This window comes from Caloenas nicobarica, chromosome 13, assembly GCF_036013445.1.
Source record: "Caloenas nicobarica isolate bCalNic1 chromosome 13, bCalNic1.hap1, whole genome shotgun sequence".
In the NCBI taxonomy this organism is placed as follows: domain Eukaryota; kingdom Metazoa; phylum Chordata; class Aves; order Columbiformes; family Columbidae; genus Caloenas; species Caloenas nicobarica.
This window is the reverse complement of record NC_088257.1, coordinates 527,977-598,161: the sequence shown is the minus strand read 5'-3', so window position 1 is coordinate 598,161 and position 70,185 is coordinate 527,977. Positions and strand designations below refer to the sequence as shown.

Below are 70,185 nucleotides of genomic sequence, written 5' to 3'. Positions count from 1 at the left end.
ACCTGCCCAGCACCAAGTGCTTCCCCAGGAGCCCTGGGGCTGCAAACAGGAAAATGGCACAAAAACCTCCCCCCCCACCCCAACAGCCTCTGGACAGGGGAGGGTGACCCCGAAACCAGCTCTGTCTGTGATCGACAGCCACCCCTTCTCGAACTCACTGCGAGAGCTGCAGCCGCACAAATACACACAGTTCTTTTGTAAATGAGATTCATTACTGTCTGATTGATTTTCTGTGCATAAATATTTGCAGAAGCTCTTTATCTTCTCTCTCAGAGCTGCATCCTCCTCCCCAAATGCTCAGCCAGCCTGCTTTTTTCATATTAACCATGAAGAAAATGCTGTAGGCTTAAAAAATAAAGCCCAACGCAGTGTATAATGTGAGCAGTGTCATCAGCACAGCACGCACACCTGGCAGCGGCTCCGTGCGGGCGCGCTGTGCTCTGCCAGCCGGGGAACGACGAGTTTCACGGGAGGTGCCACGTTACGGCTCCATTTGGCCCAAAGACATGAGCGGTTGGGTCATTTAACCGTTGGTTCGTGCCAGGGCTTGGGCTCACAGCAAACACAACAATTCAAAACTGCGACACAGCCACGCTGCTGGGAATTATGCTGGGACTCGGATTTCTGGAGGAGTGCCATTCTGGGGGCAAACCCTGAGGAACGTGTAGGCTGAGCGATGCGCGGCGCCCAGCCTGAGCGGTGCTGCGCTCCCCAGGCCAGCGGAGCCGGCACCTCCAGCCTCCCCAGCTCCTCCGGGGCTGCTGCCGGCGCCCGGCGAGCGGGGCTGCACGGGCTCCACCGCGCCCGCCAGCCCCAAAGCCCTTTTCTGTGGGCAAACGGCAGGAAAAGAGCTGGCGTTTGGTCAGATGATCCCAGCTGGCTCCCCACGTACTCAGAAAAGCTTTTTCCCCGCTGTGACACACAAGGGTAGCAGGGCGTTGATTGCCCAGTACAGAGTGACACGAGGATGACGAGACATTTACCCATGACCCAGCTCGGTGCCGTGCCCGTAGGGGATGCTCCTGGCGACAGCCCACCGGCCCCGGGGGAGCGCGGCCGTCACGGGCAGCGCGAGGAGCCCAGAGAAAACCCCGGGGTTACACAGAGGAACAAACCACCAGGAGTGTTTGTTCAGCTTTTGAAAAGAAATAACAACATGGAAAAAGCTTTTCTATAAAAGTACATTTTGTTCAACGTCCTCCTTTTGTAAGACTTCACCACAATAGCACTGAGTCATCTCATGGCATTATACTTCTATTTTATCTAATTTTCCTAATATTTCCCCCCATCTGTTCCATCCCTGCAGGACAAATTCCCACCTTGAGAGTGAAGGACAAAAAGAAATACAATAGGTATAGATTATTATAATTTAAACTTAATGCTCATCTTGTTATTGAAATGCAGCAGCCAGCAAAGGATGCAGCTGTGGGAAGCTGAGCTCGGGGAGGAACCGGCAGCAGGTCTGATGTGGCTGGTGGTGAGGGACCCAGGGCAGCCCTGGGCAGGGCAGGGGACACGCGGGAGCGGGACCGTCCCCGGTCGGGGCTGTCCCCGGAGCAGGCCCGTCCCCGGAGCAGGCCCGTCCCCGGAGCAGGCCTGTCCCCGGAGCAGGCCTGTCCCCGGAGCAGGCCCGTCCCCAGAGCAGGCCCGTCCCCGGAGCGGGGCCCTGCCATGGGACACGACCCCAGTCCGGCTCAGCCCGGCCCTGGCAGCTGCCTTGCTCCAAGGGGTGTTTGCGCAGCGGGGGCTGAACCGCTGCTGCGGTACCGTGACCGGCTGAGCTGCTGCTGAGGGGACGAGAGCCAAGTGTCTGCAGTCCTGGCGGGGACGTGTCCCCAAGCAGGCTGGTGATGGCACGTCGGGGGGGCTGCAGCTGGGGACAGGCAGGAAATGTTCAGAAAGGGCAAGAACAGTCTGTTCTCGAGGCCATCGTTCTTTTCGAGCATCAGAACAGGCTAAAAACTGCCTGGGCCACAACCTGGCACCAGAGCGAGTCTGACGCGAGGAGCCCGGCCCCGGCACGAGGGTCTGACAGGAGCAGAGGGCTGGAGGTGACAGGGGACTCGGTGCTGGGCCAGCTGGGGTGCTGTCCTCATCTCCAGACACATTAAATCAGACGTTTTTTCTGAAATCTGTTCCCCGGCCCAGCCTGACCCTGCAGCAGGACCGTGCCCAGCCCGCGGGGCCTGTTGTCCCCACCGCTCTGCTCAGCCCTGACAGCTGCCAAGCCCAGAGCTGGGGACACGGGAAATGCCTTTTGCAGGACTTTGAAAATGAGATCTGTGGCTTTCTTTTTTCTTTAATATATATATCACGGGCCTGGCAACCATCACTCCTCTGCACTCGCGCTGCTCTGGCTCCCCTCCAGTGCACCAGGGTGTTTTTCCTTCTGCTGACGAAGCCATCGCTCCCCATCAGCAACGCCACGGCCGTGCGGCACCGAGAGCTGCGGGGGGACGGATGGACAGGGGGACGCTGCCCTGGGGGACCAGTCCCGACAACTCACTTTGCTCGCCCTGAAGCGATATTTACTCCCGCGTCCCTGGGAATCCGTTTGTTTTTCATCTTGCCGCAGAGCACAACCAGCACCATCCTTCCCGCTGCCCGGGCTCCTGAAACCCACCGCTGGAGCCAGGATGTGCGGGCTGAGCGTCCCTGCTGCCGAAGCGGGGGAACAGATTTGTCCTTTCTGTTTTCTTTAATGTTTGAAGCAATTTATCCCTGTGGCTGTGCAGTCACCTTGGGCTGTCTGTTCAATCTCCCGCTGACCTGGGGGTGCAGAGGCTCCGCGGGGTTTGCTGAGCCCGTGGCATTAGTCAGCCCCACGTGTCACACACGCGCCTGAGCGGACCAGGATCACCCTCCGCCTCGGGAGGTTAAAAGCTTTTCCATTAGCAACTTTGTTGGATGCATTTTGTAAAAAGATAAAGCACTATGAGAAAATAAAGCCTTGTCATTTACCTCTGCAAATAATTCAGGGCTGGTAATGAAAACGAATCAATCAAGGCAGAGCAATTGGATTGCAAGGTCTCTCCAAGCAGCATCAACAGGAAAACTGTATAAAACTCGGCATTTTAATAGCCTCTCTGCATCGTCTGCAAAAGACCGAGACTGCCGAAGGGAGTCCAGGCTGCTCCTCTGGCTGAGACTCGCCCATGTTTAAAACAAACAGGAACCCAAGCAAAAGTACGTGCAAAAACCTCCGCAGCTTTACAGATGCTCTCAAGCATCGGCTTCCCAACAAGGAACTGCCACCCCAGGGAGGAGGAAGAGGAGGAAGAGGAGCAGGAGGAGAAGAGGAGCAGGAGGAGGAGGAGGAGGAGGATGAGGAGGGGATGCTCCACAGGCTCCTGGCCCCCCAGAGCCGCAGCCCAGCAGCGCCTGTTGGGTTCCAACACACTGCGCTCCCCCCGAACCCCAACCCGTGTTCCTAGAAAGCTTCGTGTCCATAAACACCACGCTGACCCCCAGCCCCTGTTCCACAAACACCCGTGTCCACAAACACCCGTTCAAGCCCGTCCTCCCGTGCACGGAGACCAAAGCCGTGGGGGCGACTCCTGAGCCCCACGGGAGCCCCGGGCCGGGCAGCGGGGTGACCCTGGGCGCACTCAGCAGCTCCGCCGGCAAACCCGCTTGCGCCTCTGAAGAACAAAACGTGATCCCTGCACAGAGCTGAGCTGGTTCCTGACACCTGGAACAATTTATATTCCACACGACTGGCGCCTGGCAGTTAAAAAAAAAAAAAAGCAGCAGTGGAAACATACTGTCTCTTCCCCCAAAGATAGTGCTAGTGACCCAAGATTACAGTGATGATCCTTCAAATGTCAGAAACATTTACAACACTTTCTGTTTACAAGGCAACAGCAAATGTGACAGTTTTTTCGGTGCTCTGAACTGCATCCTGCCTCCCGACGGCCACGGCCCTTTCACAAGCCTTTCCTAATTGATTGGGGGAGCAAGCAAAATTGTTTTTTCTTTGAAAGGACCCAATCGCAGGTATTCTTCGCTTCCTTTGAAAATATAATGGGACTGTTTTGAGAAGGAAAATACTGTCCAGCATGTATTCAGCACTTATAAAACTTGATTTCTGAAGAGTACAAAAGATCAGTGCCAGTCCGCCAAGCCCGCTTATCTGGGCACTTGGTTTCTTCAGCCAATGCAAACTAAAGCATAACGGCATCGGCTGGGTTCAGTTCTGCATTCAGTCGGCCTCCTGTCTGCGCCTGGCTCTCCTGCCGCCGTCGGCTGGTTTAGGCTCTTGGCCAAACCATGTTTCCAGCCGGTACCTAAGGTGAGTGGTTTATTCAGTGAAAAAAAAAAAAAGAGAGACAAAACCAACAAAACTTCAGCCAAATTCAGCAAAAGATTTTGACTGCATCAACAACCATAAGGCAAGATACTGAGAAATATCAAATGAGCATAGAATTGAAAATACCAAAGCCAGGTGTGTGACCGCAGGTGAGCCCACGCCCGTGTCCCTGAGCTGAAGGGACGAGCGAAGCGGCCGGGACACACGGGGGACACACGAGTGCCCCATGTGCGGGGACACGGGATGGGCCGCCCAAACCAGGCGGCTCTGGGCCGTGCTGGGGTCACTGGTCCATGCTGAGGTCACTGGGCTGTGCTGGGGTCACTGGTCCATGCTGGGGTCACTGGGCTGTGCTGGGGTCACTGGTCCATGCTGGGGTCACTGGTCCATGCTGTGGTCACTGGGCTGTGCTGGGGTCACTGGTCCGTGCTGGGGTCACTGGTCCATGCTGGGGTCACTGGTCCATGCTGGGGTCACTGGGCTGTGCTGGGGTCACTGGTCCATGCTGGGGTCACTGGTCCGTGCTGGGGTCACTGGGCTGTGCTGGGGTCACTGGTCCCCCGGCCCCGCTGTCCCCAGCACCCCCGGCTGCAGCGGCACACGGAGCCGGCACCGGGCGGGGGCTCCGTGTGGCACCGTCCCCGTCCCTCCCCGGGCCAGCGCTGCAGCCGCACCGGGAACCAGAAACACCGTTTTCCCAGAGGCCTCGTTATCACTCCAAATAAGGCAACTGGTTAATATTAAAGCAGATAAGTGCTCTAAATCTTGCCACTCTTACTGAAATGTTTGTCTCATTAGTGAGACAAACATGAAACAGAATTCACAAAACAAAAAACAAACACAGCAAAAAATAACACATGCCTGAAAGCTGGGAACAAAGAGTCTTAAAACGATGGGTTTAGATCACAGCAAAACTCTCATGAATTAATTAATTTGTGTACTCGGAGCTGTCAGCTCGTCAGGCACGGGAGCAGAGCTCCGGCCGCTGCGCTTGGTCACCCGAGTCCAACGGCACCGCGGCCCCACCGGCCCCGTCCTGCCTGCTCTGTGGGTCTTGGGATGTGGGGAGAACACAAACGCTTCCTTATCCTAATTCCAAAATCCAGGGTGACGCAAGAAAAGTCCTAAAATTGCACACAGCAGTCCAAATGGAAGTAATTTGATCATTTCCTCAGGCACACAAAGCAGCAACTCAATAAAAACGAATATGCTAATGAATGTATTTAGTCTTGGCCATTGCATTTCATAAATATTTACTGCTCAGCATTCAGCATCCAAATTCACAAGAATCAGTTAACAACCAAAACTGTGGTTGTTGCACACAACACTCCTTCAGCTTCCGAACCGGGGAGCTGAGACCATTAACTATTGACATCCGCAGGACCACAGCACTCAGGCGCAGCCTAAGGAAGAGTCCACCGAGAGCCTACATCACATTTCAGGACATAAAACACAACACACCCTGAAAGCTGCAAAGCCGATCATTTTGCTTTAAGGTAACCAAATAAGCAGATCAAATCTCCACAAAGAATGGGGTTATTTGTCATGTCTGGTATTACTCTAGCTCAGGAAGGGTATCAGAGCTGGCCTGTGCTTGTCTGAATTTTAAATGGAAAGTTTAAAATAGAACTATCCTGATGCAGCTTGTGGACAAAGGCAGCGACACGTACGAGACGTCCTTTGCCAGGAACTTCACTTGCACTTGATCAATTCCCCTCCAGGTTTCTTCTTCTTCTACTCAGAAGCAACACAAGAGAAACACTTTCTGAAAGAATCCAAGTATCTGCAGAACCGGTACTGAGGCACGTGTGTGCAGCTGAGGACAATCTGCTGCCAGGGGCACAGTCACCAGACACGTCCAACACAGCGACCAGAACTGGCTGACCAGACCCGGGCTCTGCCTGACACACAGGCTGGTTCTGCTTTCTTGCTCTATGCTCCCTAAAGGTTATAGTGCCAGCTCCCAGGAGATGCCGTTCCAAGCTTACACATGTTCCTCCGTGATTTGCACAATCAACATTCCCTTAAGTAGTACAATTCCTTCATCTTTTGTAAAAGATTTGCAGTCTGTGGTCTTATTTTCTTCCAGCTGTGCATATTCAATGTTTCCTCAATAAAACAGTCCCAGTGAAGTCCAGACAAGAGCCGTGGAATTCCGATGGCAATGAAGACATGTGGCTCCAAGGAAACTCTACGCAAACACCTTTTCTCCTGCAAAAGCAGAGAAAATCGGGTTTAGAAGAACATTTATTGGGAGGTAATCAATAGCTATTTGCTCTTGTTCTGAAACAAATTTAAGAGTTGAGCAAATCCTCCCTGCACAGATAACCCCTGAAGATACTCATTTGGAGTAAAATCCTTAGACAGAACCAACGTCTCATTTTACTGGGGCTATTACAGTCATGATATATTAACAGAGAGGAGAGGATGAAATACGGGATGTCTTAATCAGCGTACTATTCAGAAATTCTGGAGCAGTATTAAGCCTAACACTGCATCAAGTCATTATTTTTCTTGAAAATTCCACAAAGGTTGTATGCTATTTATAATGGGCAGAAAACCACATTTCCGCGGTTTTGCTAAGAAAGGTTGAACCAGATGATCCTTGTGGTCCCTTCGAACCGGTATTTGATGATTTTGTGATTTGTAGAACAACACGGAGCACAACGTGCGACAGGTATCACAAACCCTGAACAGTTTTTCTTACCATAGACGGATGTCGCACTGACAGCTGCTCGTCAAGAGCACGATCACCAACACTGCTCCTGAAGAAGTGTCTCCATTGTTTTAATACCCTGGGGAAAAAAAAAAAAGCAGAAATAAATGGCAGTTTTACACACAACTTATTTCATAATTAAAAGGGGTACCCACAAGACACTGGTGAGGCCTTAAACAAACAAAATGGCATTTTCTGGTCCCACAGGAGCTCAGTGCAGCTGATCCCGCAGCCCGGGCACAGGGAGCGCTTGGGAGATCTGCCACGTGCAGCTGCACAAAGCGAAACCCACTCACTTTAGCAAAGAAAAACCTAGAACATCCCTTTCTCCCCTGCCTTTGGGCTCTATCTGTGTATTGAACCTGTAAGAATCTGCCCACTCTGCCTCTGGTCCGATCGTGTGGGCTGAGCTGAGCTGGAGCTTGTGTGGGGCTCACCCTGGTACGTTCTGTTTGTCAAGATAAAAGCGAAAGGATTTCTCAGCTTGAGTCACCACGAGAGGAGGTAAAAAAAGACAATTAACTTTAACAAATAGGTCAAGAGATTTTCTTTTCACATCTCTGCAAAAAAGTGGACAAGATATTTTCTGTCTGTGCAAAAGAGTTCATCTTCCATGCGTATTCTTTGTGAAAGGCAATAAGCTGACTACCTGAGTCTATCAGTCTAAATTAGACGTGCCACTGTTTACAGAATGAAGCACTAATTGACATAAGTGGAGACTCAGAGGTTTGCCTTGGGAATTTAAAAATGTTACTTATTGAATCAATTATGTTCGCAGTGTGACAACTGCTTTTTCTTTCATTTCTCCTCATAGCACTGCAGACTTTGAGGTGAAATGGTGTTGAGGAAGAAAAGGGGAATGAGACGGGAATCCATTAAATGAATAAAAACACGAAAGGGCAGGTACAAGTCATTACCCTTTATCTTTTCAGCAAGGAACGACCGAATCAAAGCCTAATCAATATATTCCTTTCAACTAAAGTTCAAACACTTAAATCTCAGCCCCAGGAGATCAGGCTTAAAGGAGCTAAATTTACACTGCTTAGAGTGCAATGATGCACTTGAAATGCAGAACAAACAGCGCCTGCCCATTAAACTGCACCGTGACAGCTCCTGCTTAAAAGCTTCTCTGAGGACAAGGCACAAACAGGGTTATTTGTCACAGGTGGAGAGACCCGTCCTGCCAGGGCCCGCGCCCCCAGCACCCCGGACGGAGCCCGGCGGGTCCCCAGAGCAGAACCGCTGCGGGTGGCACCTCTGGCCGGGGCCGCTTTGTCACCGCAGCCACAGAGGGGACAGGGACCTGGCAGCGGGGTGACCCAACACGAAATGACGGTCTGGGGAGTCTCCAGCACCACATCTGTACCCGAAACATCTGCCGGGAGCCAGACTGGCCGCCCCACTGACGGGGACAGGGAGAACACACCAGGACTGTTCTGCACTCACATCTCTACCAACACCGACAGGTTTAATGCGAAGTGACACGCAGACAGCAGAACTGGCCTGTTGGAATGGGACGGTGCAACACGTACTGCAGCGCACAGCTCATTCCCACCCAGCCCAACAGCAGGGCAGCACTTGAACAGACCAGCAGAGATGTTCTGCTGTCTCTGAAATGAGCACCTAATACCTTTCATTATTATTGTAACCATGACAAAACATTTTTCAGTTAAATATTTGTTATTTGAGCTCGGCTCCATCATTTAACAAACACTACATCATGGACTTTCATTTCCATCTCCTTATATATTCAAGTCAAGCAAAAAGAATCTAAAAAAGAAACCAAGAAGTGAAAATGACAGGAATATTGCAATGTTTAAGAGGCAACGGATAAAACACCTACTAACATAACAAAAGTTTCTTGCTACAAATGCTTCTTTACTGTGTGGCCTTAAAATCGCCTTTCATGCAATGTGTAGTTAAAACTGTAAATATCATCTTTGCGTTGCCATTTATTGCATTTGGGCAAAACGTGCCTCAGAACTACTCCACAGCAAGCCAGAAACGGAACCCTACCTAAGAGCTCAGGAGAAATGAAATTTTGTAGATCCAGCTGCTGCCGTAGGAGATGGGAGTTTGGGAGAAGGGGAACCAGGCAAGACTGCACATGCAGTACATAGGGTTCGTGAGCCCAGCTGTGAAAATGCCGTATTTTCTGGCATATACGTACACTTTCATCCATCTGAAACAAGTTCTGCTGGATGGCTGGATGGCTGGATCACTGGATCACCGGATCGCTGGATGGGTGGATCGCTGGATCACCGGATTGCTGGATCACCAGATCGCTGGATGGGTGGATCACTGGATCACCGGATCGCTGGATGGGTGGATCGCTGGATCACCGAATCGCTGGATCACCGGATCGCTGGGTGGGTGGATCGCTGGATCACCGGATCGCTGGATCACCAGATCGCTGGATAGCTGGATGGCTGGATCGCTGGATGCATGGATCGCTGGATCACTGAATAGCCGGATGGCTTTTATCCTCTGCCATAATTCCTAGGCAAAGACAGAGCTATTGCAGCACACAGAACCGCCACGAGGAGATTGACTGTGGCTATTGGAAATACATCAAGCTGCCAAAAAAATCTAACGCTACTGGAGACAAACGTGTGACGTGATATAAATTCATGTTGACTACTTTTGACTATTTCAGTGTAAAAGTGCTATAGAACTGCAAATTATTATTACGGTATTAGCCGGTACAATGAGGCATTAGGAAGAAGAACTGTTTGAATGCCTGGGGGAAATCAGGAATAAGAATGAATTTCAGAAACTGATACAGTCATATATGCCATGGTTTAAAATGTATTTGAAATAAAACTGTTACTATAATAAAACTAAATCCATTTTTGTTCTGCTTATTCTCTGTAGACAAAGAAAAGGTCACGTATTTTTTCAACAATTAAAAGATGTAGAGAATCCAGACTTAGAACATCAACTTAATTTTGAGCCCAGATGATCTGGTGATTTGAAAAAAAATTAGTATATAATTCAAAGAAGAAACTCAAGCAATAAACAAACTTACCTTCTTCACACCTTGTTTTAGAAATGATTGAGCAAAAGCTTCCAACAGACAGTTGAGCAAGCCTGCCCCCGTAACTGCTATTCTGCCTTTTTGTGTGAGGGCTGTCCTAAGGAACAGGAACAAAACAGCCTTTTACTGTTCTGTCTACTTAGAAAACATTAAGTGTAAACTCTACATTAGAAAGTTAGTGTTTGAGAGCCAAGTAAGGGATTCATCTGCTACACTCCCGTGTTTTGTATGGCAACGTGAGAGGCAGACGCAGCGAGACACAGGACGGCGGTGCCAGGCGAGGTTTGCAGCAGCGATCCCACGGGGCCAGCAAAGCTCCCCCACCACGGGTGCACGTCAGCAGGAAAACCCACCACTGAACTCCTATTTATTTATTCATTTTGCAGTTTCACCATTGTAGGAGACAAAAAAGGGAGGCTCAAGGAAAATATTGATCTCTGATTGATTTCTGTAGCACACAGCTGGCAACTGCTGCATCATTGCAACAGTCACAGGGAGAAGTCTATTAATGAGATCCAACTACTAAATTATTGACTAGTTAAGTACGGCAAATTTGGTCTAATTGTTTTCATGATGGGAGCTTAATTAAAGTGTCTTTAGTATAAAAAGTCTAGTGATATTCTTGTTCAGACAGTGTCAGAGGGAGTTTCCAAAGCCTGCATTGCTTCCAAAACTAAACTAAAAGTTACATCCAGTGCAAGGCTCTTCAGCAGAGGAGCTTCTGCATGGGAGATCTTTTTAATTCCCATCCCCAGCTGCCAAGTGCTCCCCGTGCATCACCAGCATCTCTCCAGAGCTGGGTCAATCTCCCCTGTGCCCCCCAGGCTCTGCGCACACCCCAGCCCTGCTGCAGGGACCAGCTGCCGCTGGGGGTTCAGACATCACGGGGAGATGTTGTCTGTAACGGCAATTACGGCAGGAAAAACAAATAAAATGTGTCACGAAGGAGTTCAGCCAAGAGGGTGACACAGGTGCTTTCTGGCCTCTGAATATACAGATATGCCTCATCATGCCTTTTTCAATGGTTTATCATTTATTTACGGTAATGTTTGTTTGCTACTAGATCTTTCCAGGCATTCATGTGCTCTGCTTGGAAGCACCCACAATAATTCACTTTGCAAGAATGTGCAGCAGTTGGCATCACGGCATTCACATTTATTTAGGACAAAATAACCACCTGATGTTAAGAGGAAGAACTACGTTGTGGTTTAATGGGTTGGTTGGGACCAAGCAAGCACCACTTCAATGGCCGCAGTTCCATCAGGACATCAGGACGGTCCCAGTCTCCCTTTCCTGAGTTGCAGTTCTCTAGCTGAAAATAATAAAGGATGTCACTGCCAATCCCAAACTGGGTGAACTGACCCACACCCTGTGGATGAGGTTCTGCTAAACAGCTAAGCCACGGGTCCCTGCAGGGCTGGATTTGTGCTCAGTGTCACACAGCACTTGGTGTACAGAGCAGCTGGGCTGGAGTCAGCACAGGCGGGTGTAACTTCACCTGACAGGAGCGGGAATATCCTGGATTCCCATGGCATCCCCTGGGCCCACGCTGCAGCTCTCCAGGGCTGTCACCACCCGCCAGGAAGAGCCCCCCGTGCCCAGGCTCAGCTGCGGGCGCCAGGGCCGTCCCGCACCCGGGAACACCCACAGCCGCCCCGCAGAGCCCCCCTGGGCTGGGACACGGAGCCGTCCCCGCGGGGAAGGCGCAGGCAGCCGCCCTGCTCCAGCGGCTCAGCCAGGCGCACGCCAGCAGGGCAGCACTCTGCTTTCATTGACCAGCGTCCTTAACAATGCCATGTTAAAGCTGATTAAACAAACAGTGCTGATGGAAGTGTGGAATTTTCTCATTCTCTTCACACTTCTAGTGCCCTGAAGAGAGGTTGCAGTGACATCTGCCCAGCAGCGCCCAGTAGGGAAGAAAGACAAATTTCTGTCTGTACTCAGCTTACTGTCGCTTTGGTCATGTTGTTCCCTCTTTAGGGGCATAATGTACAATTTTCCTACTAATCATGATCACTTGAGTTTCCTCATTGTGTGTTTTCTTATTTCTCTGCAGTGCAACAGCATGCTGCTGATGTTCTGCCCTTTGCATAATTCCTTCATATATTCACATGTAAATGTCACCATACGTATCCTACGTGCAGCTGTAATTTCACGCCTGTTTTGCCAGCCGGCATCTGTTGGATCCCATCACCTCCACAGGGCTCCTGCAGAGGTGCCAGCGGCGAGCACCAGCACACGGGCCATCCCTGCACCTGCCTGGCCAGGGCGGCAGGACCACGGTCCGCAGGCTCCTGCAGCTGCACCAGCACCCGCCGTGTCCCCATAGGCAGCAGCACCCGCAGGGAGGTGACAGCCGGTGTCAGTGACCCTGCTGAGGCTGCAATCGCACTGTGCCAGCCCAGCTATGCCTCCACACTGCCGCCTGCGGCATCGCGCCCCACGGCTGACACCGCGCTCAGACACCTGCCCTGCACACGCCGCAGGAGCAGCAGAGCGCTGGGGACAGCGTCCTGCCTGCACTGGGACTGAAAACACTTGAAAACAGGGTACGAGTGACCAGTTGCAGTAGTTAGAGTTTCTCCAGCAACAGTACCAGCACCGACAGCCACAGTGCAGCTCTGCACAAACACACGTGTGCTGTCCCAGGCAGTCCCACAGCAGCTCACGTCTCTGTGGCACAGCGCCCCAAACAACGGAGAAAGAAAACTGTTTGGGAACAAGTGCGCTCCACGCCAATGGCTGGCAAGCAGGAGGGAGCTGATAATATTTAAACTGCTGTCCAAGCATCTGTTGGTAGACACGAGAGCAAAGCGAACTCTCTGGCTACGCCTGCTGTGTGGGAACAGCGGGGCAGCCTTCTGTGGCTGCAGAGCAGCACACAGAAAATTAATTTCCAGCAATTATTTGTGCTCCAGCCAGAGAACCAACCCTCACTTCTGTACAAGCCAGCGGAAAGCTACAGGACATCTTCAAATGCATTCAGGACATACCAAAGAAATTATTATTCAGACCCCTCTCATTGCAAGCACTCAAAAGGCAACAGCAAAGCCTTTTTCAGGACTAGGCGCCTGCAGTCGCAGGGCACGGCTACACCGCGGCCAGCACTCACTAGTTTGGGTTCTCCAAGCTCTCTCTGAAGACAGACTCCTCGGTCAGAGACACGTACTGTGTCCACGTATGACAATGAGTTTTCATCGCCGTGTTTCTCTTCTGCATATTAAGCCAAGATTCCTCTTCCAAGTAGGTATTGGGCACTTTTGAGACACTGACCTGGGAAATAGAAGAATTACAGCTATTAAAACAACAAACAAACAAAAACAAAAGAAAAGGGTGGAATCACTCCTCAGTATTTTAAAAATATTACTGGCCTCAGAGGATAGGACTACAGATTCGCGAGGAGGGGACACCAGCTGTGGTCACTCCCCTTCCTCGGCAGTTCCCAAGGCCACACTAACACTCCAGATGTGGGGAAGCTGCTCGGTCCCCGAGCCCATAGCTGTGCTGTGCCAGACGCGGCTGCAGCTCTGACAGCCAGAGGCGCTCAGGAGGAGGAACCTGCACCCACCACTGCAACCAGCACACGGGACAGACCCTGCACTGGCATCCACTGCAACCAGCACACGGGACAGACCCTGCACTGGCATCCACTGCAACCAGCACACGGGACAGACCCTGCACTGGCATCCACTGCAACCAGCACACGGGACAGACCCTGCACTGGCATCCACTGCAACCAGCACACGGGACAGACCTTGCACTGGCATCCACTGCAACCAGCACACGGGACAGACCTTGCACTGGCATTCACTGTGGTGATGCCGGGCAGCAAAGCACCACGGGCAGTGCTGGAGCGCACAGGACCCACTCGACAGTCCTGCTCTGGTGGCACTACGACCATGGCTGGGGCCACTGAGCTACCAGGCCAACATACAGACCTGAGCTTTAGTTTATTTCTATCTCCCCAACTTACATTCTCAGGCTCATTCTCTGGGCAAATGCACTGTGTACGAGGTTTACAGAACAGTCCTGTCTCATCACACATTTATTTTTGTACTCAGTTGGACCCAGTGACAAGGACAAAACTATCTATTAGGAAACAAATTACAGTTATTTAGTATCTCAAAAAAATGGCTGGCTTTTAGAATCACTTTGCCTTTTAATATTTAATGGCCCAGATCAAGAACAGAACACCACCAGCTGAGAAGCCAACTGGCAGGCAGCCCAGGTTAAGGACTTCTCCGGGACACAAGAGCACCTTCTCCAACGGCTGCGGTTGGTGGGATCTGTGCAAGGAAAACTTCACGGGGCTCGGTTTGCAGAACTCTAACAAACACATCACATCAATAATATGGAGCATTTCAATGCAGTGTAGAGCAGAAAAGCATTCTGCAGAAAGAGTGGTTTACTGCATTTGAAGAAACCAGCAATGGCAGCACTAATGCTCGGCTTTCCTGAACCTCCAGACACCCTCACTGACCTTGCTTAGAAAGACAGCAGAAGCCTGGAATTAAGAGCCACCATCAAACCACAGCTCCAAGACAGAAGGCATCTCCAAATGTATGACAAAGAGCATCGACAAGCATTTGGGAATGAAACTTTGAAGCCCACAAGTTCTTAACTGATCCCAAATGAGTATTTGATCACAGTTCCCATATTAGTAAGGACGGTGGTTGTTTCCACACAAAGTCCTATGGGATTTGTTTCCCACATGGTGACACAACTGGTTAATACATCCTCTGCACAGGCACGTTACCTTGAATGCCTAATTGCAAACATTTGCAGCAAGTTCAGCAACTGGAAAATCAAAATCTGCATGTGTCAGCGGACCTGATCTGACAACTACACTCTGACCTGAGCAGATTTATTTTCCCGACAACGACACTTGGAAATGATAATATCTGATTTTCAGTATTTCAGGAATTCTGACTGATAAAGCAATAGACTGAAGATTCGTGATCACTAAAATACACGCTTTTGGGGGGAGGGTTCATATTTTCTTGGTCTTGCTTACACAAAATCTACTGAAATACAACTATTACACAATTAATTTTAAAGGTTATGAAAAATGTTACTTAGTTCTGTAAGAAAAGTCAGGCAGCTTACCTGTTTCCCACTGTTTCTACACCATGATGTCTTTCTCCAAGGGACTGGGATACTGGAATAAAAATGCATAGGGTAAAGATTACAAGTTCTCACACGGGTAACAGAAAATTGCTACGTGTCACTTGTCAATCAGAAGCGGTTTCATAGCTGCTGTCAACAGGTACGAGCCGCCTGATTTTAACAATCTGCAGTGTCCATTCCAGTTAGCGGAAAGGAAGGATTTAGTAAGGGCAGCTCGGTAAGGTTAGAAAATAAACAGAAAACACACTAATGGTACGAGAGGGAGACGCTGGCTCTTGCTGCAGCACAGACATCTCCTGCACGACAGAAACAAAGGCACGAGCTCCTCACCCACAGCAGGTTTTCCAAATGAGGACTATGCAGAGGTCTTGTACCAACAAGTCATGTCAAGGCTGGAAGAAAAGATTCTTGCTCCAAAACCTCCACTGCCCAGGAGTTGTGCCAAAACAGTACAGGTTGCCTGTAGGGAAACATCCTATAGGAGAAATGTGTGCACGAGAACGGGACTTCTAAGGATACAAAGGCTATTCTGGAACTTATACATCTCCTCTGGCTAGAAATGAGACAGAGATAGCTACAAGGGCCTTACTCACCTTTGCAAAAATCAATCAACATTCACGTGAATAATGAACTTTTAAATTTAAAGTGCAAGATACTTATTGAACTCAAATGATACTGTAACCTCTAAGTTGATACAATGCTAGACTGAATAAATACTGGCCACCAGATAAAGATTAATGTTAAACAAAATACAAAGCTTTAGGAAAGGTAGGGAAATTGCATTTTAAGGCTAACTCGGTTTAGGTAATGCAATTATGATGTGCAATAATAGGTGGTCCAAAGTCCTGATATAAAAAATCTTGGGTTCTAAGCTAAAAAGGCTGGCAACTCCAGAACAGGCTGTTCTACAAAACCAGCTCTAACAGTTTTCTTGCTGCAGAATAAAAGCTGATTTTAAAAGGGCAAGATTTTAAAATGCTGTTCTTTACAGAAATTGGAGGCTTCTCCACAACGTGCTGCTTTGAAATGGCAGTAGTGGTATAATTACATTATCGATGTAACTTACACTCCGTAAGGCCCAATCGTGTGAAACAAAGAGCCATTTACATAAATCTTTCACTAAATAGCAGGCTCTATTACCCCAGTATTTAAACAGAAATAGGCTCAATTTCCTACACAGCACAGTAAAAGAAATAACATTAGGAGTGTACAAGCAGCCGTTCTGGCTGGGAGAGTCCAAGAGGCACAAACGGTGTTTGCCGGCACAGCCCCCCCAGGGCCGGCAGCAGCAGAGCTCTGGGCCTGGCTGGGGCTGAGCAGCTCCCCCGGCCCCCAGCACCCCAAACCAGCACCCACCCCTCTGCAGGGCCCCACCAGCCCCGGGCTCCAGGGTTCTCCTTGCTGGCAGCACATGCCGATGGCCCCGGTCGGCTCTGCCGCCGAGCAGGGGCATGGGGCAGGCGCTGCCGTCCCCTCCACGGGTCACACCGGACTTGGGCTCCAGGGCTCTCATCCCAGCGCCTTGTGTTGGGCCACAGAACGCAGCAAGGGCTTCCAAAATCTGGAACTGCCTGAACAGAGGTGGCTACTGCAGCACTGCTAACCCGCAGCTGTGCCCAAACGTCGCAAATCCCACCGCGCATTGCTCCTGAGAACGCGACGGCTGCCCGCGCTGCACAGGGCGCCCCGCGCCGCGAGAGAGGGCTCGGGGTGCCGACACGGGGGGCTGCAGACCCATGCATCCCTGGAGCTCCCCGGCACAGCACCGTCCCCACAGCCCGCACCGGCACAGCCGCAGCGGCGAGCGGGGCTGGCCGGGAGCTCGGGCTGCGAGGGACAGCGGGGCACAGCTGCGGGCACCGCCGGCCGGGGCCCAGGACCAGGAGCACGAACCTCAGAGCTGCCCCGGCACAGGCGACGGCCCAAGCACCCAAGGCACCCGGCGAGGAGGGAATGCCATCTTGTGGTCCAGCCGGCAAAGCTGCGGCACCGGCCTCGGCGCTGGCACAGCCGGGACGGGGACAGCCGGGATGGGGACAGCCAGGACGGGGACAGGCACAGCGGGGACGGGCACAGCCAGGATTTGGCGCAGCCCCGACAGGCACAGTGGGGTGCTCTGCCCGTCCCCGCTGAGGCAGAGCAGAGCACAAATCTCATCCCTCACCCTGCTCAGGTCCAGCCTCCCGCCTTGCTTTGGTTAAACCCTTCCCAGACCCCAGCCACACGTTTCCCACCTCTCAGACTGCATCCGGGGAAAATGCTAAACTGGCCTGAAAATGAAACAGTTATCTAGATGAAGCATTTATACTTTTTTAAAAAAAGTTAAATAGTTTCAATGAGCTCCCAGAGTAAATTTCTTTCCAGACTGATTTTCTTATTTTAAAGACATTTCTCCTCCACCATGCCAAGAGGACCCCAAACAAATCAGCAACAGCAGAAGCCACAAAGCTGACTTTGCCTTTCAGCTCTCCAGAGCTTTGAAATGACTTTTTTCTGGCCTGGCTGCCAGTCACGAGTGTTTCGCGAAGGCAGCAGAGCCCGTTCTACGGGAGCGGAGCTGCGAGCGCGGCACCAGCAAACAGCAGCTCCAAGCGCTGAGACCCCCGGCACCGAGACCCCCAGCACCGAGACCCCCAGCACCGAGACCCCCAGCACCGAGACCCCCGGCACCGAGACCCCCGGCACCGAGACGCCCGGCACCGAGACGCCCGGCACCGAGACCCCCAGCACCGAGACCCCCGGCACCGAGACCCCCAGCACCGAGACTCCCGGCACCGAGACGCCCGGCACCGAGACGCCCGGCACCGAGACGCCCGGCACCTCGCTCCCACAGAACTGAGCTGCTCCCTTCTCCGCTAGCCAACACCTGACAATTAAAATTAGACAGAGAATTCCTGCACTCCACTCAGCCTTCCTGCAAATGTATTGATTGTTTCCTGCAAATAACAACAGGCAGAATTGATTGCATTAGTCATTATTCTGAACCCAGGGAATTAAGAGCCTGCATACCTTTCCTATCAGGAATGTGTAAGACCATTTATCAAAAGCAGCAGTTTCTAACCACAGTAATGTTTCTTAGAAGTTATTTGAGGGAAATAGCAGGCCTCTGAAAGCGGCCCTGCGTTTAGCAGCAGAGTGAAATCACTGCAGGTTACACAGAATGATTTGTGTATAAACGAAATATTTCAAAGCAACGAAGGGCTGGTTTTACATGCAAGATCAAATGGAACCCACATAAATCAAAAAGACAGCTTCAAAGACTTGCAAAAAATAATAACACTTAAATTCATAAATATCCTGATTCTTTCTTTTGTAACTGCAAGGAAATGAAGAAGTGACACTGCAAAATCAGCTAAACCTTTCCAGATTCCTCCACTTTGTTATTGGTTTGGAAAGGTGGCTGTTATGAATAAACATAAATTTTAAAAACAGAAAAAGTCTAGCAAACCCACTGCACAGATTACTTGCTGTGATAAAGATCGATAAATACAAAAGCCTTTCACACACAGCTACACTTATTTCAAATACAAATCAATTTGTCATACTTGAATTAAACATTTGATTTACAGTTCATGGGCTCAGCTTAAAACAACACCTGCACGAACCCAAGGCCGGCCCAGCAGAGATGCAGCCCGAGTGTACCCCCTGGGACCAGCCCCGCACCCCCGGGCTCTCCCGCAGCCCCCAGCCCCGGCCCGACCCAAAGGGGTACCAGGGTAAGGACAGTGGCCCCTCCAGCACAGAATCACAGAAGTCAGGGATTGGAAGGACCTCGAAAGCTCATCCAGTGAAATCCCCCTGCCGGAGCAGGAACACCCAGATGAGGTTACACAGAAGGTGTCCAGGCGGGTTGGAATGTCTGCAGAGGAGACTCCACAACCTCCCTGGGCAGCCTGGGCCAGGCTCTGGCACCCTCACCATCAAGAAGTTTCTTCTCATATTTAAGTGGAACCTCCTGTGTTCCACTTTGCACCCATTGCCCCTTGTTCTGTCACTGGTTGTCACCCAGAAGAGCCTGGCTGCATCCTCCTGACACTCCCCCTTTCCATATTGATCACCATGAATGAGGTCAACCCTCGGTCTCCTCCAAGCTCCAGAGCCCCAGCTCCTCAGCCTTTCCTCACACGGGAGATGCTCCACTCCCTCCAGCATCTCCGTGGCTGCGCTGGACTCTCTCCAGCAGTTCCCTGTCCTGCTGGAGCTGAGGGGCCCAGAACTGGACACAATATTCCAGATACGGCCTCACCAGGGCAGACCAGAGGGGCAGGAGAACCTCTCTGACCTACTGACCACCCCCTTCTGGTCCCCCCCAGGTACTATTGGCCTTCCTGGCCACCATCCGTCCCCCGCTCCCAACACAGCCCCGTGCTCTGCCTGTGTCTCTCGCCCTGACCACAGACGGCCCGTTTTCCCTAGAAACACGTGGCAAAGGCAGAATATTTTCTAGTGCATTTCTGAACCAACATACAAGGATATATACCCCATCAGCTGATGCAGCAGGCTGTCCATGTGATCACCACCCATTTCTGACTGATTCTATGCAATGAAAGCAGAAGACACATCTCTGCGGTAAGAGCAGGTTCTAGAGAAGCTGGTGTGACTGTGCTGCAGAGTGTGGCAACATTAAGCCTGAGAGATGCACAAGAGGAAGAGGGGTCCAGGAATAAAACAAAGCCCACATTGACGCCTTCTGCTGTCTGAGTGACTTCTGTGCTCCATTCTCAGAGACCAGAAATTGCAGCCGATGTGCAAAATGCCCCAGTTGAGCTGATATGTAGGATTCCTGTGAGCCAGGAGGTGTCACAGGAGCCCTGAAGTCAACTTTAACTGTGGCATTTATGAATAACTATGGCAATTATTTTTTCAATCACATCAAATTCCCGGTTAAAAGCATGTGATGGACCTTGCTGCCACACAGAAATCAGGACTATTTTAACCTTTCTGCTCTGCACTTCTGGCTGTCATAATTAGCCTCACAATTCACTTCCAACCGTCCTTCTCGAGTCATACCGAGAACACAACTTCCACTTGCATTTCCACTCTGCTTCAAATCTTTCACAACGAAAAGCCCTAACGCTGCTTCTCCTCTCACCTCTCATTGCCAAACACTCCAGAAAACCAGCAGACGGTGGCCCTGCCTTCCCTTTCCCAAGCCGTTCAGCTTTCAGACGGTATTTCGGAGCACATCCCCTGTTATCCATGGTGTGGCACTCCAGTCCGCACGGACAGCAGCTCTGGCTGCCCACGCCTGCCAGGGACACCAGGGACACCTCAGCATTTCGGCAGCAGGGAGAGAGAAAAATGTTTGCTTTTTTGCCCTTTTTTTTTTTTTTTTAAAGAAAACCTTAAATGCTTCTTTGCACAGTCCTATTCTAGGGAAAAAAAAAAAAAAAAAAAAAGAAAAAGGACAGCTGTAGTCAGCTAACAGAAACAGAAGAGAAATAGACTCCAGACTAAGCATCTTTGCCTGCATTTACTGTTCAAAGTTCTGGTACTTCAGCTCATGACGAAATGTTGGGTTTTGCCTTCGTAAAAGGATTTCGCATACATGACGGTTTGGTTTTCAGCGCAGGGTGTGACACCACTGCAGGGATCCAAATCCCCGTCGTACTGAGCCAATCACCAGAAAAAAAATAGGCAATTAAAACAAACACACTCCACCACATCTTTTAGAGATTTGTGTGTCTCATCAGTCATTTCCTCATGAGATGGGCACTGGAGACGAGACACTGACCCCATCGAGACCACGTGCAGAAGCCTGGCGACTTCAGCAAGCCCAATGTCATCTTCACAGGCTTTGAGCAAACAGGAAAAACTTGTTATTTCTTGGTAGAAGTGCAACACAGCATCTTTCACTCCTACTCTAACCCATAAAACCAATCCCGTTTTTAAGGATCTGACGGTTTCTAATGAAAGGTTCCTCAGCACGAGGCACGCTGTGCCTCCAGCACGCGGGCCGGCACGGCGGCGCACGGCGGCACACGGGGACGCGCCGGCGGGGCCGCTCTGCAGGGACACCCCGGGCGCCCCCTGCACCGCCTCTCTCAAAGCCAGGCCTCTGCAAACAGGAGACACAACACTGGCAGCTGGCTGAGGCAAAAAAATCCTTCCTGGTGTTGAGTTGGTTGTATCAAGGATGAATTTTAGCCCAGAGTTAACATTTGTTTAAACATCTTGTCCTGCTGAGAACATTCACAAACCGGCGGGTCTGTGCCAAGGAAATGCCCTGTGCTGTACAGCTGTTCACGTCTATCGTTAGTGTTTTATCACACACGGCCAAAACAAATACAATGGAACCTGCTTTATTCCTCACCTTGGTGTTCACAAAACCCAGTCACAGCTAGAGGGCAAAAGCCCAGCAACAGCTTGTAGTAAAGATTAGAATGCATCCCTATTTCTGTGCTACTGTTCAAAGGAAAACACCAACAAAAAGGACAGTTTTCATGCACAGCTTGGTGCTTGGGTCCGAAAGACAACAGTGCTCAGAAGGAAAATTTAGCAGGATGCTGTTTTGCTAGGAGCATATGCAACACAGAAGTGCTTCTTACCTGCCATTAACACAGCCTTCCGCCACCGCACACTGTTTTCATTTTGAGGCCTCCTTACAAGTCTAATGATTTTTGCACTATTAGGCCAAAAGCTGCAGCGCACCGAGCAGTGACACTGGGGTCAGCGTTCTGCAAGGACAGAAAACCAGAATTCACTTCCTCTGAGCAGCTCCCGGCCGCGCGGCCGCAGCCCTGGAAGCGCCGGCGCAGCCGGCCCGGCCGCGCGCGTTCCTGTGCCGAACCCTGCGGGGCCATCGCCCCAGCCCGCACACAGCGCCCCTGGGCAGAGCAGCACCCGGTGCCTTTGGTTACTGCGTCAAAACCCCGCTCACGTGCTTCGGTGTTGGTCTCTGCTCCCCAGGAACAAGCGCCAGGACCAGAGGAAACGGCCTCAAGTTGCGCCAGGGGAGGTTGAGGTTGGATGTGGGGAACAATTTCTTCCCCCAAGGGCTGTGGGGCGTTGGAACAGGCTGCCCAGGGCAGTGCTGGAGTCACCATCCCTGGAGGGGCCGGACAGACAGAGATGAGGTTCTCAGGACATGGGGCAGTGCCAGGGCTGGGCGAACAGGTGGACTTCATGATCCTGAGGGTCTTTTCCAACCAGCGTGGCCACACCGCGCTCTGCGGGCAGCAGTTCGGCTGTTCCTGCCCAGGAACGCCCTCCTGCTTCCCACCGCGGCCCCGGCACTGTCTGCCCCGGGAGCCCGAACCGCTCCAGAGCCTCGTATGCAACCCACACAGAACCAGCGCCTTGGGCACAGAAATCAAGCACAAAACAAAGGGTCCCGGCGCAGAGGAAAGCCAAGGTTCCCGCGGCGGGAAGGGCCCCGCGCCCGGCCTGCGCCCCGGTTTTCCCTCCCACAGACAAGACCCCGGGGCTTCCGCGCAGTGACCGCGCAACCGGGGCTGGAGAAAGGCTGGAGAGAGCGGGGCAGAGCCGGCGGCTGCGGCCGGACCCGGAGTGGAGCACAGCGGCTCCGCGGCGGGCACAGCCCGGGCCGCCCCGCCGCCAGGCGCTGCTGGCCCGGCACGGGGAGGCGGCCGGGCCGCTCCCCCTGCGGCGGTGGCCGGCCCGCGCTCCGAGGGGCAGCGCTACCGCGGCGGGCCCGCCCCGGCCAGCCCGGCACCATCTCGGGTGCCCGCCCCGAGCTGCGCGGAGGGCCGGGCCGGCGAGTGCCAGCCCCGGCCAGCGCTGCGGGGCCCGGCTGCGGGCGGCCCGTGCTATGCCCCACGGGCAGGGGAGGAGCGGGGGAGCGCCGGCTCAGCCCCGGCCCGGCCCAGCCCCGGCCCGGCCCAGCCCCGGCCCGGCCCAGCCCCGGCCCGGCCCAGCCCCGGCCCGGCCCAGCCCCGGCCCGGCCCAGCCCCGGCCCGGCCCCGTGGGCACCGGTGCCGCGCAGCCCGGCCGGGCCCGCCGGGGCAGGTGTGCGCCGGTTCGAGCCGGTGAGCGGGCCGGACAGAGCGGGGAAGGGCAGCGATGGCTGCGCCGGGCGGAGCCGCGGGCCGGCGGGCAGCAGGCCGCGCACACGGTGAGGCTGGCGCGTCGCCTCCGCAACAGCCTCTCCGCGGTGGTTTGGAAAGCTCAAACCTCTTTTCCATGTGAAACAAGAGAGCATTTATTGGGTAAATCAAGTCAGCGTACTACCAAAAATAAACGGAGTGCATTACAGCAGAGGGGAGCAAATCCTCAGAGCCCGGCCCGCGGGCCGACGCCGCGATCCCCGATCCCGGGGCCCGGCACCCCCGGGCTCTCGGCCGCCAGCGTCGCCCGGTGACGGGAACAGCTGAACAACAATAAATACTGATTTCATAAATGGGTATTTGCATCTAGTTTTATTGTAAACATTATCAGGCAACAATTTTGCCTGGTTGCTTGTGTCTTACTTTAAGCCAGCAAACTTTTAAACAAGCCCAACAAACTATGAGATCAAACAGGTCAAATTTGAGGGAAGAGATTCACTCGACAGCAGTTTCTGGTTTGTAAGGTCTCCCCTGCCCTCAGTGAATACCCAAAGGACTACATTTTTTGTACTGCAGATCCTGATAGGATAAATGAAGCCAATCAAGTTATCTGCTGTAGATTATGCATTTTTTAAAAAAAATAAACCCTCAGTACTCACCGAACAATTTCAGTAGGAGTCATATGGGAGCCTAAGAGCTACAGCAGCATTATTCTAATTGTTTAAGTATCACAGAGAAATCTTATAACCCACCATAGGAAAACAGAAACTTGGCCATAAATTACCCCATCCAGCCTTGCAACCTCAGCATGAAGTAGATGTGAGCAGTCTCTTAGCTCACCAGACTCTCAGAGGTAATTTGGGAGTTACGGCTGCATTAACAGCACTCGTGAATATAAAATGTAATCAGTTAATGCTTTGGGGAAAAAAATACCATTTCCCCTCTTTGCCTCAACCATTTGAAGCCCCTGTGTTCTGTGCCACCGGGGCAGTCTGCATAGTATCCCACATCGTTGCTTGGCCTCAGCTAATTAGAGTTTACCTTCTGCAGATTACATCATGGGATTAATATTAAGCAACCAAAGTCCAGCTCACTACCAGCCTGGTACTGTAAAGTGCTGAGCATCATGCAGGGGAATTTTAGGTCAGCACTTCCTCACAAGGCTAAAAGCTTAATAACTTCTATTTACGATAATAAATTATTGTACACTTTTAATAGCTCCAGGTTTGGGAAGCCCCTAAATGAATCATGGTGTCTGCTAAAGCAGATGTAAGAATCAGCAAAATCTTCAGGAAACGCTTGTGACGCTGAGGGGCCATTTCAGAGTTAACTACAGAAGACAGGGTAGTTTTAAAACATTCAGGAGGTTGATGCAGGGGAGGCACTGCTCTGCTGTGGTACAAACAGACCCGGCACCAAACTGCACCCACTGCTGCTGCTTGTCCTGGCGTTACCGGGCGCTGGCGGTCGAGACCCGACTCTGCTGGGCACCGGGTGCCTGGCGGGTTGGTGCCAGCAGGTCTGGCTGAGCTCCAGATGCCACAGACATTTGTGCAGGTGCTTCCCTCCCAAATGCAGAGTTTCCCCTGGTGTCAGTGGGTCCGTTCACGCCTGAGACAGCGTCTCTGCAGAACCCAGGTCTGGGCTGAGTGTAAACTTAGACGGGCGCATGCAGTAGACAAGGAGGACAGTTGGTAGCAGAGGTGAAGTATTCACATTTATGGTGAGATGTGTATAATGTGTCTTTCCCATCTTTTAAAAACTTGTCGTTATAGCAAGGCTGCTTGAAGGTTAAACAACTCAGGTTTGCACCCCAGTTTGCAATGGTGCCGGTGAGCTGCTCGGGGATGACGGTGCCGGTCAGGCGCAGACCTGGCAGGGCTGCAGCCCGCTCTCGTTGCACGCCGGACACCGCAGAGCCCGGTAGGACTCCTTGAATCTGTTTGCCAGCATTGAAAACTTGCTGCCATGGCACAGCGAGCAAGGAGCAGAGCCTGAGCCTTTGCACTGGGAACAGCCGTGTTCAGCAGCTCCTTCCTGAGAGAGAGAGCACAGAAAAAAAATCTGTTACTGGATGTCAGACACCAAAGTCGGTAACAGACTCAAAAGAGGGAAAATTCTGTCTCTTGGTCTTTTAAGCAATTGTTGCTCCCGACGTGCAGCTCTGCCAATACCAGTCAGTTCTCTCCAGCCAGGTCTCCAGCAGGCGAGGGGATGAGGAAGGCAATCGCTTACCCGGGGGTTCCTTTGGACACACATTCCCCCAAAGGCCACGAGTGATTTTTGGTCACTCAGACAGGTGTCTGCCGGGAGACGGGATGAATCGTGGCTTTGATGTTAAAGCCCTCTTTCTGAAAATCAAGTTTATTTCAAAACTGACAAAGGCCAAAATGCCTCCATAGCTCCTCAGGGCTGTTTCCCGGGCTCTGTGTGCAGGTGGCTGCAGAAGGACCAAGGTCACCTGCGCTCAGCACAGGAGGCTGCTCTTGGATCTGCAAAGCTGTAGCGCTTCAAATTTGCCCTGCACAACAACATGTTTTGTGGGATCAGATTATGGTCAGACTAATTGGGATTCCGACCAACAAAGACTAATCCGTGAGAAAACAAGTGGAAGGCACAATCTTATTTTAGCCAATATTAAAATTTTAGCCTCTGGCAGTCTCAACCACAGAGCAGCTGTGTTTAGCCTTGCCAGGCTGGAGAAACTCTGTCTTGCTCCTGTTTCACTGGGAGACGGTGACAAAGGATGGAGCTAAGCCCCGCTCCACGAACATCAGTGATCTCCAGGGGAAGGATCAAGTGGGAGACACCAGCATCTGGAAACAGAACAGCCGTCCCCAGAGCACAAACTGCAGTGCAGCGCCGATCGCTTATCCCCCGAGGGGGAAGAGGAACAAAGTGATGCTTTTAATCCAAATTTAGTCAAGTGTTACATACAGACACAGATGGGGCTTGGAGGCAGGTACTCAGTGGTCTGACCAGGGCTGTAAGATCCAAAAGACTTGGGGAAAAAGCAGCACTTCACATTTTCTCTTACCTGCACGTACTGGTTGCAGACGGCCTTTTTTTCCACATCTTTTTTATGTCCACCACCAAATCTTTCTTTCTGTTCCCGGTATATGGAGGCCCAGTCATTTATTCCCTCTGCCTGGATGATTCTTCTCATGAGCTCTTTCTGGTCCATTGGTGCACGGATGATTTTCAGGTTATTAGTGTAGATGATGATCTTGCCAAAATCTAGAATTGGGGAAGCCTGTAGAAGGATCTTATGAGCATCCCACCAGTACAAATACACTCTGCAGATGCTGACGGTCCAGCAGACCTTTCCCTGCGCCCGGTCACCTGCTGGGCTGGGGGCAGCAGGAGCCACCTCCCCGGGCAGAACCGCGGCAGAACGGCCCCAAAGTGCTGGGGGAATCAGGGCAGGACTCAGGTCAGACCTCGGGACCGGCACTGCCACGGCGTGCTCTGGTGGGGAAAGCTTTCTGGGATGTCACTTCTCATTCCAACCCATATGCGAGGAAAAAAAGCACAATTCTGAGAGCAGTGGCATTGGCAAATACAGAAAAGCAGCCTCTGTGCTGGGGTTTGACCTACATTTCTTCGAAGGATGAGTGGTTGGGAGGTGAGGGGGTGGAAAGGGGTTTTCATGGTTTTGGCCAGAAGCAGAAATTCCCCATTATGGTGACCTGTTCTGCAGCCTTTGATGAGGGTTTTTTCGGATTTAAAAGAAAGCTTTTCTTTGTAATTTATTAACACTGGCAAAAGGGTCAGATGACTAAAAATTCTCATCTAATACTAAATTGTGTTCCTAACAGTGAGGAGCCACTCCAGATAACCCTCTGTAGGACACATTTATTTGTATTCTTTTCTAATGATTTTAAAGCTAAGCTTAGTACAGTCAAACCTTTCTCTGAAAGCAGCGTTTTGCTGACCTGGTCCCTTTTTCCCTGTGCGCTGGGTGTCATATGGCAGCGACCACAGCCTATTGTCTTACACACTCTTCGTATTTCGCTCTGCTTAAGTATCTGCATTAGAAGCGATGCAAAAGGAGATGTTCTCCTTGGAAAACACCCTGCCAGGGTGACATGGGGGGACGTGGGGCTACGGCTCTCCTGCCATGGGGCACCAGCGTGCGAGGGGCAGGTGAGCACAGATCCTCACCGCTTGCAGAACAGAAGCCTTTAACAGCCTCGTCTGTGTTCCGCAGACACGGTGTCTCCAAATACCAAATGCATGTTGACACTAAACAGAGCCGGTACTGGGTGGTGTGATTACCAGGTATTTACGGTTAGGGAAACTAGGACTAGAGATGAGCGTTACCCACGGATACAGAACAAATTAATGGTATGGATAAGATCACATTAATGCTCTGTCTGCAGGCAGGAGAGATATTCATTGTGGTTTGAGATTTTCAGTTAAACTAGGTGCCCAGTGGATCAACTAAATATAGTTCAAATATCAGCCATCTGGGTTTCCTACAGGCAACTTTGATTAGCTCAAATAATTAATAGATTTTTAATGTATTCAAACCAAGGCCATAACAAGCATTTTATACTTTGTAAAGCCCTTTAGTCTCCTTAGCTGCCTAAGTGCCAGAGTGACCTTCCCTATTTATCCAAAGACCATGACAGGTGGTGACACAATCTCTTTGTACTGGAGCGGCTGGAGTACCTGACAGGAGCTTGCGTATCAGCGTGACATGGCCGTGTTATCAATAGTGCTGATATGCCATCATTGTAGTATGAATTGGTTAGTTGATACATCTAGATTTGATAAAACCAAATAGCAGTAAGAGATACATAAATCTAGCTCAACAGGGTAAGAAAATGAACGTAATCCCTGCCTACTAGTCAATTCAGCATATATTTCTGGCTTTTTATTAGGACTAAAGAGACACTTCTATGTCAATGGCATTAATTATATGTTAGCAAACTATCCAGTGAAACTCAGCTGGGATTTTCAAAGTAGCTGAAGGGTAATTGTGACTTGCCATGGATGCGTGGCTGGAGGCTCAGCACCAGCCAGCTCAACTCATGCAACTTTAATGTTTAAAACAGAACTCATTAAGATAATCTCTACCTTACATTTGACTGCTTTAGATGCATTAGGATTACTATGTATAGATATTGATATATATGGAAATGTTATTCTTATTGTACGAAACAGACAGATGCAGGTCAGCGAGAGAGGATGCAGCACAGCTGGAGCGACACTGGTGCCTCGCTGACCGCGCTGCTGCCAAACGCGGCTCCTGCCATCAGAGAGACTAGACACAGAAATCGCCCATTTAAAGTCCTGTCCTTACAGAAATGAGTTTTATATGAATGAGATTCCAGTCTGAGGCTCCCGCTGCCGTGAACTATGGAAATGGTTTATTCTGAGGTTGGTTCCCAGCCCGTCTGGCAGCCGGAGCTGGACAGCACTTACCCGGCAGCAGCTGTGGCTGGGCTGGCAGTCGCTGAGCAGCAGCGAGTTACTGGTGAGGCCGAATTTCGTGTCCTCTTTGAATATGCTGATCCGCTGGGCAGTCAGCTTGGCCGTCGGGTAAAACCTGTTGTCTGGTGTTTCCCCAGCCCCGCAGAAACGGTCCCCTGGCTCGAAGCTGTGGCGGAGAAAACGCCGAGAGTGCTCCTTGGCCGGGGGCTCCAGCTCCTGCCCGTCTTCGTAGACCTGTTTTAACACTCGGCCGCTGTACGAGGATGATATTTTGAACCTGACTTTGCGGGGCCTTCCCTCGTGCCGATGACTGAGTTTCTTCTGGTGCTCATCCATTATTAGGATGTCACGCTGCAGGTCCTGGAGATCAACTCCAAGAGCTTCGGGTCCAAAAGAAAACTCTCCCCAGCTTCCCCCAGCCACACAATGTATAATTCAAGGTATCTAGTAGTTCCTCTCATCTTACAGCAAAACTGACACCGCTGTATTAAATATTGATAGATATTCACAAAGAGAAAATATCGATGGTAGTGAAATATAAGGCAGGTTAGTGAATAGCGGACAGGCCGGCTTAGCACAAGAGGAAAGGAGTTAACGTGGGGAGGACAGGATTAAATAGGAAACCCTGCCCATGTTCTGAAACCATGGAAATGTTTCTGCTGTGCGCTGCAATAAGAACAACCCCAAATATACCATCCCAGCAGCTTTTCACAGTTTTCTGACAAGGTGAGAAGGTAAAAAGACAAGTTCACAGAAAAAGCAATCCAGCTTCACAAATAGCAAATGTGAATAATTCCTCTTCCATTCTCGCTCCAAAACCCTGAGAGTACAAAGCTCCATTTCATTCTAATCCAAATGTGTTCCTCTACAGGTTGGAGGAGATCTAATTAAGATTTTCTCTCTCCTTAGCTTTCAATCCCTATTTGTAATTCTTGCTGGCTTTCAGGGCCTTTTGACCGCTCTGGTTTTGCTTTTCATTTTTAAAAGACAGCCGCCTACCAAGAACCACCAGCGGCCAAATCCTCTGCTCATCCCATCCCTTGTGCACGCTCAAGGGGCACAGAAAGTGCAGCTGTTCTCACTTGGCCATTTGCCTTTCCCGCTGGCAAAGCAGATGTTTGCGGAGGTGCAGAGCAGGAGGGGATGTGCCCCACGTCAGCCTGAAGAGCAGGGACACGGGCGCTGGGCAGCAGCTCTGCCGGGCTCTGGGGATGGACGGCCTCGCTCAGCATCCAACCCAGGGACCCGAGGGACCCGAGTTCCTCAGCGCTCACACAAACCTCCATCAGGGTCACAGCGAGCAGTGCCAGCTACCTCCCCATGCCAGTCTGTCATTGGAGACCCCCACCGGTGACCCCACTGCCACTTCACGTTGTCACCCCATCGCGGTCCCACCCCTGCTCTGCACCCGGGGCTTCTGTTCTCTCAAGGGGGAGAATGAAGAGCACGAAATGCATCAACAGGGTAACTGCTGTCTGAGCTTTAAACATCTCCTGATACGCACTTGTATCAAGTACATGCAACAGGACCTAAAATCTCTCTTCTTTCAAGTTCCAAGATTTCAGTAAACTTCCACTATTAAATGCAGTTTCATTGAGTGGAGCTTAAACCGCGCCTTGTGCCTACATCCGCCAAGGCTGTCTTCATTCAAACCCAGCACTTTTAAAGCTTAATATTCTCAAGAGATTAATTTATCACTGTGATTAGAAGTTTGTCCGTGAGCTGCTAGGACAACAATTTAGAAGGCTGTGTACTAATACTACACAACACAGCCCTCCCAGCCAAGCGGTCTCCATGTGCAGACAGTGGTTTCTGGTTTCTGTTGTGACAGACGTTGCTCTTGCAGGTTTCTGGGCTGCTGGAAGCCTCGTCCTGAGTACATGTAAAAGATGTATATTCCACCAAGAGAACATGCATGGACAGGCCTGGGTAAACCTACAGCCACGGATACACCCTTTTCATTTCCAAAACACTATTATAATGTTCATGTCAGTTTCCCATCCTATCTCAAACAGGAGGATCTCACATGGTATGAAAATTTTGATTTGCATGAATCAAACTTGACTCTTACTGCATTTACTTGAGAAGCTTGATCCACTCCTTTCTCTTTTACATCCTGTGTGAATCAGGCCTTAGTATTACTGCTTTTTCAAAGGTACATCAGCAGTCTTTATTTGACAAAAAAACATACTCTGTAAGATACCTTAATTGGAGTTCATTTGCTTTTGATTAAGGGAACAATCAAACAGGAAACAAAGTTCAAAGCAGCAATGAGAGAACAGCGCGAGCACCGCTGCTGCCATCTGCGCTTGCAGGACGAGCAAAGCGACTTCCACCTGCACAGTTACCTACAGGTGCCGTCAAACACAACAGCCACCTGGGCTGATTTCCACATGAGAACAGCCCCGTCGCGGCAGTGCCACCGGCGGGGTCTGCTGCTGGTGCGAGCAGCTCGTGGCTGCAGGAGGTGCCATCCCGCGCCGTGCGGAGCCCTGCAGCCACTCGCCCTGCACACCCAGGCCAGCACACAGGCTGCTCCGCGGGTTTGCTGCGGAGAGGTGCCACACTCAGGTACGCACTCCTTTGTGCGCCCCTGGACTGGTAAATCTTGCAAAGAAAAGATTTCCGAACAGCCTTTCTGCATTTCTCAGCTGTTCTGAACAACTCGGGCCGCCCTTTCCACGTTAAATGCCCCACCAGCACTTGCAGGTGCTGTTTGCTCTCCGGCGAGGAGCGCCACACCGAGCAGGGGGGCGGACGATGGGCCGTGCGGAGCGGGGCAGCCCGGGAGCACGGCCCCGCGCACGCCGCTCGTGTGCCAGCGGGGGTTGTTCCCCACAGCTAGCACGAGTCTCACTAAAAATACAACAATGATCATTTTGCATACAACAGCGAGATCACTGAGTTTCCTGATCTGGACCATCACTGCCCCACGCTGCACTTCAGGCTCTTTTCCCCTGTTTGCAGTGACATCTGTCCTTCAAGCACGGGGCCTCTCTTCACCCTCTCCCCCATGTCAGGAAACGCAAAGTGATTGTTAGAAGAGGCTGGAAGCCTTGAGAACAAAGAGAGACAGTCCTTGCCCTGAGGAATGTAATGTGTTGGTTTAGATCTATTGCAACCAAGTAGGGTATGTGCGAAGTAGGACAGAAAGAAAAGCTGTAGCGAACTGGACCATAACACTTTGAAGGCAAGTTTCCACCTGCACGTTTTGCTGAAAAGTGTTTTGTTGTGTTTTGCTTCCTTAGAGCAGCACTAAACCCTCCTTCTCCCAAAAACACAGGGCAGGCGAGGAACCGGGATGGGGAAGAGCATCGCTGTTTCTGCTGCACGACACCCAAACGCATCAGTCCTGCCCCACTGCCCACGTTACCCTGCGCACACACGGTGTCCTAAGGTGACGTCTGTGGGTGAGCGCGGCAGAGGGGACAGAAAAGGTACTGTGGCAACAAACAACAGAGATGCATATAGCAGCTAAAGAAAGCCTGATTTCATACTGATATAGCTCATGGTTGGCTTCTCTGATGTCTGTTAACGTGCAAACATCCTGTCTTGTTTGGAGCACATTTAGTATCTCTCGTGGGGAGTCACAAGCATCTAATTAGATTCGAAATAACGTGTGAAGTCACGTTGCATCATGTCCCTTCATGAAGGGGCTAACAAGGTTTCCTTCTTTTGCGCTCAGCCTCCAGCTTTCACAGAAGTCACAGGATATTTAAATTCTGGATGCTTTTACTCTCTGCTGAGCTGGAGTCACAAGTGATGAGGGTGCACAGAGACACAGCTACACGCACACCTTCACACACACTGCGAGTCCAGAAGGCTCCGCTTTTCGAGGAACCCAAGCTCAGGTGTCCCGAGCCGGCTGCCGCTGCGCGCCCAGGCAGCGCCGCGCACCCCGGGGCTGCGGCCAGCGAGGGAGGACACAGCACCGGAGCCCGCGAGCACCCACCGCACCTGCAGGCGCTCACCTGCGCAGCCGAGAGTCGTGAGTAAGCACAGAAATCTTGAAGTCACAAAGAAACAAAAACCAGGAAAAAGCACTTCAAAGAGGGAAATTCCCAAGAGTTGAGTGTTACCTATGGAGACAAACCTCCCTCAGCTCCTCCCGAGAGCAACCGCACAGCCCAAAACCGGGTTCAGGGGAGAACACGCGTGCTGGGTGGAGAGACCAGAACAGAGCAGGAGCTGCAGCGTGGAAGTGGCACTGCCCAGGGACAGAGGGGACACCGCCTGGAGGTGACACTGCCCAGAGGTGGCACTGCCTGGGGACAGAGGGGACACCGCCTGGAGGTGACACTGCCCAGAGGTGGCACTGCCCGGGGACAGAGGGGACACCGCCCAGTGAGCACCCCCGGGACCACACGGCGGTTCCAGCTGCTGCAGGAGCTGTGGAAGGGCCAGGGCAGGTCCTGCACGAACACGGGTCCCGTCAGGGCTGAGCGCACAGGGAGCGCCACTCTGTGCCCCGGCTGTGACGGCTCCCAGGTGGCTGCCAGCACAGAAACTGGCCTGGCAGGGGGTGACTCTGCCTCAAGCACTCTGACCCCACAACACTCTTGTTTGCTGGGCTCCCGCTCTCCAGACACCTCGCGAGGAGCACTGCTCTGCCAGCAGGAGCTGCAAACTCCAGCTGCCACCCCTCTACTCACTATGTGGTTAAACAAAGCAGCAGCAAACAGCTGAACCACTCACTCCTTCATTCTATAAAGCAGAGATACATTTGCAGCAGCCCATTAAAGACTTACTCTCTCTACACAGGCATCCTGCACCATGACCATCCCCTCCAGGACTGGGGCTTTCTGAGCAGCTGCATTTATAACCCGGGGCTTTGCCAGCAGAGCTGCAGGCCCCGTTCCGCACCTGGGAGCACTAAAAGGTGCAGTGCTGTTATTTGCATCTGTGTTTAATTAGGTAACTGAAGCCTGACATTTTCTGTGGTCAGACCTGCGTGAAGAACAGCTGAGCAGTGATCAAAGCACCTTCCAAAGGCCTGTTAGATGGTGCTCCGTCTGTTGCTGTTTGGAAACCCTTATTTTGTGTCTTAAAAAATGAGAATTGCATCCCTGCAGAGTCAGCCCTTATTGGGCAAATCCCAGTGAGGCAGGATTTAGTGCTTGGTGTTCTGTGTTTTTTCACTGCCCTGTACCTGAATGTACCAGAAAACAGAGAGGGATGAAGCCGCAGGAGCACGGAGCAGCGACCTCAGCCCGGTGCTGCGGGAGGGTCCGCGGTGCCACCGGCAGCTCTGTGTCCCAGCCGCGGTCACCGGAGCAGGGTGTGCCCGCCACCCCCGGGGAAACGCCAGCACCGGCGTGCAGCAGCCCAAGGGCTCATGTCTCCTGCTGAAGCCCCGTCACCCACACGGATGTGCAGGGTGTCTGTCCCCGGGGGAGGTGGCAGTGTCACCCCATCACCTGCCAGCTGCACCCACGGGGGACCCGCTGCCCGAGATCGGGCATCGCAGGTGCCAACTCAGAGGTGCCCAAGCCTGGTCTGGGTTTCTCACAAGCCTGGCGTCAGGTTTAATCCCCTCCGTTCCCCCTTGGACTGCCACCACAGCCCTCGGTGGGCAGACCAGGCAGTGGCAGGAGGAGGGGGATGAGGAGGAGGAAGAGGAGGAAGGGTCCTGGTGACTGCCCTGTGCACAGCAAGGATGGTGCCCATCCGTCGGCTCGCTGCTGCTCAGCTGAGCTCCACCGCCAGCTACTTCTAATGACACATCAACAAACACATAACAATCTGTCTTCTGAAAAATCGGTGAATAAATTTCATTTAAAAATACTTCTCTATTTCTGGATAGGCACCACTCTGCTCCAGCTACTTCAGGATCAGCTGAAGCCTTCGTGTTACCCAACAGCAAGATTGTACAAGGCTGTTATGGGCAAAATGCAGCATTTGACTCTCCCTAAGATTAATAAACAGCTCTCCAAACCACTCTTCTTACATAAGTGTAGATGGCTTCTCAGTGCTTGGCTTTTATCCGCCAGCTGATGTATACCTCTCAAAAGGGAAAACAGCCAAAGGAGACTCAATATCCAGCTGCCGGTGGGTCTGTCCACACTGTGTGTCCCTCCGGAGGGGGACGAGCAGAAGGGGGTGGCCGCTGTCCACCTGCCTGACCGGAACGTAGCAGAGGGGACCAGGAGCTGGTCTGAGATGGAAAATTTTATGGAGGTTCCTGCTCTGCTGGCTGCAGGTGCCCATGCTGTGCACATCCCTGCAGATTCACTCTGGCCTAATTATCTCTTCCAGCAAACATGCTGTATTCACTAAATGTGCAGGCTTCTCTGAATTGGCATCAGATGTGTACAGACCCAGCGCTGCAGCTGTGCACAGCTGGCGTGCTGCGCGGGGGAGCCCGATCCGGGGGGACACACCGCTCCCCATCCCGGCCCTCGGGGACCAGCGGCACAGGCAGGTCCTGCCCCTCGCCCCTCACCAGCGGCAACATGGGGCGTTGTGTCTGTGGGTGGGTAGGACAAGCTGCGAGCTTCAGATCTATAATTGTAGCAGCTTGTGAATGGCACCCACTTTCCCTGCCCCCCAAGAGCTAAAAACAGCCCGAGAGGTCCCTTTTCCCCGCAGGAGCAGGCATGTGGCATCCACTGGCGAGATGCAGAGCAGCAGAGGATGTTTATAACCCTGGGAAGCCCTGCCATGCCCGTGCACACTCCATGTGGTGCTGCAGCTGCCGTGTGCGCACAGCCGGTGTCCCTGCAGTGCTGCAGCTGCCGTGTGCCCACACCCGGTGTCCCTGCAGGGCTGCAGCTGCCGTGTGCCCGCAGCCAGTGTCCCTGCAGTGCTGCAGCTGCCGTGTGCCCACAGCCAGTGTCCCTGCAGTGCTGCAGCTGCCGTGTGCCCACAGCCGGTGTCTCTGCAGGGCTGCAGCAGCCGTGTGCCCACAGCCAGTGTCCCTGCAGTGCTGCAGCAGCCGTGTGCGCACAGCCGGTGTCCCTGCAGGGCTGCAGCTGCCGTGTGCCCACAGCCGGTGTCCCTGCAGGGCTGCAGCTGCCGTGTGCCCGCAGCCAGTGTCCCTGCAGTGCTGCAGCTGCCGTGTGCCCACAGCCGGTGTCCCTGCAGGGCTGCAGCAGCCGTGTGCCCACACCCGGTGTCCCTGCAGTGCTGCAGCAGCCGTGTGCCCACAGCCGGTGTCCCTGCAGGGCTGATGGGGGCTCAGGGTCTCTGATGCTGTGGGGTCAGCCCAGGCATGGGGCTGTGTGGTGGGATGAAGGGCAGGGTGAGGAGGACGGCTCCAGGGCCCGCAGGGAGAGGGGTGGTGCAGAGAAGCTCATCTCACTTGCTGACGCTGGTCACCACTGTTATTCAGAGCAGGGAACTCAGAGGGCCCTGGGAAGAAGAGACCCTGATGCTGCCAAAGGGACGCCTCGGGAGATGTCACCAGACCCATGTTGGGTGTGGGTCCTGCCAGAGGCCATCGCGTGCCACCAGTGCCAGGGCAGGGACCTGCAGGACACGGCGTCCTGGGGTGCGATGCTGCGGAGCAGCTCCCTGGAAGGAGCGGGGACAGACGCTCCAGTTGCTCCATGGTGTCAGCCAGAGGACTGACGGTTGCATGCTCTGTCCCAGTCTTCCGTCTGGTGGGCCACAGAAAACCTCCCAGACAGAGCAGATGCTTAAAAATTACTTTGAGTGCATGGACCAACTCTTTGCTTTGCAACAGCAGGGTTTTCACAGAACTATTCCCATCTTTCATTGCCCTTCAACATAGAAACTGTACGATATGAGTGAGGACAGGCACATGAGAGCAGAATGACTATTTCTGCTCTAAATGTTGTTTCCCAATTTCCAGCCTCATGATAAAACACTGATTAAGAGACTCTCGCAATATGTGTTTCAGGGGTTTCATCCCTTGGCGCCCCTGCACCGTGCGGGTCCCGCAGCCGTGCACAGGCAGGAGCCTCCGGCAGCGCCGCAGCCGCGTCCCGCGGAGCAGCACCCGCTGCAGCCAGCCTGCGCTTAATTACAGCAGCGGCATCAAACAGCCACTTCTGACATGAAAGGGAAGGCCTAGCAGCGCTCTAGCTCTGCTTTTATGTTTTAACCCCAGTTAGGAAACACACTGCAAGGGAGAGGCGGTGGCAGATAATGAAGTTCAATGGGATGGTCTGAGCAGGGAGTGGAGAACCAGGAAAGCCTCACGCCCTGATCCCAAGGGGACACTGATATGCTGCGTGTCCTCCTCTCCCCGTTTTCTCCATGTGAAGTGGGGGTGATGCTTAGCCCGAGGGACACTGCACAGACAAATTAGCATTTGGAAAGTGTTTTGAAGATTTAAAGTGTTATATAAATGCTAAGTGTTAGCATCCCTGGCTTTTATGTTGCAGCAGAACCCAGAGACTGCAATCAAGATCAGAGCCTGGCTTTGCTGTACCAGGCAATTCAGAAACTCCTGGTGGGAAAAAGCCCCGTCCTGCCTCGGTGACCCGCACCTGCGTGTCCCGGAGAGGGGCGGCCACCGCTGCGGGCTCCAGGAGAGCTCTGGCGCTGCCGGCATTGCCAGGGGACGCGCAGCGCGGCGTGCTGCCCACAGCCCACGGCTGCCGACGGACGGGGAGACCCGGCCCCTGGGGAGCAGGGAGCAACTCGTGAGCTCAGGGCTCTGCAGAGCGCCCAGGTCCCCCCGGAACCCCGAGAGCGCTCGGCTCCGCCAGGCCCTGGCCTGGGCCCTCCCCGGGGCCACCGGGCAGCAGCTGCCGCTTCCCTGGGGACCCGGCCGGCAGACGCCCGCAAACCGCAAACCGCACGGGCTGCTCCTGGCACCGCCGCGTCCCGCCCGGGGCTTCGATAGCACAACCACAGCACGCCGGCCCTCGAGTTCGGGAAAAACTGAACAAGTGCTCACAAACCAGATTCGATGGGAGATCAACGTTAACTGGCGTGCACAAAACCAGCCCGTCAACTTCATTTCCACCACTTGCCGACTGCAAGATGTTTCATAATTTTGTTTCCTTTCTAACCAAATGAAAATACAACATGAGTGTTAATCACAGAGCACAAATAGGGAAGAATATGTAAAAAAGAAAAACAACCTTCAAAACCTTTGTTTTCAATGTAGTTTGTCATGCATTGCATTTGAAAATGCCAGTAGATGAGATGATGTTATTTGCAACATCATTTGTTTGAAAGTGCGCACTCCGTCAGCCAAGCACAAATCAACATATGACAGACTACAAAGAAATACCAAAGTAAAAGGAAACTTGAGATGAAACAGAGTGAGGTCACTGGTTTCTTGCATTACCCTGAAGGTGTTTGTCAACATTTTAATTTAGCCAAATGGTCGCCATTAAAAAAAACCCAAACAAACAAACAAAAAACCAAAACACAAACAAACGAAACACCACAAAACTTTGTTTCGACAAAATCATGATCTGGGGGAAGAACTTTTGTAAAATAACAGATTAACCGTTTCCATGCTGTACTTCTGTACGAGTCCTCCTGAGAAAAGGGAAGAGACGCATGTGTAGTCTGATGGCATTATCTGTGAGAGGACCAGCAGAAATCATCCCTTCAGATTCACAGGCTTCTCCAATATTTGTACTACTTGTGGGCTGTGAACACACAACTGAGAAACGGGAGCGGTTTTAAGGAAAAATATCTGGATCTTCATTACATGTCCTGCTCTTGTTAGGCAACACACGGGTATGTGCGAGCAAGGCAGACCCGGAGACAGGAATTCAGCTGACGAAGCGATGCAGTGACAGCCCCCACGCAATGTCCCCTGCCAGGGCCGGGGCCTCCCCGGCGCGAGCGGGCGCCTGCGCCAAAGCAGCCGCCGCAGTTGCCGGGTCTGGGTCGTGGGGCTGTGGGAGCAGAGGGGACGTGCTCGGCGCCCGGCTGTGACCGTCCCACCGGCACGGGCCCGCTGTCCCCCAGCCCCCGAGCTGATGGAGCCCACGGTGACGGCGCTGGGAGCCGCACGGGGACTCAGCCCTGGCCCTGCTACCAAACACAGGCTTGTTGGTTTCTCCCTCTTGTCCCACGGAGCAGTTGCTGTTGAGCCGAGCACCCGCAGGGCCGAGCGGCCGGAGCACCGCTCCCCGCTCTGGAGCAGGAGCCGAGGCCGGGCCCGGCACACGCTGTGGCCCCGCGGCCCCCGCCGAGGCTGCTCCCGCTGCCACAAGCCCAGGCCTGAACCCGGCGCGGGCCGCGCTGCGGTGCCGGCAGCGCCGGCGAGCGGAGCAGGTTCAGTGACTCCGGGCTGGGGGAGGAATAATCGTCTTGGTTGCTTCAGCTTCAGCTGAGGCAGCCAAACCGGGCGAGGATGGCACCGCAGAGCGCCTCGCGGCTCTGCCAGGTCCCTCCCGAGACTGGTTGCGTTTGAAGGGTTTTTTACAGAACTGCTGTCAAAATGGGTAGAGAGCGAGCTTAATTGGGACCGATCAGAAAAACGAGGCGGTGTGTAGGTGTGCGAGGGGTGTGTGCAGTGAGCGGCTGCTTCCAGCCAGAGCTGAGCGTAAACAGGTCCAGTCTGACGGTTATCGGGGACTCCGATCTCCCGAGCTGGTACATTTTTCGCTGTCGTGTCCGTTGTGACCCACAGGCCGAGGAGCGCCGCAGACACCTCTGTGCGCCGCGTGCGGGGCTGAGCGCCCGTCCTGCCCCGCGATCCGCCGGCCCGGCGGCACCAGCGCCGGCCCCGGCACCGCCTGACTCACAACTGACTCACTGCACACTTGGATGCGAGCGCAAAGTATACATTTGCAAATTGGCTGGTGAGACACTGCTTTGCAATGTAGGTGGGATGTATTACATACTCCAGCAGCCGAGTTCTGCTCTTTTCCCTCCTCCCTCTCCTCCGAGCAGGATCGCTGCCTGCGCCCGCGGTTGCAGGACGGCGTCTCAGCCCGCGCCGGTGGATGTGGCATCTGGATGGCTCCAGCCCCACTCATGACGGAGCTCTGCCCTGAAGATGGATGATTTAGCTCTCCTTGACCTGTTGGAGTGTCCTGTGTGCTTTGAAAAGCTCGACGGCACAGCAAAGGTGCTGCCCTGCCAGCACACGTTCTGCAAGCCCTGTCTGCAGAGGATCCTCAAGTCACAGAAGGAGCTGAGGTGCCCCGAGTGCAGGACCCTGGTCCTCTGCAGCATCGAGCACCTGCCCTCCAACCTGCTGCTCATCCGCCTCCTGGATGGCGTCAGGGGCGGGCAGACGGTGCCCAGGTTCGGCTCGATGCAGAGGCCGGGGGTCCTGGCCTCCCCCGCCTCCCTGCGCAGGGTCCCCCGGGCGCTGCAGCTGCACCAGCACCGGCTGGCGACCGCCCCCAGGACGCACGCGGACGGGGTAAGGAGCTCCGCGGTCTTTGCTCTGTCCCTCGGCACACAAAGCTTTCTTCTCGTGTGCCAAGAGCTAGGAAACTTTCCTGTTAGCAGTACTGCAGAAATGTTTGAAGCAAGAGAGATTGTTTTGTTTGCAAATGCGGCTGCTACTTCCTTGTGATATTTGAATGGTTTGAGTTCAGCACAATTGCATTGACTTTCAGGCTGAGACAGAACCAGCTTGTCCTTCTCCTTGCAACAACTTCACAGCGGATGTTTTTCCCAGGAGTTTTCAGGTGTCTCCTGACTTTTGGGGGGGTGCAGTTCAGGTGCTTCAACTTTCAGGCAGTATACTGATTTCTGACTAGTAGCAATTAAATCAGTAATTGCAAAGCTGTAACTGTTAGAGCTGCAGAAATGTATTTCCTGTTGCTGTGCCTCAGTTTCCCCAGCCATAGGAAAGGAAGGAAAGTGCCTAGTAATGCTCGTGTCCCTGGCAAAATACTTTGAGGTCCACTAATGAAAAATATTAAACTCAACTTACTAACTTTAGGGATGATTTACTAGGCTAATTTTAAAATTCTAAGTTGTTTCTGTCATTTTCTTTAACAGTACGAAAGCTTTTATTAAGTAATAAGGACAAGATATTAGACCTGTTAAAGTAACTTGGCTTATACTGAATTTGGGGTAGAGACTGACATGTGGCTTCACCGTCCCTGCACTATATTCTTGGATTTCCATTTTTCTCACCTGAACTATCCTTCTCTACAATGTCTCTACAAACCTCTTCGTAACACTCCAGGCTTGGCTCGAACAGCTGTCAGTCTCCGCGCACTTTTCGGAGCCGCAGAGCTCTGGACTCGGGGCAGGCACGGGTGGGTTTTCTCTCCTGCCCGCCGTGGAGGTTCCTGCATGCGGGGGCTGCAGGGACCCTGCGCCGGGGGGTACAAGTGGTTCGTGTGTCCCAGGGAATCTCTGGGGCGTCGATACGTCATCTTGGACGGATCACACACCAAACACGCCCTGAGATTTAGCAGCTGTTTGAAACTGCTTTACTTATCTCTCGCCCATTTCATGTTTCTTTCGGCTCGTTGCTGGTTTTAGGTAATGGCAACATCTGTCAGTTTGCAGCTCCCAAACGCGTTTTAAGAGCAAACCCCTGGGAACGGGCAGAGCTGTGAGCTGGGCTGCGGCCGGGACGTGCCAGCCCTCTGCCTGCCCGCGCCTCTGATGGAGGGATAGAAAACATGTTACACCGAAATGCTCTTAGACTTAATTAGTTAATTAATTATAAAACACTTTGGAATCCTCGGCTGCAAGGTGAAGAACGAAAAGTATTAGTCAGGATTTGGGTTTGGTGGTTTTAAGCACATGCAGATGGGAGCATAGGATGCTTTGGGTGCTCGGTGGGACACCAGCGTCCCCGGACCCCCGAGCTGGCACCCAAAACCAGCCAGCACCCCCCTGGAGCGCCCGAGCAGTGCAGAGACGAGGCAGGAGTGGGGATGCTCGTCACGTCCCTGCCCCACGGAGTGCCTGAGTGTCTGGGCATCCACCCGGAGTAACCCGGCTGAGCAGAGGCCGCCGGCTGCAGAGCAGCTGGCGTTTGTCAGGGCGCAGCCGTCCCGTCCTGCCCCCAGGGACGCCCTGCGCCCTCCAGGCCGCTCCCGTGTGCTCTCCCAGGGACGACTGCCCCGATCTGCAGAGTCTGCTAATTACCCCTAAGACTGCACCACTTTATGCTACAAAGCAAATAAAATTAACATGCACCATTCTGCACTGCAGCCAGATACAACATCAAAAGCAGGATACAGGACATGTTTTGTTTTTACCAAAGTTGTTATATAAATAAACTTCCTTTACTCCATGGAGCTGAGAAAGTCACAAGTTTCATCAAAATTTCTCAGCAGAGACAGTCCCTTGCTGGCTTTTTGCTCTTCATCCTCTTGAGCATCCATCAAGCCAAGAAAGTAAAGCAAATCCCCTCATCAGCAAGCAAGACAAGAACTCGTATCATTCCAAGAGGGAAGTGTGAGCAGAGCCAGCAGAGCTGCTGAATTAGCAGTAACAATATACTCAGTTTGCAGTCAGGAATTTCACAGAGCCAGTCCTTAAAAGTCAGGGAATATTCCAGTTACAGCCCATCCCAAATTATTTCTTATTTGCTAGCACGTAAATCACTTTTGAATCCCCTTCCCACACGGTGACACGGGGTGGGCGCACTCAGGGGTGCCCGGGGCCGGGGGTCCTGAGCAGCGGGGGAGCAGCCGCCGGGCAGCTGCGTGAGGCTGCACCCGCCCCCGGCACGTCTGGCCAGCTTTGAGATCTCTAACGTCTATGCAGAGAGGACAGACTTTGGATTTTCCGCATCTCTACATAATAAACTGTCTGGAATTAAAGAGTAAAAGGATTTGCTAGGAGGTGAATGCGTAAATAATCTACACTGAAGCCTTTGAACTCTTAGGAACCGCCCCTGGCATGTGCCAGATGTGGTTACGTCTTGTGCTGAAGCATCCTTCTTATCTGTCTGCAGCCCCAGTGTAAGCTGAACACGGCTTTGCACTGGGGAGAGAACAGAGGGACCGTGTGTGCTGAGGTGCACACAAAACTCCTGCACTGCTCCGGTGAGCAGCAGACCTGCGCTATCCCCTGCACACAGCAAAAACCCATCCAGGCCACTCAACAGCTACTTGGATGATGAACTTTGTCATGCAACAAATACAGGGCAGTAAGCCAGAGGAGAAAAATTCCGAGTATGACAGCTCGCCTCTGGAAAACACAGACCACACAAATTTAACTGTGACTTGGGCTATTTTCGCTATGCGTGCACAGAGTGCTGTAACACCCCCCTCCAGCATTTCATGGGAGATAGACAGATAACACCTCTATCAGGATAAAAATACCCTGCACTCCAACGTCGCCACCTTCACACGGACGTCTATATATAGTGCCCGTGTCTTGGTATTTTCTCCTCCTCCAGAAACATCTCCAGCTCCTTGCTGAATTTGACAGACAGGACTTGGATTGCTGGATCTTTTTGAAACCTTATTCAAAGCCACCTTCATGGTTGTACCCAGTGGGAGCAAATACGTTTTCTCACCCACTCACTGTGCAAAGCACCCCCCCACCCCGCCCAGGACCCCAGCAGTTCCTGTGCGATCACAGTAATGACCTCACGAGTTGCATCAGGCTTGGGCTGGATAAGTGCTAATCGAGTTACGAAGCTGGGGACTGCACAGGCACATTGGCTCTGCCCCAGGACGTGGCTCTGGTTCCTTCTCCCCGGAGCGCAGCGCAGGAGCATCCTCTCGCCAGCAGCCACTGCAGGTGGCGGCTGCTTGTGCCACAGGGTCCCTTGGCTGGAAACGGAACCGCTGGATTGGGCTGACACTTCTGTGTGGCCTTACAGCCTCCTGGGAGAAAGTGCTTGCCCCAGTTCTCCTTCACAGCCGCATCCCATCAGGGTTTGTCTCATCCTAAAAAAATGCCGAGTGTGGCCCAAGGAGCTGGTTCTGCAGTGCTGGATTGCACCTTGTGCAGATACCGTTGTATGCCTTTTTTTGCCTTTGCGTGTAGTTTTAGCACTTTCATCTACTGCAAAGAGAGAGTGAAGTCACCTCGATTTGGGCTGCCTGACAATACACACCCAAAACGCCGAGTGTGCAACAACTGAGAGCGCAGAGCAGGAATCTTTGCCGGGGCTGTGAGCATCGCTGCAGCCACGAGGAGCGGTCCATGTCCTCCGCACCAGGACACCCAGCCATTTATTTATTTCTGTAAGGCAGAACCACAGCCTCCGGGTCAGTGTGAGGGTTGTGCCAGGTTCCCTATGGAAAGCTTAGAAGGAAAATACCATTTTGATGGGCTGAAGGCTGAAACCCCAAGTTTCCTGCCTGGAAAACAAACAGCGATTTTTATCGTTCTTTTGCCATAGCGGGGCTCCCAGCTGTCTCCCCTGGGTCACACCGGTGCTTCTGTCACCATCACCCCAGTGAAGCCGCTGCTGAGCCCCACAGCCGCCGCGGCTCCAGATGGGGCAGGGGAGGCCGAAGGACCCCGCAGCCAGCATCGGAGCAAAATTAGGTACTGAACTGCAAACACATAAAAGTGTTTTAATTGGTTACCAAGGCAATGAGTCAGGCTCAGATGGCAAGTCAGGAATAGAACAGCGTTTCTCAGCCTGCATGCTCACCTGCTGAGTGTCGTGGTCAGCGAGGAGGCTGAAAGTCTGGAGTCCTGCTCTTGGCGCGGCTCCCCGGCTGGCGGCCGCCGTCCCCGGGCCCACCGTGTCCGTCACCGGCTCCGTCGGTGATTTCCCGGGGAGAGGAGGAGGAGGAGGCCGGTTCACACGCAGCTCCCAGGGCTGGAGCTGAAGGGTGTCCGGGGAGGCTGGGCCGTGGTGAGGACGAGACCCGCTCGCTGTCGCATCCAAACCTTGTCCTGCTCTGCTCTGCATCACTGGGAAACCTGCGGGGCTCGCTCTTCGACACTGGGCTTTGTTTTGCTGTTATTAATGTACAGGTATTCAAGCCCCATTTAGCATCAGGACCCCACTGTACAAGACACTGTGCAAATAAATGAAGAACCATGACTTTTTTTTTTTTTTTTTTGAGAAAACCTTTTCCCGTGGAGGTTGTAAGTGGATAGTTGAGCTTGCTCTGATTTGGGGAACCTCCGTTGTGTTTTGATGCTGGGATGGGGGTCACACCTTAGGTTGCTGTTTCTAAGAGATGTGTCCTTTGGCAATCTGACCCCTTTAAGAGGGTTTCCTTCGGGCCCCGTGCAGCTGGCGGACCCCAAATTGCTCACTGGCTTTGCAGGGAGGAAAGAGAAGCCTGGCCGGTTGGGAAGCACATTGGCTCGTGTCCTGTGTAACCGGGCTACAGAGCGGGCTGGCGTCCCCTGGGAACAGAGGTGCAGGAAAGGGGAGCCCCCCAGCTCTGGGCAGGACGAGGACACCCAAGGCCAGGTGGACTGTGACCTCCCCAGTCCTGGCCTACAGCTGTGGCCATCACAGCCGTCGTTAGTTTGCCATCAAAATGGCTGCGAAGCGGAGGCGGCAGGGGAACGGAGAGATGTACTGTCACTGATCGAGCACTGCCCTGAAATAACATGAGGACTAAACCCCGGGCTGTTGGGCAATCAGAGGCGCAGGGCTTTGAGCGGCGGCAGGGACGCGGCACCGACTGCGGGTCTGCCGCCCGTGGAGGGGACAGCGCCGTCCCTCAGCCCCTCCTGCCGCCAGCACCGGCCCGGCTTGCGGAGCGCCCGGTCCCGGTGCCCGCAGGCAGCGCCGCTGCCCAGCCTGGCAGCGCCAGCGCCGTCCCCTTCCCGCACAGGGAGGGCAGCAAACCAGCCAGGAACGGGCTGGGGAGCAGAGGGGGAGGGAGCGGGATGCAGGTAAACAGCCACTTCTGAGAACCGCGGTGCTGAGGCAGAGCATCATGACCAGGCACGCCGAGGGCTGACACAGTTTGTTTTCCGTGCGGCTTAAAGCCATGACACACAACTTAACCACTGCCTGAGATTGCTGACTGCAGCAGAGACAAACACATCTGATAGCAGCAACCAAGAGTGGAAGAGGCGTGAAAAGGTTTCATGCAGACACCACAGCTGGAACACGCTGCAGCCTCCACCGCCCGGCTGTGTCCCTGCAGCCGCTGCGGGTTCCCCTCTCTCCGCTCACAAAACAGCTTTTCGGGCCCGTCCCCACTCTGCTGCGCCCCGAGCAGCGCCCGCGAGCAGCGCCAGCCGGCCCAGCACCAGCGAGCTGCAGCAGCAGCGTGAGCAGGAGCGGCCAGACGCGGTTCTGCTTGCTGCACGCAGCCTGTGGTGCTGGGAAGGTGGGAGCAGTCCTCCTCAGGAGAGAAAAACTGCAGAAACCACCCAGCTGTCTGAATCCTCAGAATATAATTATATGAAGAGATTGAAATGACAAGTGCACTTTTGAAGGTTTTGTTCTGTGTGACAAGGCTGAAGTTATCTCCTCTGACGAAAAGCAGAAAAACAGAATTGTAATGGCAATTAATTTACATTCAAATAGCTCTTTTCATCCAACTGGATCCTAAAGAGCCCCGAAACCTGTGCTAGCTGAGCACACAAAGGAGCTGTCGGGGCTCATTCATCGCAGGGAAATGCAGCAGCCAGTGCAGGAGGCTGGAGGCACTTGCAGAAAGTTGGTCATCAAGGTGGACAAGCTGTTATCGGTCAGCACTGTGAGAAGCCAGCACGGCCTCTGGCGTCGACATGCAGATAACCAGCTCTCGGCCTGCTGTGTAAATCACTGCTCAGCAGGAGCTGTCCTGGAGTCACTGTCTGTCCCTGGGGAGCCATTCACACTGCCCAGTCCTGTCCCCACAGGTAAAGCAGGGACGGTACTGCCACCATCGCCGCATGCTCCATCCGCTTGGCCTCCTTAGGTCGCCGATCTGCAGGGCGGGAATCGCTGCTGTGTTTGTGCAGCACCGGGCGCAGCTCCGGCACCACGGACCGTCCCCGAGAGCAGGGACCGCTGGCCGCCTCGCCCTCCCCGCCCGCACCGTGGCGCCGGCACACAAGTTCTCCATTCCCTGCAGACATGGGGTAGTCTGGGTATTTCCCTGTGTGCAGTGCACAGCCTGTCCCTGCGCTGGACATGCAGGTGTCTCTGCGCAGAGCTGGACGGATCACCCGGGGCCGCAGTTGGGAGTGAAGACACCGTAATGTTTCTTCAGCCACCCTGGTGCACCTCGAGTGCTCACGCGTGGGTCTTGGGCAATGCCAGGTGCCCCCGCCTACTGCATGCCACCCCTTCACACCCTGCGGTTCTTCAGAGGGAAGGAGATGGTGCTGGTAGGAAGAGCTTCCTCCATCCGTTGGTCTTGACCCTTCTTAGCTCCGCAGTGGCAGCTTTCTGGGTGGGAGGCTCTTCCGAGCACCTCAGTTTAGTATTTAGGCTGTAGCTGGACTCCTGCTACCCAGGCACAGAGCCGACGTGACGGAGTCAGAGGCTTGCAGGATCCAACACCACACAGGTCCTGAAGAGCAAGTCCTGCCGAATCCTGGCTCTGGCACCCCCGATGCCACCCCGTGCAGACGGCCGTGTGCCAGTCCCCTACGACCAGTGCCAGTCCCACTCCAAATGGCTCAAAAAAGAAGATTAATCAAAAAACACTTGCAAACTGAACCTAAGTACCTAGTGTGAGAAAAATCAAACTGGAAGACATCCAGGACTGGATTTCTCCTCTTCCTGGCACTCTCCTGGAAATAAATTCTTCCTTTCAAGGAGGCTGTTAGGTGTTACAGAAACCATGTATCTACAGGGACATCGCTGCCCCTGCACCGCGTGGACATTTAGCTCTTCGGCACAAATAAGGCAGCGCTGCCCCGCACGTGGGGTGACACCCATGAAACCCAGATGGGGATCAGGTCCTGGGGATTTGCTGCAGAGACACTGTGTGGTGGGGGAGGAGATGGCATGTGGGCGGTGGCCGCGCCGGGGACCAGGCGCAGGACACGCAACTCCAGAGTTGGAAAATCAGAGCGGGGAAACCACCCGGGTGCGGGTCCAAACCCATCTGAGGCCATTCCTGACCCATCCGCCAGCAGCCTCCCGACCCCGCAGCCAGCGGGGACCCCGCCAAGGTTTGGGGGGTCAGGCGCAGGGTGCTGCGGCGCAGGGTGCTGCGGTGCGGGCACAGGCACCTCTGCAGCGGGCAGCACCGCCGGCGCGCGGCGGAACCCGCTCTGCCGCCCTCCCTTCGCACGCAGAGGGGAGCAGCCCTGCACATCAGCCGCAATCAGCTGCTCCCAGGCTAATTTGTCACTCATCCCAGTGCTCACCTACGCAGCCGTGGATGTTGGTGAAGTCAGAGCATCTGGGGAACGGGAGGATCCCGTCTGTTCTCGTGAGCTTCATCTCACTGAAGTCATTTGTGACAAGCCTTGCTTGGGAACGGGTGACAGAGTGACCAAATCCCACGTGCAGGGACGGCGAAGGCCTCGTCCCCATGCTCTGGCCAGGTAATTGCAGGCAGTGGCTCGGTCTGATGGCACAGGGACGGTGTCACCACAGGGCTGAGCTGCTCCTTGCGCTGGGTTTGAATGGAGTCAAGGGACAAGGTTTATGGGTGTCGAGAGCCTCCATCAGCAATCTCTCCTCTTCACTGCGCTCCCTGGCTTTGCTTTCCTCCTTTCTTGGCAATTTTTAGTGTCTCTCCTTGGTGACCCTCCACCCCAGCTGGCCCCACACACATCTTCTTTTTGTCTTTTTTTTTTTTTTAAATACCAGTGCTATGAGCTTGTGATCTTACATTAATCCACAGCAAATAACAAGGAAGTTATAACCATCTCATTTAATATAATTATAGTGTGCATTTCTTCCAGCTATGAAGTGATGCTTTGGATTGCTTCCTCACGCACACATGTACATATTTGTAATTGGTTTCTTTTTTTTTGTACAGAGGTAGACTCAGATGTATTGGACAGCTGCCCTGGCACGGCTGATGCCAAATACCAAAGCCAGTTAAAAAAAATAATTCTCCCCCATCAGCTTCATATCCCCTAAGAATGGGGACAAGACATTAGATGCATCTGCATAGGACAACACAAAAGACCCTCCTCTCACTCTTCTATTTATTGAATTTCGCACTACTACTGCAGCATTACATGGCATCACGGAGAAAAGCCTTTGCCTTTCACTAGTGCTGGCTCTTTGTAGCTGCGGCCTCTGCTGCTGCACTCCAAATATCCTACACAAATTTTCAACCACCTCTAATTGAGTTTTTTCATGGGCTCTCATCGTGTTTTCCCAACTGACTTTAAAGAGAGACATTGAACCCTGCAGCTAGGGAGCATGCCAATATTGGCAACATTTGGCTGAATGTTTTGCTGCCACTACCACCCCACTAAAATAACATGCTGCCTGGGATTAACAAAAAGCAGCAGGATATAGTAAGGGCAGAAAAACCCATCAAAAGAAATAAAATAGCAGGAGACTTACTCTGGAGCTCTGTGCACCACCAGGAAACTTCATCCTCCTGTCCCAGCTCGCCTGGGGACACATCCTCACCCGGGACAAGCTGCTCCCTCAGCCCTGAGCAAACTGTCTCCAGGCACAGCTTGTCTTTATCACTGGGCTTAATTAGCACCCAGCTTCTGCTATTGCAATTAACCTGCTTTAAATAAAGCGGAACAGGTGCCTTGCAGAGGGTTTAATACATCTGAGAGAGGACAGAAACCAGCTAAAGCCAAGAAAGAAAGAAAAGCAAAGAAAGAAAGAAAGAAATGTGGTTTGTGATGCACCCACAGGAGCAGTGACCAGCGCTGAGATGCACGGCCCAAAGTGCTTCAGCGGGTGTGATGCCACGAGGTGCTGCTGCTGCTTTTCTTTGGCTTTCCTACATCTCATGAACACATTAAAATCTGGTGACCCTGACGTGTGTCTTTCTGAAAATTTCAGCTTGAAGATTTATTTTGTGCAAGGCCTGCAAAGTGGGAAAGCACCCTGCGCAGGGAAAACCACAGCGGTAGCTCAGTGTGGGTAGATAAAGGCTTGGTTTATGTCCTAAATAAAGTTGGGACATCAATAAGATATTTTTGGCTCAGTATCTGAACTGACAAACAAAATTAAAAAAAAAAAAAAACCAAACAACAAACCTGACTTGGGCCTTAAAATGTTACTTCAATTATTTTTATGAAGATCTTGAAAAACTTCATTTCAGGCTAATTTGATTGATTCCAAAACAAAGTGCTTTGTATTGCTAGGGCTTTTTTTAATCCTTCTCCTCTTTTTTTAAATTGCATTGATTTTTGCTGTTAACAGAGTATAAAAATATTAGAAAAAATATTTTGGCAGTTACAAAGAACACAGGGTTTTGAAAATGTCAATCGTTAAGTGCTGAAACAGCCCAGTGTGATTATACCTGGGTATACAAACAGCAACATACGCCCAGTCCAAGGCCCTCCCTGACACCCCGTCCCTCCGGGCACTTCACTCCCAGGCGGTCTGAACTGCGGTTTGTCCCCTGCCCTCGTGCCGGGCGCTGTGTCCCCGCTGTCCCCCAGCCTGTGCCGGGGGGGCCCGGCTGCCCCGTCCCCCTGCACGGCAGCCGGAGCCCCCAGAGCCCTTCCCGGTGCAGCAGCGTTAGCGGGGGGTCAGTCATACAGATCCAGGGACCAACATTAGAATAATTCTTTGACAAAACATCCATGAAGGAACACACCAATGTTACCTTGTGTGTTCAAGGTTACTAGCAAGCCCCAAAAGACCAAAATTCTGAATATCTTTTGGAGGCTAAAGAGGCATATAAGCATTAATATTAACTGTTATTCACGTAGATCCACAAAGTTTTGCAACGAATTTCAAGGAGTGAATACAAGTGCTCTGCTCTGTAACGTGAGGGGAGACATGGTGTCGACGGTCCCTGCGAGCTCTGGGAAACAGCAACGGGAGAGCAAAGCAGGCGGAGGGGAAGCTGGGGAGCAGGTGGGCTGCGAGCCCGGGACTGGCTGGAACCAGGAGGAAAGGGTTAACGAGGAGCTGAAGAAATGAGTTTCAGCCAGCCCTCATGCCACAAACACCCATCCTGCCCGGTTTCAGCTTTTATTCTGCCTGCTTTCCTGTCTTATTAAAATTAATTTCACAGAATATCTGATCATACCTTCTCTTGCTGAAGAAAGAATATGGCAGACTCCCAGCACCCACTGTTTGTTCACTTTTCCCAGTTAGTAATAGGCATGCATTTCATTTTAGAGTTTCTCTTATTTTTAATATATTTCCATAACTCGTTCTTGATGCCTTTTATGTTTTGCTGTATTTTGCTGTGCAACCATTCTCTCACCATCCCCGTCCATTTGTGCTCCTCCCTTACAAGCCCTGTTTTTGCAGTTTGCGTGAGTCCTGTTTGTTTTCTGGTCGCTCCTGAGGCAATCGCAATCTGTGCTCCTTGTCCTCATTTAACACCAGCAAGTCTGTCACCGAGTCTGAGCACGAATGCCCAGAACCCGGTTTCTCACGAACAGCGGGTCCGTCTGTCCCTCTGCAGGGAGCTCCTGTGCTCCTGGTGCTGACACGTCCGTGTGTCCTGCAGGAGCTCAGGGGACGGATGGACAGATGGACAGCAAAGCTGGGCTCAGTCTCATTTCTTTCACTTCCTTTTTTTCCAGCAACTTACTTTCACTGTCACTAATCCCAGTGAATGTGTTTACTATTAGTGCAACAGGCAAAATGAGTTAATTAGAACTAAACATTAAACTAATTGCTTCCTGTTTCAAATGCTTTGAAGTAAACGCGGTACATAAAATTTTCCTCTTCTGGGTTCCTTTTTCCTGCCATCATCAGTGTTTGGGAGTGCTGGAAGATGATGTCTTCCCAAAACCTAAATCATTTCCATGGAAAATTTGATCTTTTCCGCACTTCAGGAAACTAATGTCAAGCTTCTCTCTCCCACTTTCCTGAGCTCCCAAAGCTGGCGGATGGGGAAGCCCTGCAGAAGTCCTGCCCCAGCCCTGGGCGCTGACAAGGGCTCGGTCATCCTTGTGGGTTCCTTCCAACTCAGGACATTGGATGATTCTATGAAAAGGGATTAAAGAAAATGAACCACAATGCAAGATGTTATTGAAGCCAAGAATCTTGTACAATTCAAGGAAAGAGCAATATCTGCAGCTCTAATAGTTCAGATAATAGTTTAGGATATACACCGCTGTCTTCATGCCAAACCCAATCCCCATTTGCCTCGGGCACAGGAGCGATCTCTCCCAGCCGCGGGTGCCGCAGCTTCGCCCCAGTGCCGTTTGGCGGTGCGGGATGGGAACGCCGGGCCGGAGCAGCACCGCACCCCAGGCTTCACACACGGGGCAGGTCCTGCCCGGCCGGAGCGCCAGAAGGACAGAGCCTGACCCTGGCCCCTGCCGAACATCTCTTCTCAGCCTTCTGTGTTGCACAGGCAACTGCGGTGTGGGGTGTTGCAAATAGCAATAACCATCAACAGACAGGTTGTTTATTCGCTTGAGGATGCACTTGTGTGGGATGCAGCACTGTAGACAATAAGCGTGCCTGAGGTATCTCCATCATGTCTTTAACACAAGTATGTAAAGATCGAGCCTTTCAGCGTTACTGATTTCCAATGTGCAGGACTCCCCAAATGCATATCTAGAACAGCTCCATAGTGCAGAAAACGTCAGCACATCTGCACTCCTGCCACGGAAAACACCCCCCAGGCTGCCCTCACATTGCATCGCCTGGGTTATGCTCTGGGTTTAGTCAGCCATCTAAATCATCTGTTGCATTGTGTATTAAATTGAGTTTTCAAGTATAGATAAAGGTCCATAAAGCAGTTATTTTAAGTGAACTTTGTAGCTTCATTGCGATGAGAGTCAGGATGGTAAAGTTCCCTCATCTCTTTTCTGGTTACCTTCTTACTCATATTGTACTGTAACAACAATAACATTAAGAAGCCTTTCTTCCTGTAACCCAGATTAAATACTGAAATAGAAATCATGGTCACCCGATGATAGAGCAGGGAAATAACCAGAGCAGAGCAGTGACCTGTGCTCACCTTGACTCATCACATTCCCTTAGACAGGCACGGTTGGCCACTGCAGGTGACAGCGCCAGGTCAGCTGGACAACGGCTGCGACCTTCAGTCACTCCGGATAGAAATACCTGGGGTCGTTAAAACAGGCATTGTATTAGAGGAGATCTTGCAGCAGGCGCTAAGATCCCATGGGAAGACTAGTTTAAGGCATTAATTGTTTCCTAATATTCTTAAACAAGTTCAGCCAGCTTTTCATCCTGATACAAATTTAGCATAAGTGTTTTGGGGCTTGTCTTCATTAGAAAAAGACATCAGGAAAGGATGTGGGTAGTTAATACAAATAAATGCATGCTTAAGCCTTAGACCTCTAAATTTTTCCCAGTAATTACGAATGCTTTTGGGGAATCCTGCCTCTGTTCAGCATGGCTGTCACGGACAAACTGCAAGGGCTGTTTCTGTTCCCACAGGTCCCGCGAGCCAAGGCCCTGTACACCTACCGCGGGCACAGCCCCGGGGAGCTGCGCTTCAACAAGGGGGACATCATCGTGCTGCTGCGCCAGCTGGACGAGAACTGGTACCTGGGGGAGGTCAACGGGCTCAGCGGCGTCTTCCCCGCCAGCTCCGTGCAGGTCATCCAGCAGCTGCCGTCGCCGGGCAGAACGCTCTGCAGCGCGGAGCTGAGGAGGGACAGGACCGACACCAAGGACTGCCTGACCTTCCACAAGGTAATGCCACCCTGCAGCGCTCCAGATCGCTGAGAGACACCTATGACACGGGAAAGAATACTGCGTCCAGGCCTGGGGACACACAGGTTATGCAGCTCCAACGTACCCAGCCTGGGGGAGGCACTGGCAGAGCAGCACCCAAACCTGGACGGTGTTTCCCTTTGCTCCCCAAAGGCTGCAGAGCTCACGTTGGCTCTGGTAGAGGACACGCTGTTCTGAGAGGTGCACCTCCTAGCAAGGTCCCTGTAAGGTCAGAGGAGGTGAGACATGGCAGAGCGGAGCAGGGAGCGCTGCCCAGGGACACCGGTGTCCCCGCAGAGAAGTCACCTCTCCGCACGCAGCGCTGCAGGGCTGTGATGCTCCACGGGTGCTCGCAGAGGAGGAGGCAGGAGCAGGAGCTGTGGTCCAGGCCAGGTGTCCCCAGGGAGTCGCAGCTGGATGTGGGGTGGCTGGTGTGGGGCAAGAGAAATCAAACAGCCAAGAGCCCACTGTGGTTTCTGACTAAGGAGAGGAACTAAATGAGAAAAACCAGTTCAGAGCAGTGTCACAGATCACCAGCAGCTCGAGAAAATGTGGGTTCTCAGTGTGCTGGGCAGCTGCAGAGGCTGGGCAGCAGCAATCCTCCCTTCATCATCGAGTTCACTTATTAGCAGGAGGCGCCTTCCTCAGTTTTCTGCCGTCTGCATTTGTTTTTTCTCCTCCACTGTATTTGCCTTTGTTTCAGGGCTTACTCACTCTGTTTATCTGTGGCAAGAGGCTGCGCTCAGCTCCGCTCCTACAGCGGCGTTCACACGTGGGGAGTCAGCGCAGATCTAAAACAAACAGATGCTTCTGCAGAGAGTAAGAGCATCCCCCTGTCCCCCTTGGGGACAGTGGCCAGTCACTACTGCAGGAACAGCACAGGCTGGAGCAGTCACCGCAGCCACCCCCTCTGCAGTCACCTGGGGCAGAGCCGCTGCCGTGTCCCCCGCTGCGTCCAGCACTCACACAGGGGTTCTTCTCTGGGTTCATAGCTAAAATGCCATTTTCGTTATTAGTTGTGTGCGTGGCAATTGCAGAGCTGTTTCCAGGCGATGGAAACCGTCCAGCAAGTCAAAGGCTTTTCACGTCCTTGCCCTCAGACTCATGTCCACTGTCCCGACTCAACCACACTTGCAGCTTTAAATTAAAAACAAGTTTGAGCATTGTGCTGAGCGAGGCCAGACAGCAAGGCCACCGCTGTCCCCGGCAGGGCTGATGACAGCAGAGGGCAAGTGAGGTGACGGGGCAGGGACTGTCCTCAGCGTGTGCATAGCGCCCGTTCCCCACCCTGACCCCGCTGACAGCGAGCAAACAGCTCGCCTCCTCCACTGCTGCTATGGAGCCTCCACAGCAAGGGGACAAAAATGCAAAATTCAGGCAAAATATCAAAACTACATTGTTAATGGGTTCTGTGGTAACTGGCTGTTGTGCAGCCCCGTTTGCGGGCGATCTGCCCCGGGAGCCCCAGCTGCTGGTGATGGTGGCCCCATCCCCATGTCCCCGCATCCCCATGTCCCCGTGCCATGGGGGGCCCCCGTGCTCCAGCTCCACAGACCTTTCAGCCGCCCGCTCCCTGACAGTGTTTATTAGCGCTGGTCTAGACATTAATTGTGTTCCTGCAGTTTAGCTGGAGATGCAGGGTGTAAATGGCACCAACAAGAATTCATAGAAATAAAATTAATACTTGCAGCCATCATAATTACAGCAAGCACTTCTTTGTGGCTATTTTATAAAAGGACACTAGTAAAGCATCTTATTTGAAGCTCTAATATATTTTGTAAAATATCTTTTCATTTAATGAAATCATTTTAGCTTCAGTAATTACTTATTTACGTCTGGTGTTAACAGAAATAAGTTAGTTAGAGCCACATAAAGCCACCAAGGAATTAGAAATTAATTACAGAGAAGGCAAAGGTAGTTCTGTTTTGGGAGATGCAAGGCTTTCCTTGGCTTTGACACTTAGGTTTGTGTCCCATTTTATCATATCTCCTGATGTTTAGAGAAGGCAGAAAAACATTTCCAGTTTAGGCTAAAGTTTAATTACATATAGCAATGACAATATTACCATCTCATATGTGTACATACGCACACACCGTGGCTTTAAAACCTTGCTTTAAGGAATGAGGAGGAGGAAAACGTGAAAACAATCCCTGTTCAAAGTGATAATGTTTGAGAGGCACCTGTACCTCTTCTGCGCTCCGTCACCCTCGGCCATCCCAGGAGCCGGGCACGTTGCCTCACCCGAGTGGGTGAGAATCTCAGTGTTTTGCAATTCGTTACTGTCAGCAGTAAATCATGATTCATTCCTCTGGCAGTCATCATGGTAAAAAACATCGTCGCCACATGCCCTTTGCTATTAATACTGTTTGATCAGCAGTTTCCAAGAAATACTGTTTGAACGTTGCCCGTATGCAAAATCAGGGCCTGACTCTTCCCTCATTAAGCCCCGTGGTTAACAAGCCCGGCTCTCTTCAATGGGAGCAGGATCAAGCCATGAATGTTTGGGCTTACAGAGATGTAACTGGGTGGATCTGATTCTGCTGGGAAAGCCACCGTCACCGAGGGCTTCTCCAGCTCACGCCGTAACGGCGGCGGCACGAGACGCACCCAAGCGTACCAGCGTACAGAGTGCCCAAACATCCCGTCTAATTTAGAGTTACATTTATCATAACACTGCTACAGAGTCAGCCAGCTCTCCTTCTGCCTCTGCAAGCCAAAGGCCTTGACAAGAAACAAAGTTTTTTGTAAAGTATTGGGGAGGAGCACCAACCTCAGTAAGGTGTTGTCTAAGCAACACATTTTTCAAATGCGTTTTCATTTTGCTGTCAGCTTTGCATCAGTACTTTTGCATCCGGAGTTTGTCACTGAAAACATACCAGGGAAATGACTGAGCTGCACGTTTTTAAAGATCGCCTGTAATGTCATCGGAAATCTGCCCACAGCTCTGCTGCCAGATAGGAAAAGAGAGAAAAAAGAGAAAACTGAGCAGTGGCCGGGCTGTGCCTGGTGTAACTTCTGAAATGTGTCACCACGTCTCCCTTTGTCTCTTCCAGCCAAACACCACTGCGAGGCAGCTCCTGCAGACCAGCAAAAGCCACTGGTCCCCCCAGTTCAAGGTCACATCCCTACGAGTGGCGACTCCCAAAGCGAAGGGCGCGGACCCGCCGGCATTCCCCAAGGCCCCCGACTCCCGGCGGAAGAGCCTGCGGCCGTTCTCCATCACCACCGCCCTCAACACCCTCAACCGCATGGTCCACACGCCTGGCGAGCGCCCGGCGCTGGAGATCAGCTCCCCTGTCCTCATCAGCTCCAGCAACCCCAGCGTGGCCACCCAGGGTGGCGAGAAAGCCGAGTTTCCCTACGGAGCCCCTCTCCAGGTAAGGAGGCGGCGGTGGGGATGCTGTGGCACCAGCACGAGTCCAACACGCAGAACCTGGGCAGAAACACTTGATGCACAGGCAGCAATTTGAAAAGCTAAAGCACAAACACCAAGACAAAGCACCCATGCTAAGTGTCGGTCAGATATGTCATCCACCGCAGGCTGCCTGGGATTTTTTCCCTCCTTTTCAATTGGAAAGGTCTGTCTTCAGAGTTCAGGGACCCAAGGGAATTCATAAAAGGAGAAATTAAGTTATCAGAGTAACTAAACATGGATAAAGCACATTCCCATTCTGATTTCTGCCCTCTCGCAGTGAGCTCCAGGTGTAGAACAGAAAAAAAAGAGCTTAACTGGCAAAATGAAATATTTTTGATTTTAGAAAGTGGTATGGAACGTGAACTCCCAAGGGAGCAAACTGAGCGTCAGCTCATTTGCAGACACGTATGTGTGTGTGTGTGCCCAAATCCACACTGCAAGCAAACATCTGTTTTGCCCTGCAATGATGTAGATCAAAATAGGCAGGTCTCAACGTTTGCAAAATTAAAGCTAAAACCGGCCATTGGCCGCTCTCCCCTGCGTTACTTCGACAAGGAGCCTTTCCGAGCTCCTCTCAGATTTCAGTTGCACCAGCACGGCAGGACCTGCAGAGTCGGGCCCTGACTCGTGAGCAAACGTGCGCATAAGGTCAGGGAACAGGCTGCGTTCACTGAGCAGGTCCGCACTGCCAGAATTGCTTCAACCGCCTCTTCATCCAACCCCCATGCTTAACAGGAACCTGGAAACCTGCTCTTTTTATGAATTGGTATTTCAGTTTTTCTGGTACATCTCAAGCATAAAAGGAGTCCCCAGCATCCCCAATGCTCATGCTCAATGATAAGCATTGCGCTTCATTGAAAAACTTGATCAAGCCCAAAATCTCAGCGCAGGAGATCACGTTGGGTCTCTCTGAGCCCAACCTGCCCTCTGCCCGCCGGGGCACACGCGGACACTGCGGAACCATGAGCTCTATTCCCAAACCTACGAACTGCCCACGGGACAGGCTTCCTCACTAAACGCCTGTTCAGCGGGGTTGTAGCATCCACAGAAATAACGAAGCAGCCTCCTGCTTCTTTGAAATGGGGCTGTCAGCCCTTTGGAAAAGCAGCCGAGTCTTTGCCTTCCCCTCAGTCCTCTGCCCACATCTGCCCGTGTCAGACGAACGTTCAGTGCCAGGCAGGGCAGTGACCGCGGTCCCTGTGCTCTGCAGTCCCTGTGCTCTGCAGTCCCTGTGCTCTGCAGTCTGAGCCTGCGTCCCGGTGAGAGACACTGAATTTGGGGCTGAGATCACAAACACAGACCGACCTTCCGGACTATATCCGCTCTTGATTTTCGGAGGCAAGAGAGTCTCATTTCTTCTTCCCACCCTGACTAAAGATCTCAATACAGAATCTTCACGGATCATCTGAAATGGGAGAAAAAAGGGTTTGTTTAGATTTATACGACGTCTTTCATATTCAAGGTTACTCTAACGTTTTGTAAAGCAATAAGCCAGCCCCTGGTAGTTTGGTGTCTGTGCAATAAAACCCAGCAGGCATTTTGTACTTCGCAATAGCCTGCAAAGAGCCTTGGATGTTAGATCCTGGTTTATGTGAGAGGAAATGAAGCCTTACAATAGAACTATAATTCAATTGAAATGGTATCTTGTCTGGCAAATCCAATATAATTTTACCAAAAATGTCTCAGTGTGAACTATTGTCAACAGCAGAAGCAGTAGAGTGAACATGTAATGTTTTGCCTTCGAAGGGCTGGAATTTCCTTTCTTCTCCACAGCAGTTTTTCTCCCGGAGGTTTGTAGGAGGGTCCGTGTTGCCACACAGGTTGCACCTTTTCGTTCTCCTGTCTCAGAGTCTGGGTTGCAATGACTGACCTGCAAAGCTGAGATTCTTTTGCAAGCCCAGATATTAGCAATGTAGTAAAGAAGAGAGTGGTCGGATCACATCCTTAATTGCTGCCGTGCGTTCGCGTGCTCCCTAGGAAGTCTGCAGAAGCCGAGGAGCCTGGATCGTTGTGGGTGGTCACAAATACGGGCAGCAGATGGAGCTGAGTCTGAGCTCAGCCTGAACTCCCCTCAGGGCTGGAGGGGATGGGGCAACAGAGCCACCTGAGCGATCAAGCTGGAAACGAAGTGACCCTGTTTCTATCCAAGCCTTTAAATCCATCCCCTCCGCAAGACAGGCTTCCAGACAGATACTGAACATACATTTGGATCTAGTAATTTTAAGAAAAAATCCATGCATTTTGAACAGATGTGTTCATGGCTTTCCTTGGGGTGGGGATCAAAAAAAGTGGGAATTTTCCAGTATCTTGTACTTACGTGACCCTTGCCCTAAGCTATGAGGCTCCATTCATTTGAGGGAGGCAAAGGAGACCATTAGTGTCCCCCTGAAGCACCCCATGGGTGACATGTCCCCGTCCCATCTCCAGGGGTGCTGGTGTTGGTGGGGCAGCGGGAGCAGGACGGGCTGCACCGCGGGCCCTGGCAGCCACAGAGCGCAGCTTGGGAAGCAAAGGGCTTTCAAAGCACCGCGTGCCCGCCTGGCATTGCCCCCAGGGCTCAGCTCGGGCTCATTTCGGCCCATAAAAGGGAATAAGCGGCAGCAGGCGGTGCTGCCGCCAGCCCTCCCTCTGCCCTTCCTTCCCCTCCCGCTGCCACGCCGGGCTCAGGGAGACAGAACCACTTTGCAGGCTGTGACACGCCGTGTCTGTGCCTGTTGTGCAAGCGTGCGGGTCACGGGCCGAGGGACCCGGCGCTGCCCAGCGGCACCCGCCTCGGCACAAAGCACAACAGCGGCCGCGGGAGCCTTTCCCAGGCACAGCCGGGCCCGTTCCCCGGGGCCCAGAGCTGCTGCTGCCCGTTGCCGCTCGTTCCAGCGAGCTGATAGACCTGGCACCGGCCCTCCAGTACACCTGGCTTTTCCACGTAATAAATGATCCGAAAGTTGCAGGACCCGACTGAGCAGCACCAACGGCCCCGTGACGGAAAGGGGAAAATCTCATGAACATTCTCGGCAGGGAATTGCCTGTGTCAGCAGGCGCTGGGGACAGGAGCCGAGCTGGAAATCACATTGGTGACAAGTGAGACGGGGAGATGGAGTGAGGGAGGGACCCAAGGAGAGGCAGAAAATGAAACTCTGTGCTTACAGGGGCTTGCAAGGTACCCACAGGACATCAGCAGAAGTAAATGCTGAAGTCACTTACACCTGGCTGGGAAATATTTCATTCAGTCTTTTTTCCTCTCTGTTGAAAATACAAACCCAGCTTTGACGCATGTTCTGAAAGGATCACTGCTTCTGTGCAGAGCGGGAACTGAGATGAAAAACATTACACTTTCCATCTAGAAGTGTGTATTTCAATACAGTTCCATCAGGAAAACCTACAAGAGGTCATCATTTTGCTCCAATGCAGGAAAAAGAAACTCCAAATCCCCAAATTTCAAAAGTTCTGGTTATCAAAATTAAAACAGAATTATAATTTCCAATCAGCTTCATTTGTTTGAGAGGCTGATCTGACCCTACCTGGACTAGAAAACAAGGAACGTAAAGACGGTTTGAAGCTGACCTGCCGCTCCAGGTCCAGAGACAGAAGCTGTAGTAGCTGAGGTTTGTTAATTAACTTAATTTACTGGAGAGCAACACGGCTGGTGAGTCACCTTTTTTTCCTCTAGGTCCTTGCTAAGCCAGTGCCCCAGCACCTTGTTACAGACATGACCACTAGAAATTAGATTTGAAATGAATAAGAGATTAAAGCCCCGACAACGCGCATCATTAAGATCCTGTGGTCTTTGCTGGAGAGCGTGACTGCGGCCACATCCCAGCCACATCCCGGCCGCCGGCTCCGCTGGCCTGGGCTTCCCGGGGCCGCCACCGCGGCCGCTCGGCCTGGCCGGGGCTGGTGTCACCTCCCCAGAGCTGCCGCGCCCGGCACAGCAGCGCTGACTTCGGACGGGATGAGCTGCTCGCTCGAGCAGAGCAGCCGGGGAACATTTCCGTGCTTTGGGACGAGGAGCAGAGAGCTCGGCTGGCACCGACCAGCGGGTCTGGGCAGCGGGACCTTCCCAGGCCAGGCTCGGCAGCACCGCTGGGTCTCACCGTTTTCAGAAACAACCGTTGCCGGTGAAAGGAGGTGGATGGAAACCCCTGAGGACACTGTCCCCGGTCTCTCCACCCCTGTGACAGGCCGGGGCTGTCCGGCCTGCAAAGAGGCGATAACAAATGCTCCTGCCTCTGCGGGGCTGCAGAGACCTCGCTCATCTCCTGGAGCTTGCACAGCCCTTGGGGAGCCCCGAGCAGGCGGAACCGCCGCACACGGTGTCACTGCGGCCCCGAACCCAGAGGGACCACCTCTGGGGAGAGAGATGCTGATCCTCGTGCCAGCTAATCGTCTGCCTCGCTGCTGGGCATGGAAACAAGGCAGCCAGCTAGGACTGGTCAAAAAAGCTCAGCTTAATTGTCTTGCTTTTGCCATTTGAAAGATAGCTGGGTCTTCAAGTGAAAGGGAAGGGTCTACCTCCCCTAGAAAATTCTCTGTTTTCATTGAAAGACCTTGTACTCTGATTGCTACATAAGTTTGCAGCCAGCAAGGAAAATATTTTACCTGAGCAGCTGGCATTTGTAGAAATTTCTCCTGTTTGCACTGGCTGGCCCTCGCCCTCTGACCAAACGCCCGGTCTCCTGGCAGCCCCCGTGAGGTGAAGCCTCTGCAGAGATCGGTGCCGTGCGCGGGGACAGCTGCCCGCGGTGGGACCACGCCAGAGCTTTGGACGTGTAACCGAAACCAAACTCAGAAGAGCAGAAACACGCGCGGGCAGGCTCTGGAGCTGGGGTAAGGGCCGGATGCTCAGCAGGACGCCCGGCTGAGGCACAGGCCTCTCCTCAGAAACCCCCTCGGTGGGCAGATGTCAGTCAGTTGCAAGACATAAAGGGACAGGGGACCATGAACAGCCCAACACGCTGCCCACATCCTCACCGGGACAACTGGGAGGTCCAAGGAGCCATCTCCTCACCTTCGGCAGGCAGCAGGAACGGCACGTGCCCAGTGCCACCCTCAAGGTGCAGAATCGTGGGGCTCAGGCTCCTCCCAGGAACACCACAGACCCCACAAGACACAGAGCGGGCATCAGGGTGGCTGGTACCTCTCTGTACCAGCAAAATGACGGTGGGGACAGGGCCACCCCAAACCAACACAAACCTGAGCAGGTGGCTCTACCCGTGTCCGCGGGGCAGGCAGGAGCTGCCACCCGCACGGTCTGCGCCGCGTGTGCGCACGGGCCGAGCTCCTCGGGACACCGCAGACACGGCAAGTACCTTTAATAACGGTTATTAAAAGATCACTGGGGCAAGGACTGCATTATTTAGGGTTTAGACAATGCCAATGCTCCCAGCTGGAGCTAAATAAACAAGTGACACCGGTCCTCACCTGCAGATACGACGGTCTCCCCTGGCGAGCACAGTCTGGGCTCAAAATGCCGTTTTCCCCAACTCCTTTTCCTTCCTGACGCAGGCACCTGGCACGGCGAGTGAACCGAAGGTGCTGACCCTGTTCAGAGCAGGCAAAAAGGGGCCAGAAAACACGGAGTGCAAGGAGAGGGGCGAGGGAACGTCTCCCCGCTCGAGTGGATCTCACACGTGTGAGACCAGCAACACTTCCAGGCTGAGGCCTCAAATGCAACCCTTGGGAGTCGGGGCTGTTAGTTCATGTTTATCCTGTTTCATCACTGTTCTGAGCCTCCTGACAGCCCAGGTCACCCATCCCAACAATCCCGTGCTCACAGGACAGGACAAGACCCTCATCCAGCCAAGCCCTGCCTGGAGACCATCTCGGTGTTGAAGTGGAAGGACCACGAGTCTTCCTCTTAACACCTGGTCTTGGTTTTGTCCAATGCTCCAAACTCTTCTTTCTCCTGAAAAGTCTTTGTTTTTTTTTCTGAAGGGTGAGCAAAGCCTGACAAATGTTTTTAGATGGTCTTCCAGTAGCTAAAATAAGTCTATATTCAGATTAATTTATTGTTTCCTTTCTCCCTGCAGGTCAGTGCTTCTTACTATGCTGTGCCAGGCTCCTTGGGGCACTCAGCAGCCATCGTCACTCTTCCCCACCTGCAGCACCACATATCAGCTTACATGTACGTACAGAAACCAAAATACATGGGGGGGTCGTGTAATGTTCTGTACCTTCTCCTGAGGCTTCTCCGGCCCAAGGTTCCCGCGGGCAGGAGGCGAATGCGGAGCAGAGGCGGCTCCAGGGCTGGGGTCCAAAGGCACGGCCACGTCTAAGCAGGGGGTCACACAGGCTTACCACAGCTGGATCAAATATTAAATTCAGGAAAATCAAGGGATAGAGAAGAATTCGGGTAAGCTAGTGGAAACATTTGAGACGGATTCTGGTCAGCCCCTCACCAAATTACTGTGCTCGTCTTTTTGAGTTATATTCCCAGCAGGTGAACCGTCCTTGCACCTTAGTGCCTCACTTAACTATTTATAGGTATATAGTTCCACCCATTTGTCAACAGCACATTTTAAATTTTTAAATATAAAGAAACTAATTACTCCTTCAGTGCCTCTAGTCATTTATTTTAAGTAAGGCAGTGATGGTCACTGGTGTTTTGAATGATCCGATCTTGTAAAACTGTCCCAGAGTATACCATTTGCAGATAATATATTGTGATGATTTGTTTTCCTCCAGATAAGATTCATCAGCTTGGCACTGTGATAAACCACCCAATAACAAAATAACAAGCTGTCCACATGGTAATTAGCATCTCCACATACCCAGCAGACCTGTGGCAACATTAACGCACGAGCAATATCCATAAATCTGTCCTGCACTTGTGATATTTGCTACTTTCCTGCATTAGTGCAGGTCATCCAGGACTATTGCACACACTTAATCCTAAGCACAAGAAAAATCCTAAAACCTTAAAACAATTTTCAGAATTAGGACTGGTTTAAAGTGTTCAACCAGCTGCCTATTTTGCACGGCTCCTTTCTCAGCCCTCCAATATCAAACCAGTATCTGCATGTCCCACCCTTCAGGAGGAATCTTGTATAAAGCGACAAACCACTGCAGAACTGGAACACCCTTGCACCAAACCTCGCCTGCAAGTGACAGGAGAGCTTGCTTTATAAAGACAGGCATTTCCAGTCAAGCTTTCAAGTGATGGTTCTGAACAACCAAGGAGAGAGAAACCTTTTAAAAAGTTATGGGATAGTCCAGACAACTAGTCTGTTTTATTTTTAAATTATATGTGATAATTACTGTATTGGTCTGTAAGTCATTAATATTTGGGAGCAAATCACATTCCCCTTGGGGAAAAAAAAAAAGGGGGGGGGGAAGTTTTGAAAAATCTGCTATTTTCTTCTGCTCCTGATTTGCTGTGTGGTCACACATGGTGCACTGTGGAAAGCAAAGGTTCCTCACTTACTCGTAATCCCAGAATCACGACAGAGAGGTCTAGAGGGGATTTCAAGTGAACTTGTAGTCCGGTTCACTCGGCAGCGCCGAGCGGAGCCACCTGCGCCCTCCCGTCCCCCCTGTGCTCGTCCCCACTGCTCTGCCCTGGGCCGGCCGCATCGGCCCTGCGGCGGTGACCTGGGCAGAGCCCTCGCTGCGCGAGGTGCACGACGGCAGCGTTCTCCTCCCTAACACTTGGCTGGCACTTCTGGGACAGAAACCAGGGCCAGGATCTGCTCTGCTACCTGTTGGTTTGTCTTTTATCCATACCCCTTTAGCCTGGAGTTACGGGCAGTTTCTTCCCTGCGAGTTCTCTCCACAGTAACAGCAGCAGCCAAATAGTTGATGCGAGTGCTGGTGGAAGAGGCTTCAGGCAAACAGCCGCTGCTCACACAAAGCCAGCAGCTTCAGTTCTCAGCACGGTTCAACCCCGAGGCCTCAGGTCACGCTCGACCGTCCTGCCAGGGCTGTCACTGTCCCCTCTCTGTCCCCAGGTGCGTGGCTCTCCATCCCTACACGGCGCACGGGCCGGAGGAGCTGGAGCTGCAGAAGGGAGAAGGGGTCCGTGTGTTCGGGAAGGAGCAAGACGGCTGGCTGCGGGGCATGTCCCTGGTCACCGGGAGAGTGGGCGTCTTCCCCAGCAACTACGTCGCTCCTCTCTTCAGGTCTGGTTTTTCTTACACAGGCGCAGGGGAGGGATGGGCGCAGGGGAGGGATGGGCGCAGGGTACAGACGGGCGCAGGGGAGGGATGGGCGCAGGGTACAGACGGGCGCAGGGGAGGGATGGGTGCAGGGTACAGACGGGCGCAGGGCAGGGATGGGTGCAGGGGAGGGATGGGTGCAGGGGAGGGATGGGCGCAGGGTACAGACGGGCGCAGGGGAGGGATGGGTGCAGGGGAGGGATGGGCGCAGGGGAGGGATGGGCACAGGGGAGGGATGGGCGCAGGGTACAGACGGGCGCAGGGGAGGGATGGGTGCAGGGTACAGACAGGCGCAGGGCAGGGATGGGTGCAGGGGAGGGATGGGTGCAGGGGAGGGATGGGCGCAGGGGAGGGATGGGCGCAGGGTACAGACGGGCGCAGGGGAGGGATGGGTGCAGGGTACAGACAGGCGCAGGGCAGGGATGGGTGCAGGGGAGGGATGGGTGCAGGGGAGGGATGGGCGCAGGGTACAGACGGGCGCAGGGGAGGGATGGGTGCAGGGTACAGACGGGCGCAGGGGAGGGATGGGCACAGGGTACAGACGGGCGCAGGGGAGGGATGGGTGCAGGGTACAGACGGGCGCAGGGGAGGGATGGGCACAGGGTACAGACGGGCGCAGGGGAGGGATGGGTGCAGGGCAGGGATGGGCGCAGGGCAGGGATGGGCACAGGGTACAGACGGGCGCAGGGCAGGGATGGGCGCAGGGTATAGATGGGCACGGGGCAGCTGAAGCCGCTGGATCCCTCACTCAAACCCCCCCAGCCCCGCAATCAGGGGCACATCAGCCTCTGCCTCCCTGAAAGCTTCTAGCGACACATCAGAAATTCACCGTATGCTCCCAGATCATCCTTCCCACACTTCCCTTTGCCCGCTTATTGATTTTATTCTGCCAAATGGCTTGGTTCAGGCCAGAGGTGCCAGCGCTGCTTTAATGCCAGCATTGCCCCCCCGCACCCTCCCGCATTCAGGAGCGCTGGGGATGAGTCTTTATTTCTCCAGCTCATTTCTTCCCCATACAGCCTCCGATAACACCGTGGCCTCACCTCGCCCATAAACAGAGCAAGCGAATAATCGAGAGCACAGCCCAGTCACCCTAAATAGCCTCATAAACCGCCTCAACCGTAAGCGCTGGGTTTGGAACTGCTGTTCTATCCTCCTTAGGAAATTTCTTCATAATAAATTGATGCCTGAGTTATTTGATGAATCACTGCTCAGTTATTAAACCATAAATCATTCCTTTACCCCCTCAAAAGGTAAAGCTTTTTCTTTCTTTAATGAATTAGGAAAAGGACTTCATCAGGGCCCGCTTGAGGAATTTGGAGTGGTATTTGGCCAGTGTGCTGGTGGGAAGGCAGAGAGGGGTTCTGGCAATTCAGTGGCTTCAGGTGATGATGATAAAAACCCTCATTGTAATGGAACCAGAAACCTGAATTGACTGTATCACCCGTAGTGTTTTCCACCAAAGCCCTGACTTGAGAGAAGTGCAGGCACATTAAAACCATCGAGTTCCCTTTTGGGCAAACTCCCGCTTTCCTTACAAAGCCCCAGGTCGAGTCTGAGCCTGTTCTCTTCCCCATTTCCCACAGGAAATCAAACCTCTCCGACTCGAAGATGCCTTCCCTGTACGCCTCATGGACGCTCTCCACCTCCTCGCTCTCCTCCCAGGGCAGCGTCCCCGAGAGTGGCCCGAGGCAGAGCCGAGCGCTGGCCCCACCGCTGCTGCCCGTCCCCGTCCCCGTCCCCATCCCCTCGGGACCGGCACCGGCTCCGCTGCGGCGCGGCCGCGGCAGCACCAGGAAGAGTAAGTGCTGGGGGGGCTCTCTATTCAAGAAAATAGAATAACTTACAGTTCAGGAGAAAAAATATTCAGCTTGGAAATATCAAGATGCATAAAATCATGACTAGCCTGAAGGTGAGAAAGGATGCTTCATAACAAACAGAAGCAGGAGTTACCCAGTGAAATTGTGAAGTTAAAAGCCTTGATATAGGAGAGAGCTAGAGGGAAAAAACCCTCCATATTAGCTCTATTTTTCTTCTCCTCCTCCTCCGCAAAAATCCAAAACGTGCTTCTCATTCACACGTGCCCGGGGCTGCAGGAAAAGGCCCTCCCAAGGACAGAGGGACCCCAGCGAACACCCTGCCAGCCCAGCAGAGGAGCCGGAGGTCCCACATCACCGGCTCTCCTAGCCGTGGTTATTCTGGCAATTCCAGGGTTTGAGCCAGCACAGGAAAGTTCTTTGTGAAGGTTTGTGCAGAGCTCAGCCGGTTCTATTCTTTCCAGCAAGGCTGGCAAGGTCTATCTCCAGCCTGCCCCTGCTGGTTTGGGACCCCTTTCCCAGTGGGTCTGTGCAGAGCGGTGGTGCGTTCCCCATTGCAGGCACTGCCCTGCCAGGGGCAGCCGCCTTCGCAAGGGCCATTCTCAGGGGTTTTAGACTCAAAATTGGATTTATCTTAAGATTATTTTACTGCAAATGATTCATTCCCCTGTGGTGGCTCTGTTAAAAAAAAAAAAAAAAATCAATCTTGTACACAGCAAGAAACTGCGAAAGAAATAAAGTGTGTGAGTTCCCATGCTGCGGTCAGGAAAGCAGCTGTGGATTTGGGATTCCTGACTCACCTGCTCCCAACCGTTCTTGCTCCGCAGCCGGATCCCTGCAGAGGCCGGGGCCAGCGGGGACCCCTGTGCAGGTCACCGGCTCCCTCCGGCGTCCCCTCACAGCCGCCCTGAGACCGCAGCACTTCCAGCTTTACCCGCACACCAGCCCCCTGCTGCACAGTGTCCCTCCTGAGGCAGCAACGAGGCCAAACTTCTCCCACAATGCTTCCCCGGCGCCTGTGGCCAGAGCAGGGGAGAGCAGAACCCCCTCCGTGTGCAGCTCCGTGATCCTGGATGCCAAAGACCCTCCAGCAAAGAGCGAGGCAACTCCAAAGCCACCGGCATCGGCCCCGCCGTCCATCCTGGTGAAACCAGACACCTCCCGCAACAGCACCGAAAAGGTACGGCCAAGGTCACCCCTGCTCCAGGGCCCCGTCCTCCTGGGACAGGCAGTGTCAGCCCAGTGGTGACTGGGGCCAGATCCCTCCAGGGCTTCACTCCATTGTCGCCAGGTTTTCTTCTGATAGGAATCACTGGGATTGGCACTGGCATTAAGAAATCAGACCTTTGTGTTGCTGACTCTGCTGGTCAGATTAAGCCCTCTAGAAAGGCAAGATGCTCCAGGGACTCCATCAGTGTAAACTAACCTTCAGTCATGACCAAGCTGGAGACTTTTCTGAAGTCTTAAATTGGGCAAGAATCCCACCAAAGTCCCTGAGACTCTGGGAGTGAATGAGCAAACACCACAGACCTGAATGTCAGACTTTGCATCAGGCTGGTCGCTACAGAGCTCCCCGGTCTGCCCCAGGTTGCTGTGGCTGAGCCATTTGCAATGGAAATTTCTCTCCCCTCTGGCAGCCAGAGGGAAATTTCGTAAAGGCAAAATTGTTCTGCAAATTGCCCTAGTGACAACTCTCCCTTCCCAGGGGCAGTTCTCTGGACTGACCCCGGGTCTCTGCTCAATGATGCATGGCTGCGCCGCGGGCGCTGCTCCCCGGGCTCTTTGCCCGTCCCCGCTGCGCATCGCACGGGGCTCCCCATGGCACCCCCCGTCCCGGGCCAGGCCGGCAGCCCCTCGGCTCCCCCCGGTCTCCAGGGCAGAGCAGGAAGGGCGGCTGCTGTCCCCACCCTGACTCTGTCCCCTTCTCGTTGCAGCAAGTGAAGACGGTGCGGTTCCAGACGCACAGCCCGCCGCCGCCCAAGCGGCACAGCCTACAGCCGTCCCCACGCCTACCGCGCGGCCGGACCGAGCCGGGGGCCGCGGCCAAGGCCCCGCTGCCGGACACCGGCCCGCCGGGCCCCGAGCTGGCCGTGCTCTGCTCGCCCAGGGCCAGCACCAGCCCCCTGCGCCCGCGGCGGGTGCTGCACCCCAAGGCGCTGTCGCTGGACCTGTCCAGGCCGCTGACCTTCCCCGCCAGGAAGAGCTACAGCAGCATCTCTGCAAACTGAGGGGTGACTCCTGCTCGCCCCCTTCGCGCCCCTCCTCTGCAAGGGACGAGCACCCACAGCAGCCCCTCGGCTGGGGACAGAGGGCTCTGACACTCGCGCACACACCAGCACAGGCAGCGGCAGGGAAAGGAAGCACTGACAGCAAAATCGGTGCTTTGGTAAAAGAGCAGGAAGTTATTTTGGGACAGATCTCTCAGTTTCTTGCACAGGATATTTTAGTGCTTTGATGCTATGGTGATGAGTGCCCTAAATATATCCAAAATATGTAGGGAGACAGAAATGAAAACAAGACATATTTTAAAGCAACACCTCTAATAAGCGTCTTGTTCCCACAGACATACCTGCCCACTGGGTTCACTCTGCGGCCCACTGAGCAAAACTGCTAAATCCTCCTCCCCTGGCACAGCTGGGGGGAGCAGCTGGACTGGGTTGTTCCACCAAGGAGCATCCCACAGAAGAGGGACTAGAACTCAGACCTTTTCCTTCAGGAGCCCATGCTAAAGCAGAACCTGCTGGAGCTCACCCACAGCTTTGACCCAAGCGAGGCAGCCCCCAACAAGTGGCCCTTGTCTATGCAGAGAAGCCAACCCGCACTCTGCATCTTCCGTGGGGATTGCTCCAGAGCCCCGGCCCTCTCTGGCTGCTGTCAGCAGTCTGTATTTTGTTAATTGAGCAGCATTGCAAAAGGAGGCATCACATGTTGTCAGGAGGATGCTAGCTTTACACAGAGGTGGGCAAGCTCTTCAAGGGTTTCTGTTCTTTTTATACATACACGTATTTAACTTCCCCCCTGTCTTCCCACTCCGCAGACTCTCTTCAGCCCATTTCCTCAGTGAAGAGAGTCGGACGCCAGCACTGGGACCCTGTTTGTCACTCCTGAGGTGGCCGGGAGGGCCATGGCAAGGCCACCTCTTTTCCCCAGGGACATCCCCTCTGCACTCCCAGTGCTCCACGTGGCTGCTCCGAGCCCTGGCCCCGCTGAGCCCTTTACCGCAAACCAGCACGTGAAGCGTAAAGTGCAAAGAGAACAACACTAGGAATTGCAAAACCCAGCGGCAGAGGTACTGCAGCCTGGGGTGTTTCTGCAGCAGAACACCTGGGGTGCGGGCAGGGCCACCGGGACGGGAGCTCTGAACAGTGCACGGAGCAGCACGTGGGGACAGAGGGACCATTAATGTGCCTCTCGCAAGTTCCTGAATTAGGCTTATTTTCCATCTGCTCATTTCTTATGGTTAGTCAATGAATTGGAGCCCAAATCAGATCATTCATCAGCTCAGCTTTAATTGCCTGCCTAGCCTGGCAGAAACCTTGGAGTGCTTCAGTAAGTAACCCGTCCCCTGGGCCTAATCTGCCCTCATGTTTCCCAAGAAATGACGAGCAGAGGTAAGAAAACAGCATTA

General features: G+C 53.0%; 3 protein-coding genes across 3 annotated transcripts; 1 reads left to right on the top strand and 2 right to left on the bottom strand.

The window, feature by feature from the left end:
- Positions 1 to 7,059: 7,059 nt before the first annotated feature.
- On the bottom strand, positions 7,060 to 13,963 carry PRELID2 (PRELI domain containing 2). The gene is given in 4 exon segments (XM_065644376.1): positions 7,060 to 7,104; positions 10,054 to 10,159; positions 13,175 to 13,357; positions 13,857 to 13,963. Coding segments are annotated over 4 exon segments (441 nt in total).
- An 11,092-nt stretch (positions 13,964 to 25,055) lies between these two features.
- On the bottom strand, positions 25,056 to 28,970 carry GRXCR2 (glutaredoxin and cysteine rich domain containing 2). Its single transcript, XM_065644421.1, has 3 exons — positions 28,626 to 28,970; positions 26,233 to 26,448; positions 25,056 to 25,232 (listed from the first exon to the last, which is right to left on the bottom strand). Exons 1-3 carry the CDS (start codon positions 28,968 to 28,970, stop codon positions 25,056 to 25,058), a joined length of 738 nt encoding a protein of 245 aa, XP_065500493.1.
- A 10,597-nt stretch (positions 28,971 to 39,567) lies between these two features.
- Positions 39,568 to 68,785, top strand: SH3RF2 (SH3 domain containing ring finger 2). Its single transcript, XM_065644298.1, has 8 exons — positions 39,568 to 39,939; positions 52,897 to 53,154; positions 56,229 to 56,552; positions 62,617 to 62,711; positions 64,534 to 64,704; positions 66,327 to 66,541; positions 67,385 to 67,737; positions 68,492 to 68,785. The coding sequence occupies exons 1-8, from the start codon at positions 39,568 to 39,570 to the stop codon at positions 68,783 to 68,785; spliced, it is 2,082 nt and encodes a 693-aa protein (XP_065500370.1).
- Positions 68,786 to 70,185: the final 1,400 nt, after the last annotated feature.

Excerpts from the sequence above, each read along its gene's own strand:
- SH3RF2 (XM_065644298.1), top strand. The coding sequence starts at position 39,568 with ATGGATGATTTAGCTCTCCTTGACCTGTTGGAGTGTCCTGTGTGCTTT. Across the intron at positions 53,155-56,228 it reads ACTGCCTGACCTTCCACAAG|CCAAACACCACTGCGAGGCA; the intron begins GTAATGCCACCC and ends TGTCTCTTCCAG. Across the intron at positions 64,705-66,326 it reads TACGTCGCTCCTCTCTTCAG|GAAATCAAACCTCTCCGACT; the intron begins GTCTGGTTTTTC and ends CATTTCCCACAG.
- GRXCR2 (XM_065644421.1), bottom strand. The coding sequence starts at position 28,970 with ATGGATGAGCACCAGAAGAAACTCAGTCATCGGCACGAGGGAAGGCCC. Across the intron at positions 26,449-28,625 it reads CCAGCCACAGCTGCTGCCGG|GCTTCCCCAATTCTAGATTT; the intron begins GTAAGTGCTGTC and ends ATCCTTCTACAG. Across the intron at positions 25,233-26,232 it reads TCTGCAACCAGTACGTGCAG|GAAGGAGCTGCTGAACACGG; the intron begins GTAAGAGAAAAT and ends TCTCTCTCTCAG.